Source organism: Pleuronectes platessa, chromosome 3 (genome assembly GCF_947347685.1).
Source record: "Pleuronectes platessa chromosome 3, fPlePla1.1, whole genome shotgun sequence".
Classification (NCBI taxonomy): domain Eukaryota; kingdom Metazoa; phylum Chordata; class Actinopteri; order Pleuronectiformes; family Pleuronectidae; genus Pleuronectes; species Pleuronectes platessa.
This window is the reverse complement of record NC_070628.1, coordinates 30,187,278-30,249,824: the sequence shown is the minus strand read 5'-3', so window position 1 is coordinate 30,249,824 and position 62,547 is coordinate 30,187,278. Positions and strand designations below refer to the sequence as shown.

Here is a 62,547-nt window from a genome sequence, read left to right as displayed (position 1 = left end):
AAAAATCTTGGCAATCCTTTGCATTTGTATATTTAAAATATTTTTTCTGAAGTGAAGCTCTCTTTTAAGTGTATCAAACTTAAAACATGACTTCGTTGTTGTTCCAACATTATCTATCTCAGTGTATTTAATCAAACGATGCCTGTTCAGCTGCCATGTACAAAACCTGCTGCTTTTTATTGATTTACTTCAATAGACTGTTGACTTAAACACTTTCTGTCGTAAATATGATTTGATCCAAATAAACATGCAATTATTCTTCATATTTCCCATCATTACTAATGTCAGGGGGCACAACTGATAATGTTCAAGTAAACATACTCTCAATAGAAAATGATGATGAACCTCATACCATAATGGGGACAAGGGAGACTTAGTTGAGACTTAGGGTTGCCTTGAAGATTATAGAGGAGGGTGAAGAATTACTTGAAAAATATAAAGAGCAGATTAAGTTAAATATGATTGTGTTTTAATCAAGTGCAAGCTGTCTTTTTTAAGCATTGTTAGTCTGTTTATTTTACAAGTTGACTGTAAGTATGTTCTTTTTCTTAGACGTTTCTCATGTTTGATTTTCATCAAGTAAAATATTTCAAATTTACAATTGATTAATCTTTTCCACTGGTTCTTAGTTTAATAATTTTCTGATCATAAAGCTGTCACTTATGATAGATTATTGGATTGATGTCAGCATGAAGAAAAAGAATTTGTCGCAAAGAGTTAAATGGTAACCAATTAAAGTCTCAATTATTAGTTATAAGTTTGAAGTAAATCGCATGAGCAGTTTTTAAGAATATGAAAGGACAGACTGACAGGATCACTGATGTGAATAGGTGAGTTCATGAGGCTTTGACTTTTTCTAAGCTCACCCAGGCGATTCCCGTTCGGGCCTACTGCCTGTCTTTTCCTGGAATTCTTGTGACGCAGTTGCTGTCTGAGGTGCCGATCCTGAACCAACAGAGCTGGTAGATGACGTCTGTCTTCACCATAAGGCATGCATCCTAAAAAGAGGAGCTGAGTTAACACTCACCTGTACACATGTACAACGTTGCTATAATGCTTGACAGTAGGTGTTCCTGACGTTTGGTGCTGGAACAACTGTCATATTGACAACACCCATCAGTGTTCTGCTCAGGACACACAACATAGCCAGTATTCATGCTAATTGTGCCATGCTAGCTGTCCTTGCAATGCTAAAGGGAAGTACACTAAAGGAAACTCCACAGCCAGATGAACACACCCCAGGTTGACCAGCTGCCTCCTGTCTTCAGGCTCACTTTGACAGGGTTAGGGTTAGATGCTAGCTGTCAGGACTGGACCTGTATTTGCATTAACATGATTTCACTGGCTAGCACATGCACTTGTTTTAACACAATTTCTTAGATGCTGCCAGTGCTACTGCTGATGCCTTCTTCACTTCATCCTCATGTTTAAGAAGATGTTGGGAATAGCCGGATCTCTCTCAACTACAAATCAACACACAAGACAAAAAGAATCAGAGTGATAGGTGTTTTTGTTAGTCAAATTCCTCTGGAGTTTCAACAAATTTGTAACCTACATTTTCTTATATGGATCAAGTATGGTTATGGATGAAGCACACATAGGTAACAGTACACAGTGGCCCTAAGGGTCAAAACACATTCACAAAACAGAAGTAGTGTTATATTGCATTTTGTGAAAATGTGTGTTTTGATGGCCATAGTATGTTACTTGAAAGCTAGAATGGTATTCTCACTGAAGAAATGAACTTGAGCTTTTTTGTTTATTACGTATGTTCATAATATTAAATTATTCTTAATCGAATTAATCAACTCACGGTTCAGAGGCCAGCTGGCAGCCAGTTCCAATATTGCTTGTTGTGCGGTGTCATTATATAAACTCCTCCAGCTATGGTGTCGTGAACTATCAGGTTCCTGAGACCTCATCTTGGTTTCAAAAATGTTGCTTTACGTTCAGCTGTCGTGCCTCATCGGTATTCCTATCACCCTCGGCGCGCGCCCCAGTCCAGCAGTAGCGGTGGTACGCGCATCTCCACGGAGAGAGAAGACAGCATCCGCAGAGCTCGAGACGCTCGAGAGCGAACCTGCAATCACGCCATGAACTCGCATAGCGTGTGATTTCGTTGATGTTTTGGTAGGAACCTGCTGTAGGCTGCGGTGCCGTTGCGCAAGGAGCAATACCAGCACCATGAAGCTGCTGTTTGTGGTGACACTCTTATGGCGCGAGGCGTTGTGCGGATCTCCGAGCGTCCAGATCGGTAGGATTCTCATTTGTGCCATCGCGTCACCGTTATCATCTGTACCGTTTGTTCCTCCTGCTTGTTCCTCTTTTCTCATTCATCGTATGTATCCATGTCTCCCGACCATCAGTGTGGGCCTCTCTCTCTCTCCGTCTTCGTGCCACTGTCACTGAGGAGAGGCCTCATCTCAATACGGACTGCTCCAATTCTGTCAACATCTTATATATGTAGGCTGTTATTAAATGCGCGTGCACTGCAGTGTGTGGTTTGTGTGCGCGGTATACGCTTGTTTGTATTCAAGATGTTAACTGGCACAAAGCTAAAGGCAGGTACATCCTAGATGATTAAAATTCAGCACTTCCGACATGTTTCATTGTTGGACCCTCAAACACAGGTATGTATGACGACCCCTACAGGACAGGATTTTCAGCTGCATTCCATCTCATTCAAATCGATAGATACATTTAGACAAATTGCATGAATGGCTCTTCTATTGTTAAACATAAAATCAAGTGATCATAATGTTTTGTATTACTAAGGATTGTGGATAATCGTCTTTACGCAGTGGTGAAAAATGTACCCATCATTACAAAGATTTTTGTCACAGTCAGAAATTTCTCATAGTAAGACTCATTGTTTTGATAAACAAAGACATTTCTTCAATGACAATTCCTGGAGGGGGACACCATAGGGGACCAGTATAGTATATATATATATATCTCAAAGAATAGAAATAAGGTGATTTCTATACTCCTTCACAGTTCAACACAACAACAATCTATCACTTTACTAATGACTTTACAAAAACTAACAAGCTTACCTGAGACGCCCTCTGCCTGACTGTCCCTGCCTGTCCACAGCCAGCTCCTCTCTGAGTTGCCTTTGCCTGATGACAAGTTTGTGAATCATTTCTACAAGTACTTCATTACTTTCATATATCAACTTGCATTTGATATATCTGGGTCCTTATGCTTACTTGACATTTTGGTGCAGTGAAAAAGATTAGATACCTCCTCTTTGCAGGTTTAGTATCGTAGCACATCCATTAACCATGCTAAAGCCAATAATATGCCTAATTAGATTTAGTTGTCCTGAAGAAGCACAACTATAATGTTTTGCTGTCAATGTGTACAAGTCCACAACATTATAAAGCCTACAATTCACTGAGCCTATATAACAGCATTTGTTGTAATGTTGTCTTGTTTCAATGAATTAAGACTTCATTTATTTAAAAAAACAATACCGAAATTGTACATGCAGTAAGAAAAAAACATTGTACTTGCAGCCAAATTGTTTTGGATAAGTTCATCTTAACTATTATAAATTGATACCAATTCATCATCTACAACAGATCACATATTTTTGTTTGAAAATCTACATTTTTATTGAATCCAAGCATTCTGTAGCATATATATAACACATCTTACATTCGCAACCAACGGCTTGAAAATAGGATGAGATTTCCTGCCTTCCATGTGCATTAGAAGTTGCAGGTTATGTAGAGTCTAGATTTAACTGTGAGGTAAAACAAACAAAAATATGCAGTGTGATTAAAATATTTTTTGCTATTGAGTTGTAGAATTAAGGCAATGTGCCTTACATCCTATGACAACAACTGTTGCAGAGCTGCGACTTACAGGAAGTCAGTCTAAACTGGAGCGCAACTCTCTGAGAGAGATAGAGAGAGGAATAGTGAGTGAGTGTTTGAGGAGGGGGGGCGGTGAACAATGTACAAACCACTGTGAGGGATGGAGAGGGGGGGATGCAATATGCCAAAGCTTAAGAATGCATTATTTTGCACCTATAATTAGCGATCAAGTGTTTAGTCAGTGCATATTTTATTGCTATTAAAATGTATGTAGGCAATATCAAGGCTTATGTTTGCAATGATATTGAGAGGGACGACTCTGAATTGGGGTGGAGGGTTGGGGACCTTTGTATATAAATTGTGAATAGTTTGTACATGTGTACAAAAATCGGTGAAGTGCGATTAAAAATGTTCCTTGGTCGCACCGCTGCAGCAAACATTTAGCTGGTGTGTCTCTGTATTTGATCGACTTGTGTCGCTTCCTCATCTCATTTTCTCTGCGGACTTTATACTCGTCCCCAGTCATTCAAAGACTGACAAACGTGAAGCAGAGAAGAGGGAGAAGAGGAGGTGATGTATGTCGAACAGCGGAAACAAAACCCTGTAAAAAGATGAAGATCAGAGCAGAAGCAGGGGTTGGTTTGTACTGTATCTGGCTTGGTGTTCTACCTCCTCTCTCATGCTGACTTTACACTTTAACTATAAACACCAACACCAATCACAAGTTATTAGGAACTGAACAGTAGATTATTTTTGTGCTTCTTCAAAGAGATTATGAAGCACATATTTAAACACATTAAATATGTGAAGAGCAGATACACACACAAATAATCCTAGGTGAAACACTGCAACAATACAAAGCTAAAATCTCATCTAAATCATTACCATCCGGTTCACTGAGCCGGCAACATAAATCCTATGCCAAATGTTTTATATTAATTTAGGTTGAATTTTGTTAACAGAGAAACAGAGTCCATTTTATATATTGTTTTGGTTGTATGTGGTTTGTTTTTTATTAATTTATTGATATTTTATCTTTAATTCTCATTCAAATGTCAGACTGAATATTCTTAAGAATTAAGTTAATTTCTCTTTGTAAGGGTGTACTTGCATGATTATGCTGTAATATTATCATTGTACCAGTGGTTTGAATCTTTTCATACTTATGACAATATAATCATCTATCGCAATAATTTCCTGGACAAAATATCGTCCAACAGAATTTGTTATTGTGAAGGGCCTACCTCAATATTTTTAATAATGCACCAAGTTAGAGGTTTCCTTAACAGTTTACAGCTTTCACTCTCAATGATTACTATTATTTTATTTTTATTGTGACGTAAGACAAAACAAGACAAGAGAACAATCGAGAAAGTACAAAACAAGACATGATGAACATTCAGGATTGAAACGAGAAGGGAGGACATACAAAAACTCGGAGATGGCACTATTTGTTATAGAGAGATTTTATAGTACTGGTGCAAGTGTGTTGGCGAGTGGATAGAATTATAAATTAAATAGAGAGGATATTTAAAACTGAAGTGTAGAGTTGCTTTGCCTTTCATGAGGGCGAAAAAAAGATAGCACCATCCTCACAGCATCCCCCTCCCCTCCACTTGAAAATGAGGAGGACAAGAATTAAAAGGGGCCTGATCTCGTCAGCTGCGCCTAAACCCTGGGGAGAGAGCTAGCGATGGAGATTAGAACCCAGAACTCCTTCACGGAACCTTGCATCCTTCAGGCCCAGTGGGGAGAAGCCCTTTCCTAAAAGAGGAAGGGGAGTTGGAAAGACAAAAAAAAATAATGATGACAGCGTGTTGTGTGTTTCTGGTGAGTGCAGTGCTGTGTGTATGGAGAGTTTGGGTGTTGGTTGCAATTTTATTGCTGATTAAATAGAAAAATACAAATATATAAATGAACATCGCTTTTTCTGCAAACAATGAAGTTAAAACACTGCTTTGAATCATAATCTGAGGGAAGAACCTCTTTTCTATCTGCTTCAGTGTTTGTACCTGTTTTGACCTGCTTGTCTATGTTGCACTTCACACTTTGTGTGAAGTGCAACATGTGCTGAGGATCATACAACTCACTGTACTTCTCCACTTCAATTATTAATTTAATGTCATCCATCTTCAAGAAATTCTCCCCTGCTCTGTTCAATTTCGGGTGACGAGGGTAAATTACGTATTCTCCACTCAAGTCTATGTGGAGAATACGTAGCACCCCCCCCCCCCCCCCCCCCCTCTCTCTTTTTATCTTTATGACTGCTTATGTGGCAGAAGTGGAATACAAAGTATGGGATGCATATTTGATAATTTACATAATATAAAATATGCAATCTATATAGTTTAAAATCATTTTTCAGTGTGTTTCCTGGCATGATAAGCTCGCGATGAGCGAAAAAATTTTACTCTACGCCGAAACGATCGCTGCACGGCGTGATGCACCCTTTGCTTCAGCGTCCGGTGTGAACAGCACAAATGTTTAACGGGGATGGATGGGAGCCAGCTGGTTTTAAGGCTTGGCGCGTCGCTTCCGCGTCCGGTGTGAACCCGGTATTAGGCAACAGCCAAAAGTGTCAGTCGAGCCACCTGCACCTAGTGGTCAGAATACCACAGCCTCGCCGGCATTTACATTCTAACTCTGTCAACTTGACTCCAATTGAATCCCATACCGTTGACACCTTATTGGCTAAAGAGGTCAAGAGGGATCATGATAGGCCCATTTGACAGTCCTCCTTTTCAAGAGCTCATGAGCCCACAAAAATACTCCTGTAAAAAGAAGGTAATTGTCTTCCCTACACGGCTCATACATTCCAAGCATTCACCTCTCACTCCCAGTTCAGATTTCTCCATGTAATGTTAAACAATCAACCATGCCATAACTCTCATCCGCTTTGCCAGCTATAGAGCTTGGCTGTCAAAAGACGACATCAACAGCGCCTTTAAAGTCTTGCCCATCCATCCAAATTTTTTTTTCTTCTTCTTTTGGCCCCAGTAAACTCACCCCATTCATCGTGCATGCCTCCTAAGAAGCCATCCTTAACAGCCCCAAGCACTCTCTCAGCCTACTTTACTGGCCAGAATTGTTTCAAGGTATTTCACACCAATACCACCTGTTCGTCTGACTCTTTTTGTGGTCCGACATCAGCTTGGGTGGATGCCTGAGACGGAACCCCCACACAGAGTCTCCATCTGCCCAGTCCACAGCATATCCTCCCAGACCAGCCTGACAGAGACATTCTTCATCCATCTTCATCCTCCCCCTTAACATCCATTTACATGTATCCATCCACAATATACAATACAGCCTTTCAATCTTTCGAATTTCCATCGAGAGATTTAATGTTAAATGGTTGTGGAGTGGTCCATACTATCAATCAATCAATCAAATTATATTTGTATAGCCCATATTCACAAATCACAATTTGTCTCATAGGGCTTTAACATGGTGAGACATCCTCTGTCCTTAACCCTCAGCAAGATTAAGGAAAAACTACTAAAAAACATTTTAACAGGGTAAAAATACGTAGAAACCTCAGAGAGAGCCACATGTGAGGGATCCCTCTCCCAGGACGGACAGAAGTGCAATAGATGTCAAGTGTAGGAAAACATCATCAAGATTAAAGGTTTTAGCAGCATTGATGAGGGTAAACATTTTGAAGGATAACTTCAATACTATATATCAAGCAGTCCTGCTGCAATCATAGTCTATGGTCAGTAGCCAGCAAGATCGTGATCCATCGTCAAGATCGGATCCACTATAGTCCACAGTCATTGTCCATTGCCGCCAGTTAGGATCCATCATCAGCTGCCACCTCGGTCGTGGTCCACCACCATTATCTCACTCCAACACGACAAAGAATCCGCCATTCCCACTACGATCAGCCGGCACAACATAGAATCCACCACACTGGATCCACCACCGCGACCTCTGACACGCGATCCACAAATCGCAATCCATGATGATGTGGCCACAGCTGTGGCCCTGGATCTGCGGGCGATAAGGCACAGGGACTCCGGGGAAGGGGTCAAGTCAGAAACATGTGTTGATGTGATATGAATTACTTTGATGTGATAAGGATGGAGAAGAGGCAGGAGAAGCTGGAAAGAGAAGTTCTGTGTGTCATGTGTCATAAATTCCCCTTTTATGGCAGTACCATGAAAGCCATGTGGCCCACTCAGTAGATCAGACATCAATACCTCTATGCCTTTTGAATCTAAACGCCTCCTATTTAAGAACATAGGACAAGTTAAGTTCTGCCGCACTAATTAATGCATAGCGCCAGTTGATGTTATCAATCTTCTAGACCTATAGCAGCATACCTAAGAGCAAGTCTAGGTCTCAAAAAGGAAGGTTTTAAGCCTACTCTTAAACGTACAGATTGTACTAGTGAAATTAAAATAATAATTAAACTTAGGCTCGGGAACGGGACCATGCCTGAACCACTCCTCTAATTACCTATCAACCCTTTTTATACCCGGTCAATCCATCCTGCTCTGTTTGTCTCAGATCTCTTGACGCAACCTCCCTTCCCCTCACCCTCCCTTCCACACTCCATCCTTATCCTTACCTACATCCCTTCCAGCTCATCATGTGCAAATTTCTCTCATATCTCTCCCTAGGTTCTGTCTGGTGGTCTGACCAGCTTGGGCGGAAATGTGCCTGAGAGGGACCCCCACTCTGAGTCTTCATCCTCCCAGTTCAGCCTAACAGTGACATTCTTCATCCATCTTCATACTCGCCCTTCACAGCCATTCATCCATCTATCTTCCTTTCATCAATATTCTATACAGCCTGAATGGCTGTGGAAGGGTCCATGCTGGTATAGTCACATTCAATCCAGGTGAACTGCTGGTTTGGCAGTTCCAGCGATTTACTATTGAAGACTCTTCATGTCACACTGTTAAGCACTTACCTCTAAAGGTTGTGACTGTCAAACGTGATCCATAAACTAATGCTAGTTTTATAGTTAAACAATAATTAAAGAACAGCCTCAGGTCCTGTGGTTGCCAAAACTTTCTTAAACTCACTTACATTCACCATTGTTTGGCCGGAGCATTGTAAGAGTAAACTATTATTATCTAATTAAATTATGTTTTCAATGTTTAAATAGGCTTTTTTTTCTCAGCATGTTGGAGGGGGCGGCGCCCCAACGCCCCCTATTAACAAGCCCCCTATTAACAAGCCCCCACTGGTAAAATCAAAGGGCTAATGTTTTTTTTTTTCTCCTAATACTGAGTTTTAATGTGGTGTAAGCCTGCGCCATTAATGTTAATGATTCTAATTATCAACTGAGAAGCCCCTGAAGGTACTTTGATCAACACAGTATATGTCCATGACATACTGTACATGTCAAGAGGTTTTTCTTAAAACTACTCAACTACCAAATTAAGTTATGGAAACAGAGAGGGGTGATGGGAATAAAGGTTCTGTGATGCTTTAGCTTTGGAGCTGAATATAGGAATATTGGCTACACTATTTTTTAATCAGATGCTTGTAAAACATTATGTAGCCTACTTTCCACTGCTAACAGCAGTGTTAGCCAAGTAGGCTCTATATGTTGTACCTGGACTTTAACTGTGTAGAAATATACTTGTCACATTACAAATTTATTAATATATGCCTTAAAGACAATAATGTGAGACGAATGTGGCTGTTACAGGAGTCTAGGGTGCCCGGGCCACTCTGGTGCCCTGAACTACAACTGGGCTGAGGAGTGGATAATAATAAATCGTAATACTACATTTGAATGTATTTTGAATTTTCATGCCCATTTGAATATTACACTCACAAACCATATGAACTATACTTTGAGAGAATAATGTATTGCTGTGACTTTTCCTCATGTTTAAAAACAGCTGGGATGTGCTCCATTTTGTGTGACAAAACGGAAAATTTGCTTTCTATGAAACTGCGATCTTATGTGTAGCTGAAGAGAAAATTTGCCTTGAGAAGTCACAGTTAAACAAATCAACGTGGCATGTTCATCTTGGTGACTGCAGGTTAACTGCTGTTGAATATCTCCACTGACTTTGAGTCAACAAAGAAACATTGCACGTGTGTTTCACACAGAAAAAGGAAAGTTACCCACTGAATTTGACTCACTCACACTGCTGAAGCTTTGCTTCCGAATGTTTTTAATACACAGAACAAGGACTGACTATGGCCCTTCATCTTTTGTAACTGTTGTCATGGCACAAGGGGATCTCTTCATGGCCACCATGCATAGGAGGATTGACTTCAGAAGCCAGTAACTCAGTGAACATATGCTATGCAAAATAGACTTCAATATAAAGCTTCAAATATCCCCAAAAGTACTTATTCGTTTGTATTTTATTCCATTGTGATCCCTCTGTTCTTTCTTTCGTGATACTGTGCTGATTCCATTTTATTTCTTTACTTATTTCCTTATCACATGTATTTACATTTTGCTATTGTCAGCAGTACTGTTGAGCTATGTGTGTGTGTGTGTGTGTGTGTCATTATGGAACATTTGTCGTGGGAGGGTGAACTACCAAAGAGGAGGTTCTGGATATTTAGACAGGTATATGTCTCTGCAGAGACCCCACAAACTGACAACAGTCAAGTTTAATTTAGGCCTTTCCTCAAGTTGTTTTGTCACATTTTATCTAATGACACATCAGCATTCTTTTAACCCACAGCACCAGCTAAAACTGATTAGTAAAAGCATTCTTATTATTAGAAAATGACATCTGTCAAGTCTGTGTATGTCCTCTTCTTTAATATAGTGGGTCATCTTCTAAGCAGAAGCTCAGTGGTTCGATCCAAGTCTTCCCGTATCGTGTTCTGAAGTGTCCATGGGTAGGATACTGAAATGAACTGTGGGCCAGATACAAATCACCCCTGGCAGCCGTGCCGTTCTCACAGTAGAGTGCCTTAAGGGTTATCCAAACTAGAAAAGCGCTATATAGATACAGACCAATTACCGTTTATAAGGCGCATATACAGTAAGAATATATAACTTTCAAAGAGGACATTTGATTTGTGAACCTTAAATTGTACCATGACCTTTAAAAGCTGATTTACAATGACCAACTATTACTTTATACAGGTATTAACTTATTGTAAAACAAACCTACATGTATGGAAACATTTAACAAATGAAAAAACCAGCACATAAACTGCAGTTTTATTAAGCATTGAAAATAAGAAACTATAATTAAAATGTCCCGCATTTTAGCAGTTTCGGCCCTCTGTATATTGTACCTGAAAGTATTGTGACAAATGATATTATTTATAAACATTATACCACTAATATGATAATGTTATAGCATAATCATGGAAGTAGACAAAAGAGCCATGGACTGAATTCTTAAGAATATTCAGTTTGACATTTGAATTAGAATTAAAGGTAATAAAATATACCAAATAAATACAACCCAAACAAAATAAACCACACACAATTGAAACGATAAATAAATTGGACTCTGTTAACAAAAACTGATCTTGAATAAATATTAAACATTTGGCCCATAATGTATGTTACCAGCTTAATTAACAAGATGGTAACGATTTAGATGAACTTTTAGGCTTGTATTGTAATACGTTAGTCTTTCAGCGTGTTCTCTAGGGTTGTGTGTGTTTGTGTGTGTGTCTGTTCCTTTATGTCGCTCTTCACACTCAAACTGACAATCACATTTATTTAGTGATGGAAGCAATGGGGTTGGGACCATGAATCTGGATTGATTCGAATCACTTGAACAGGAAATCCTGGCTGTGTCATGACTGAGTCATAATGTGTGTAATTTATGGTGGTGTTCTCCCTCTGTCATGGCTTTCATAGCGGACATTCTCCCGTCTCAGCTGCTTGCTGGTTTGCCAGTTTAAGTCTCTTGTGGTGAAGTTTGACCCAGTCTTTTTGAGGCTCCTCTGGTTCACCTCGAGTGCAGAGCATTACATCCATGGGAAGGCGTAGGTGCTTTCCAAACACGAGGTAAGAGGGGGTTTGTCCAGTAGAGCAGTGAACAATGTTTTAATACATAAACGACAGGTCCTGTATGCATTTAGGCAACCGCAGTTTTTGATTCTCCTCTGGAGTACCAAGGAGAGAAAGCAGTGTGTGCTTAAAAACGTTCACAGACCCCATTTCCTTACGGGTGATAGGGGTTGGTCAGGCTTTTGGTTTTCCCATAGAAACTATACAACTCTTGCAGGACTGCAGATTCATAGTTAGCCCCTAGATCAGAATGAAACCTCCTTGGGCTACCTACAAATTTAATGGCATGTTTCCAAATAGTCTTGACTGTGATATAGTGTGGGAATAGTTCCAGGCAGGGACACAGGAAGCTCTTCATCTGCATTTACTGATTGACTTGTTTCCAAGGGCTTTTGTGACAGGGCATCTGCTTTGGCATAGGCCTTCCAGCCAGGAACTTTAGGTCAAAGTTGTTACTTGCCAGCCTGGCTGCCAATCTCTGCTACATGCTTCCCAGATTGGCTGTCTGCAGATGAGAAAGGGTATTGTTTTCAGTAAATACGGTGAAGCGAGAACCCAAAAGATACTTGTGAAATTGTTCTGTTACTGCCCCATTTTAATGCTCAGTTGTTTGCAAGCTCCCACAGGCTAAATCAATCACCCTTTCCACTCCAGATGGAATCTGGCTTAGCACTGCCCCCAACCCACACATGCTGGCATCTGTGTAAAGAATGAAGGGTAGTGAAAAGTTGGCAAAGGAAAGAAAAGGAGCTTCTTTCAAGGCTTCTGTTGTGCAATAGTAGTAGTAGATTTGACGTTGGCTAATTATTAATAATCATGAGAAATGATTATTAAAGTAGAAATTATTTATTAAAAATAATTAAAAATTATAAAGCTAGTAATTAAGAATAGTAAAATAATTAATTAGAAATGATACGGTTATCAATTAATAATGGTTAAATAATTAATGAAAACAATAAAATTATCAATTAAGAATGAAACAGTCTGTAATTAATGCTTATCGTAGCGGGGCACCACCCTGGTTACAGGGACCAACTAGTCAAACTATAGTTATCAGTCTCAAGTGATAAATGTTATATTAATAATCTCAATATTTAATATTAATGATTATATAATAAACAATGAAGGGTTTTAAGTTCGAGCACAGGCTATAGTAATCACAGAATCACAGAAATACAAATACTTTAATTACAAAAGTATTTATTAAAGGGAAATAAAGTTAATGTTATTCCATGATTCTTCATTTAACAAACTCCAATATTTCAAAGAAGGCAACAGCAGCAGCAGCACTTATCACAATGGTCACACATGTAATACTGAGTATCTACTGGTGTGTGTGTGTGGTCGTGTGTGTCTGCCTGTCTGTGTCTCTATGTGTGTGTGTGTGGGTGTGTGTGTGTCTAAAGAAAAAAGGGAGTGGCTATGGCGTAATGACGAGATCACGTAGTGACGTAGTCTGGCCAGGATCAAGATGTTACGTTCACGTACTTTCAAGATGGAGGTTTATGACCCCGGTGACGACATGAGGTCGAAGACAAGATGGCGGTCGGTCGCCTGTTACACAAAGGAACTTTAGACAAAGAGATTTCTTATCTCCTGGTTCTGGCGCCGAAATGTATTAAGGCTCTTTAAATCTAGAATTTTCTATGCCACATGAAATATGTAAGTGTAGGTCGGGACGTGTGTAAAAACAGGTTTAGGAGAAAAGAGAGAGAGAGAAAGAGAGAGAGACATCAAAAAAACATCGTCTGAGACCAGCTACAGTGACGTCACCACTCAGTACACAAATTAGAGTTGTGCACCGATCTTTTAACAGGTTAAGTCTCTGCAAACTTAGTCGGACGATAACAGTGCTGCCGGAGGCTCTCTGTCACGGCGCGAGGCACTTTAAAACATTCGACAATGTAAACAAGGAACCGGAAGTGACGCATCGTTCCCTCGTGTTACACGGCTTAAAAACAGATCAGCGATCTACAAACAAACACACTCAAATAAACATGACACGCTAAGTATTTAAACTAGTCTCTGCCCAGACAATAAAGCCTCTTACTGTGACCTCCGCGGTGTTGCTTGCGAGTGGCGCGCGGATTTTCCAGAAGTCCAGTGAATCTCGTGTTGTGTTCCTCGGGGTACATGCGGTCAGCGAATCCCCGGAATTAGGTGAAGAAGTCATGGCTTGAGCTGGATAGCGCTGGTTCATCTGTTGCAGCGGCTTCGTGCTGGGACCGGATATGGAGCGAATTCGTCTTGCTCGTGGAACGGAATTCGGCCTCGTCTCTTCTGCGACAGAATGATGCTTTGTCCTGCAGGGATTAACAGCTGTGTCGCAGCTGTGGGGATCGTGAGAAGAAAAGTCTGTGATGCTCAGCCGGCGAGCGAGTTCCTGTGCGCGGCCTCTTCAAGTTAAAATAACAAAAAGTCCTATCAAAATAAAACGTCGACTGATGAAGAAATAAAAGAAAATGGAAATAAAACGAACGTCTGTAATTGCCCCCTTTAGCAACTGGAACATCTGGGAGGCCCCGAAGGGGTCTGTTGACGTCTTCAGAGCAGGGTAAAAATGGCAGCGATTTTTGGAGTGCCAGGGCTTTTAAATTACCTGAGAGGTCCTCCTCCTTGAGGAGTTGGTCATAGGACATCGGCCAATTGATTTGTCAGGAATGGATCTGAGTGGGCGGGGCTTGGAACTCAGCGGGGGTTCCAAGGCATTCCCAGAACATTTTCCACCACCAGGGGGAGATTCTTAAGCCTGCAGGAGGATGTTTTCCCGCCGAAAGTTTAACAACCCTTTGTTCCTCTCGGCTCCAGTGTCTGGTGGCTCCCTCCCTTTGGGCTCTTCAGACCCAGCAGGGGTTCCGTGTTCCTGCGGGGGCCTTGAAACCTGCTGGGGTTTTCTCGAAACTGCCAGGAAAAAGTACTCACAGGTGGATAAGAATGTTCCACAAGGCCTTGATTTACACAGGCCTTTGTTTAGATTTTCTTTGGATAACCTCTGACCTGTGTCTTGTGGTCATCCGCTGGGCTCTGGCCCAACACTTCCTTCAGACCTTCAAATGCTGCTTGCCCTAACCCTAACCCTAGTCACAGGTTCTCTTCTAGCAATGCTCAAGTAATTACAACCTATAAAATAAAATAGAAATAGTATAAAATAGAATAAAATAGAATATCAAAATTTTAAATAGAAATAAAGTATATATATATATAAATATATATATAAACAGCTGAAGAGAAAATAAAACAACAATAGTGCATTTATGTGCAATATGCAAATATGTCACAGTGCTTGTCTGGTGGAATTATTGCAGTTCAGAGGAGTTTAAAAGTCTTATGGCCTGGGGGATGAAACTGTCTCTGAGCCTGGTGGTGCGGGCCCGGATGCTGCAGTACCGTCGGCCAGACGGCAGCAGGCAAAAATGTTTATTGCTGGGGTGAAAGGGGTCTTTAATAATTCGGCTGCTCTTCTTCCTGCACCGCTGGGTGTAGAGGTCCTCCATGGATGGTAGCGCCGTCCTGGTGATGTGCTGGGCGGACTTCACCACCCTCTGTAGAGCCTTACGGTTCAGGGCGGTGCGGTTGCCATACCAGGCGGTGATGCAGCCAGTCAGGATGCTCTCTATTGTGCACCTGTAGAAGTTGCAGAGAATCCTGGAGTCCATGTGGAGCTTCCGCAGCCTGCGGAGGAAGAAGAGCCGCTGCCTGGCCGTCTTCCTGATGGAGTCTGTGTGATGGGTCCAGGTCAGGTGATCAGTGATGTGGACCCCGAGGAACTTGAAGCTGCTGACTCGCTCCACCATGGTCCCGTTGATGGAGAGGGGGGCGTGTTCCACTCCTTGTCTCTTCCTGTAGTCCACAATCAGCTCCTTCGTTTGGCTGACGTTGAGATGGAGGTTGTTGTCCTGACACCAAGATGTCAGGGCTTGACCTCCTCTCTGTAGGCCTTCTCATCGTCGCCGGTGATCAGGCCTATGACAGTGGTGTCATCAGCAAACTTGACAATGGTGTTGGAGCTGTGGGTGGCCACGCAGTCATTCGTGAACAGGGAGTACAGGAGAGGACTGAGCATGCAGCCCTGGGGGGCACCGGTGTTGAGAGTCAGGGTGGAGGATGTTGTGCTGCCGATCCGCACCGCCTGTGGTCTGCCCATCAGGAAGTTCAGTATCCACTCACAGAGGGCGATGTTGAGGTCTCTGAGCTTGGTGACGAGCTTCAGGGGCACGATGGTGTTGTCCAGGTGGGAGAGGGCAGTGTGGAGGGTGAGGGAGATGGCATCTGCAGTCGACCTATTTGACCTGTAGGCGAACTGAAGATGGTCCAGAGAGTCAGGGAGGGAGGAGGTGATGTATGGTTGGACCAGCCGCTCAAAGCACTTCATGATGATGGAAGTGAGTGCTACTGGGCGGTAGTCGTTCAGGCAGAGGATTTTAGTTTTTTTGGGAACAGGGACATTGATGGTCTTCTTGAAGCATGCGGGGACAACAGACTGGAGCAGTGACAGGTTGAAGATGTCTGTGAACACATCTGCCAGCTGATCTGCACACACTTTGAGAGCTCGGCCAGGGATGCCATCAGGTCCAGGTGCCTTTCGCGTGTTGATCCGGTTGAGAGATTTCCACACGTCTGCCCTAGCTATGACGGGGGGGCAGCGGTCCTCCTGGGCCTCTTCGATCACCGCAGCCGGGGAGTTACTCTCAAAGCGTGCATAAAAAGTGTTCAGATCCTCTGGGAGAGATGCAGACACTACATCAGCACTACTGGTTTTAGCTTTGTAGTCTGTGATGGTTCTCAGTCCGGCCCACATGTTCCTAGTATTGGAGCCCTTGTAATGGGACTCCACTTTGTCCCTGTAGAGTCTCTTAGCACTGCTAATGGCACTCCGGAGCGCGTACCTGGATTTCTTGTATTCCTCCAGATCCCCTGAGATGTAGGCAGCAGTCCGTGTTTTGAGTTTAGCATGGGCGTCACCATTTATCCAGGGCTTCTGGTTTGGAAATGTTCACAAAGTAATCCTGGGTACGACGTCATCGATGCATTTGCTGATGTAGCAGATGACCGCGTCCGTGTACGTGTTGATGTCATCATCCTGGAACACGCACCACTCCGTTGTGCTGAAACAGTCCTGAAGAGCCGAGTCTGACTGATCGGTCCACCGCTGAATGGTCCGAGTCACCGGTCTGTCACGCTTGAGTTTCTGCCTTTAGGAAGGCAGCAGCAGGACTGAAACGTGATCTGATTTGCCGAATGGGGGGCGGGGGAGGGCCTTATACGCACCACGGAAGGGAGTGTAAACATGGTCGAGCGTGTTCGCGCCACACATCGGGCAGCTGATGTGCTGGAAGTATCTCGGCAGGACTTTCCTCATCTTGGCGTTGTTAAAATCCCCGGCCACGATAAACGCAGCCTCGGGCCGTGATGTCTCCATCCTGTCGATCCCCGCATGCAGCCCGTCCATGGTCCCCGCTGGTTGGTGTCGGCGTGTGGCGGAATGTACACCAGGTCCGGAGTACAGCCTGAAGAAATAATCCTCACATCAGAGCACCACAGATTATTCACCATGAAGCAGACACCCCCTCCCTTGCTCTTACCTGAGTTTGTTGCCCGGTCCTGGCGGTGAATGGAGACCCCCACGGGAACAATGGCGGAGTCCGGAATCGATGGGTCGAGCCAAGTCTCCGTGAAAACCAACACGTTACAAAACTTGATGTCCCGTTGAAAAGTCATCCTGCTACGAAGTTCGTCCAGCTTGTTGTCCAGGGACTGGACATTAGCCAGAAGAATGCTTGGTAGAGGAGGCCGGTTATCACGTTTCCTCAGCCGGACCAGGACGCCTGCCCGCGACCCTCGTTTCCTTCGTCGTCGCCTCCGAGTTCCAGGTACGACAGGTAAACAGCGCCATGGGTAGTCTCATTTGTTTGTTGTCGGTGGCGGTGAAAAAGTGTTTTTTTACCGTCAAACCGATGGACAGAAGTTGTTCTCTATCATATATGATGATAGGGCTCACTTTACCGGAGTGCATGATACAAAATACAGTAGAATAAATAACGACAAGATAGAAAAAAAGACCAAAGCTGTGGGAGAGCGTGGGACACAGCAGCCTTGCTCGGCGCCATCCTACACACAAGGTGATTGGTAAAGTCGGGCAAACACAATAAAATTATTCAAAAGAGACTCAATGTACATCTCACCTAAGCAGGATTCCATCCATCTTTGGAAGTTTGCAGGAGCATTACACAGCCCAAAAGGAATCTTGTCAAACTCATAAATGCCCATGGGAGTTGTGAATGCAGTTTTCTGGTGGTCATCTGGGTGGACCGGCACTTGATAGCATCCGATGGCCAGGACAAGGGTGGAATAAAAACCTTGCCTGGGACAAGATGGTCAGTGTTTCTTCAACTCTTGATAACGGGGTAATGGGGTGGCTCTGGCTGAGCGGTAGAGTGGTCGTCCTTCAACCAGAAGGTCGGCAGTTCAATCACAGTCTTCCCCATCTGCATGCTGACATGTCCTTTGGCAAGATGCTGAACCCTGATTTGCCCCTCATAGAAAAAAATAAAATAATAGATGCACTGTATGAATGTGTGTGTGAATGGCAACACTGTACTGTAAAGTGCATTGAGTGGTCATCAAGACTAGAAAAGCGCTATATAAATACAAACCATTTACCATTTAATGGAAAAGCGTCTTTGCGAGTAGCAGCATTTACCTTGCGATAATCTACAGATTACATAATATCAGGGTGCCATCTTTTTTTCTCTGCTTCCAGCATATAATGCTAGAGGGCACACACTTCTTAATAGATGTTAGGTGGGATCTGTCACTCATCGATTGGTGGGGCATTCCCTGTTGATATTTGGTGAAATACTGTGTCAGTCTCATACCTGGCGCTCTAAACACTTGTAGCTCGCACATAACCCACACTTCTCTCATTTTCATGATTTTCATAGCTCTCCTCCTGGCTATTTGCCCCAGCGGGTTGGCTTCCAATGGCAGTTCTTGTGGTTGCACTGCACCATCTTGGAATATAGTTTTCTAGGACCTTCTTACAACACTCCACTATGACAGGTCCAATAGTGATGTCCAGCACTGCACAACCAATGTAATTTGCAGCAGTCAAAGTCAGCCATGTGGAAGGAACTCCATTTTCACCAAACACTTGGTGAAAAGTGCTTTCTCTCAACATAGTGATCTGTAAGCCAGTGTCCACAGGGCGAGGCAAAATCTGCCCAAGCATTCTCGCATTCATAACTGGACATTCACCAACCTGATCATCTCGGGAGGGCTCATCACTGGACACTGTCTCTTCGTGCCCAAATGTCGATTTGCTGGCAGAGGGGCTTAGTAGTTTAAAGCCGATGGAGCTGCTTAGTTGCTTGGGTCAGGATTCTGACACTGGCAATTCCGTTGCCCTAGATATGGACAACCACATTACAGTGCTGACAGATTGGTCCACCCTGTTCATCATATTTGGGGGTTGTGGATGCACTGAGAGGGACAGGAAAAGACTAAATAAACTGTTTAGGAGAGCAAGCTCGGTCTTGAACTGCCCTATGGATTCCACTGAGGAAGTTGGCGAGAGGAGGATACTAGCAAAGCTGAATTCAATCATGGACAACACCTCTCATCCCCTGCATGACTCCATGGGGGCCCTTAGCAGCTCATTCAGCAGCAGACTGCTCCACCCACAGTGCAAGAATGCTTTTTATCATTTTTTATTTAACTTTAATTTATTCTATTCTATTTTCCTTTTTATATTTCTTTATTCTCTTGTCTACCTCATTTCTGACCTGCCTGCTCCTGTAACAAGGACATTTCCCCGTCATGTGGATCAATAAAGTTTATCTCATTTTATTTTTGGTAAAGTGACAGATGGGAGATGCAGAATGACTTCTTCACAGTCTTCGCCCATTCAGCGGATCATGGTGGACTAAACCGTGGCCTTATATCTTATAAGTCTTATACATAGAAAGAAGTGAATGTGACTTGTCATTAAGTACAGTTCATTTACCGTGAACAAACATCAGTGCACATGAGTGCCAACATACTAGATAATATGTTAATATAATATAAGGACAGTAAATAAAAAAGGAAATAGGTCTAACGTCAATGTCTAATCCCTGACTTAATACATTAGAGTATACAGTATTTTTAGTATATGCTGTTTATCCAATACATCTCCCCTTGGAGAAGTGTTCCTTCACGTTATGAACCCCTTGTCTTAAGGCCAATGTATCTCAGAGAATTGACATGGGGCTAAGATAATCATGTTTTGATTTAACAGTATTGGATATAATGAAGCTACTCAAATTCTGCTCATTTCATGATGTTTTCTCTACGATGTTTTGTTTACCTCAGTATTTTTAAAATGTCAGGATTTGGACTGTTTATTAACCTTTCCAGCACCAAATCCCATCTCACACTCCAATAACTGAGCTCTGCGCCATTATCTGAAGCTCGGCCTGTGTGGTCAACTGCATTGCTTTTTTTTGTTGTTTACTCAGCTTCAGTTGTTCCAGTTTTAGCATCAGTGTATGCAGTCAGCCTGTACATGTGTGTCTTATATGGTTAGCTGTATGCATGTGCTGTTGTGGTGAAACCTACTCTCTTATTAATTCATTATTCTGCCCAAAAATGTTTCTCTCTTCCTTTCATAAATATTAAGATTGATCTTTGTGAGAGCAAGTGGAGGACAAACAACAACTTAAACCCTTTTAATCTCCAACTGGTTACACTAGCTGACACAGACTCAAACGGACATAGTCCACCATGATGTCATCATTTATCATTACTAGGGGTGGGAATTAGCAAAAATGTGATGATTTGATAGTATTGCGATATTTGGGCCACGATTAAATATAAGTGCGATTCCTAACATATTGCGATACAGCAAGCGATTCGATTCTGCGATATAGTGCGATTCATGTCCCCCATATTATTCAAAGGCATTACAAAAAATGAGGAAAATAAGACTGGTCAACTTACTTCAAATGTCACATTTAATTCTGTGAACAACATTGTCTTCTACACATTAAGTGCAAAACCTTTTTCCTTGAACATTCAGGACATAGGACCGTTGTAATTATTTTCTGAATAGGAGACCTCTCACATGAATGTTGAGCTCCCAGCACATAACTTAAAAATATTTAAATACAATACAGTAACATGAAGCAGACATAATAGAGTAACATAAACCTGAGAATAATCATATAAATAAGAGTAACTTAGAGCTTCAATCAAATTGAGAAAAATAAACAAAAATGTGTACTGCTAGAGTCCAGTTCAGTTGGCTGCAAGGTCATGAACGAAATGTTAAATTAATTTGGGAATATTGGCATTATTGTTCAGAAAAAGGAGTTGGTCAATCATTACCCTCCATGTTTTCTGTAAATTGGGTAGTTTAAAATGTGTGTGCGTTGGTGGTTATATGAAGAATATTTTTTAGTGATTCATGGAGATTGCACCCACTAAATATCTTCATAATATTTACAGATATTGAGCAAGGGAGGGTTTTCTCTTTGTCTAGTGGAGTTTCCAGGAAACATATTAACAGTGTTGGAAGGATCTTTTGGAAAGTGAAACAGGACCTCTACTCACCGAAGTAATTTGCCTGCACTACAATATGAAAGTTTTGATAGTAGGAGAGGAGCAGGAGCCCACGTGACATCCACCCTAAGTCAATGACCATTATTTATGGTGGCCTTGTTTCTGTTGGCAGAAGCTCAGCGAGTGTATTCAGACTTTACGCAGTCAGTGCAAGCAGCCATCGTTTCTTCATACAACCCCACTCTCACTGCTCACGGTCAATCAGTCAGTGTCTACAACTATGACCTCATTCTGCCAGCTTCAACTCAACTACTGCAGCTGAGCTGAGGTATCATTTATTTTCTTAAATCTCTAAAGATATTTTTTTCCCCCCGTCAGTGCGTGCTTGATAATACTTGATAAAAAAAAGAGATTGAATTGCAAACACATGTTAATATGCACAGTGATCATATTTCATTCACTCTAAATGGCTTGGTTAGGTCTAAAATCGAACTAAAAAATATTTTAAAAAATGGTTGAAAAAGACTTTTGTGAAATAGTGCTTTCAATGGATCATCCATCATGACTGGCTGATATGTCAAAGTGAGGCAGCTCCACTCAGGATCCAGATGCTGCTGCTGGGACAAAGTGGGACTGTGGATGCAGCCAGACAGCAGTGCATGCAGAGAGAACCCTGGAGGCCTGTGACAGTGTACCACAGTCTGGCAGACTTAAAGGAGCAGAGTTGATCATTAATGACTTGTCTTTAAAAGAAGAAGAGCTCTGATTTCCCCCGTAGTATGGGGGAAATAGTATGATCTGCCTTTGTTTCTGCAGGTAATTAAGTTGCCATAGTTATGGTACATAAGAAAGTAGTTCAGTTCCCAAGCAATGTGTTTTCAAGTATTGTTTGTCACCTCTCCCAAAGAGGTTGTTCTCACCCCTTTCCGTTTGTCAGGTTGGTTTGTATGTTTGTAAGCAAGGCATGGACCTCCACACAACATGGTAGAATGATGCAGTATGAGTCAGCGAAGAACCCTTTAAATTCTGGTGCAGAACCCGTTCAGGGGGAGGATCCAGGAATGTACTTCAGAGTCTCTTACATTCCGAGATTGTCAAAATTTTAACTAAATTCCAATGGAATAATTCATGGATAGTGATGGAAAATTTAGGGAACGGATAGCTCTATGATTTCTATTTATATAATTTCTACTGGGCCTTGGTGGAGGTATGCGCTCAACAGAGATGCTTGTGTTCCTTCAAAACATGGATCCACACTACATTCCCTACTGCACAAGATGGCCAGCATAGCAAACTTACCTGTAAAATATACATTACTGGCTAACTATCAAAATAAAACAGGTTCAGTTCTCTGCAGACTCTGTTTTGTAAAACCTTGTTTAGCTTGTGTTTATCTTAATTTCAGATGGTTTTTTGACCTGAAAGCCCATATTTTCTTCTCACAACCCTACCTAACTGTGTTTGACTCAACTTCACCCAATGGAAAGATTGATGTTTTCTTTTTTCTTCACAGTGTATCCCGCTGTTGCAAATTCCCTCAAAGTCATCATTCAATCATGCAGTGTCAGCTGCTGAGTTGCTTCAGTCACATCTCATTTCATGATTGATATAGTATGAGATAAGGGGAAGTAAGGAACAATCGTTTTTGACCCCGGAATAAAAAAAAGATTCAAATTAAGTGTCCAGCCCAAATCCATGACACAAAAAAAATTGAAAACACAACAAAGATTATCGTTAGGAAAAATCTTCAGCAGGTGAAACTGTTCTAACAGTGTGTTCAGGTCACCAGAGACAAGTTTAGTCTTGCCAGAGCCAGAACCATGCAAAGTGAAGCAGCCTTTAGTTTTTCCCCATGTTTGGAACATGTTTGAGTTCTGTTCCAATTGTCTGATAATTTAAGACTGACCTTCAAACCTTAACAATGTATTACATATCTAACAAATGTACCAAACTATACTTTAGATTATATTATCTGCCAGTATGTAAAGCACACTGAAATGATTTGTTTTGTATCTACTCTATGTATTCGAATGTATTCGTTTCTACGCATGCCAATTGACTGATTGTGATGTCAGAGGACATGTAGGGAGAGCACAGCTGATCCTCACAGTAGGAATGTGTCTGTTTTTAGGTAATAATGTTGAATGTTTAGATGAGGTGAGGTGGATTCAAAACAGCCGATTTGAGGAATCTATTTATTTATCTTAAGTTCAAAGTTGAGCTTTTTCCATGGTCTGATCAGGATCAGAACCCTGGACATATTGAGGTGGGAGGAAAGCAGACTTTTTGCTGCAGTGATAATTATCCTTCTGGGAATTTCTCCGAGCCAGCATCTGCAGCACCTGTCTGAACACATTCCGATTGTTGTCGGTATCTATTAGGATAACCATTTGGTCAAATTTGATATGGTGTATACACAAAACAGAGCATATGTTTATATTAATGAACGCACCTTTATTTTTCCGGGACTTTTTTTCATTGAATTAGTGGAAACTTTATATACTTTGTGAAATTCCTACATTAAATTATTCCTTCCTTTTAATGTATTGGCCATTAGATGAAACACAAACTGCTGTAAATCACAATTTGCCTTGCTGTTTCTTACCTTCCTGCCATATTATACTCCATTTTTGGGGTCAGTTGTCTGTCTGTCATTGTGTTGCTGTTCTTCCTATTTTCTGGCAAAATATTGCATTAAAATGCATCATACTGCAGGAGTACATGGTACAGAAGGTCCATATTCCAGTGCCACATCAGATGCCACCTAGTGGTTATTAGAGCAAACAACAATAACCTGTTAGGTGTTGAATTAAAGTCAAAATGACCTCTACTGCCTCCTGATGGTACTGCAGTAATGATAGTAAACAAGGCTGTTAGTTTGAGAGACAGCCGTCACTTCATTAAGTACAGCAGTAAAGTTAAAAAACATTACGACATACACAAAAACACCTCATACTCAAAACTGTGATCTTGTAATGTGTATTTTAGAATCAAATTTATATTCAGCTGTTTATCTTCATGTTTTTCTTGTTTTCATGTCGGTCTTACCTTGGTCCTGTATGTGTTCGTCTGTCTCAGGTGGTTTGTTCCCCAGAGGTGCAGATCAGGAGTATAGTGCATTCAGAATTGGCATGGTTCAGTTTGGGATGGCAGACTTCAGACTGACTCCACATATAGATAACCTGGAGGTGGCCAATAGCTTTGCTGTCACTAACTGCTGTAAGTATTGCTCTTCTCTTATTCCGAACAAAAAAAATGACAGATGTTAAAAATATTAATAATTTTTAACATTAGTGTTGTAGAGACTGATGTGTTTGTTGTATTGTTTCAATCTACTATCCAGTTAAAAATTTTATGGTATAAATGAATAAAAGAAAATGAGTTTAGTCTCCCTGTTAAAAAAAACAAGACACTGTAGCGTTATTTTATACTTGGGTTCCAGTAACTGTGCAACAAAGACTAGAAATAAATGAAACGAGGACTCATGCATGCAGAATACTCTGTTTTCATCAGAGCATGATGTAATGCTGGCCTGAGGCGTAAAGCTCTGCTATAGAAGTGCAGTGCATTGGATTAACATTGAGCCTTTGTCTGTCATCTACACGCTTGTTCTGGACCTGCTTTAGTACAAAGTGTAGGGGCTGGTCAGAGAACCTATAAGCAGAACACAGAGACTGAGATAGGATAGCATAGGTAAACTGTTTTTCTTGAAACGAGCAAATATCAGGTTGAACCATGGAACTGTGTCAGAGCTGGGTGCCGGAGGGGGGCCGATCTGAGGGAGGATCCAGAGCAGAGGAGATGAGGAGGGCTTGATGGTGAGGACAAGGCAGAGCTTAGGTCTGATCACAAGCAATGCGATGAATAGTAGAGTTCAGGGTGGTGGTTGGTTTCCTGAGATGATGAGGCAGGAGTCAGGCTGAGGAATTGCAGGTACAGAGAAACAGAGATTATTGGCTGGCAAAAACAGAGAATGATATATTTCAAAGAATGGCTGGCGATGTAACAGATATTTATTTTTGCCCATCACCTTTATAGAAGTTTTTTTTTTTTTTACAATATTCTCTTGATTATCTGGACTGTGAGAGTGCCGAACCATGCTGCCATTCTGTATCTAATCATGCTTTCTGGCACAGTTGTGTGGAATATTGACATGAATGCATAGGAAGCGAACTTCGCACACATAATTACTATATGAACATTCCATTTCAGATTGCAGTCCAGCCGTATGCCCAGATATTTAAAAGTGCTCACCTGCTCGATAACTTTGTTACTGATTAGAGGTTGAATATCATCTCCTTCGTCTTTTTGATGTTAAAAATCCGATGTTGATGACTGTCACACCAGTCTTTAAAGGTGTCTTTTAAAATGTCAAAGGCCCTTCATTTAGGGCCCTTAGCATTATGATGTCAGTCATTATTGTAGTATATGATGTACATGAAGGCAGGAATTTACACAGAGACATGAAAATTGACTTTTTATTTCTAGAGTGGAGAACAAGGTCACTGAAGTAGGACAGCTAAATATAGCAGCCAAACAGGCACAAAGGACTTCTGTGTCTACCCTCTAAGTACAACAGCGGACGTCCACAATACTACAAATGTAATATATATGATAGTAATGTGATAATATTAGGGTAGCAAATTTAATTGTTAAAAGATGAAAGGTTGTGTAGAAAGTTTGAAAGGTTTCTTGTCAGACACCATCAACACAGGCCTGGGTCTGCAATAAAAAGCTTAGCACCAGCTGGTTGGTTTGGGTAGCCTCTGTCATTGCCTGAAATGCACCTTGAAATCTAACTACATGTCATGGCACAACTGAAATGTTTACAAAAGTTTTTAATCCAAGTTTGTATTTTCATTGTAATAATATAATCTATGTGATGATCAGATGCAGAGAAGCCTAAAGTTATTCAAGATCTTAAGATTTAAGAGTAGTTCAGTTTGACTGCGAGGTGCTGAGTGCAGAGACATTCTTCTTCTGTTACATAAAACCTGCCTTTGTCCTGCTTTATCCTCTGATTGTCTGTCTCTGTTTAAAGCGATCTTATAATGTTTCTCTCTGTCTTTCTTCTAGTTTGTTCTCAGTTCTCTCGAGGTGTGTATGCCATATTTGGCTTCTACGACAAGAAGTCCGTAAACACCATCACATCCTTCTGTGAGACACTCCATGTCTCCTTCATCACACCATCTTTCCCAGCAGAAGGAATGAATCAGTTTGTTCTCCAGATGAGGCCAGACATCAAGGGGCCGCTGGTTTCATTAGTGGAGTACTACAAATGGGAGAAATTTGCCTATCTATACGACAGTGACAGAGGTAATAAGGATCTCGTGAGTCATCGTGTACATTATGTGATTTAAGTGGAGCTGTTGCATAATTGTGAACTTTTAAAGGACCTCTAATTTAGTTCTTCTAACAAGAATTTAGTACTGAGAGGAACTGACTGACTTTACCATCTCTGGCAGAAAAACAATGTTGTGTCATTGTAGCGTTCATCATGTTGAAATAATCAAGTCATAAAGGGCCTTGATCTAGTTTAAAGCATTTTAATCGTCATGTCCTTAAAATTTATGTGAATTGTCTGTGTGTCTCAGTGGCTACTCAGACCAGTTGGCCGCAGAATACACCATTTTTTACATTCATGATTTTGGAGCGCACCTATATTCTGACCTTTGCTTGAATGGCAAACTCCGCTAAAGAATACATGCATAGAAAAAATATATTAATTTCATTATATTTACTGGAAGCAATAAATCTATTCTATTCTGTATTCTTTTATTTAGGGTTGCTGGACAACATGATTGAGTTCATAATAAATCTGACTAGATCCGAGATTAACATTTTTACTTTATCAATTTAGGTTTTTGAAAGTAAAAGTACCTCATTTGTATCTCATAATGGCTACTTTTCAGAAACTTGAGAGATGTATTGAGGAATTGAGAGGCCTTTCTGTGTTGTAACTAATGGCTTGTCTGTATTTCCAGATATTAATGGATGAAAAGTCAATGTACACATTGACTTCACCTTACCTGGCAAGCTCTGAAAATTGTCAGGAATACTAAAAGGATTGCATTTCAGATTTACCTGTAATGCATGTAAAATGTACAAAGCAGCAAATTATTTTACTAACCATGTCCTGTTTGTGAATTGGTTGTATAGGTCTTTCTACTCTTCAGGTAATACTGGACACAGCAGCTGAGAAAAAATGGATTGTTACAGCAATAAATGTCGGAAACCTGAAAGATGAAAGGAAGGACGAAGCCTACCGCTCCTTGTTTCAGGTACTGATGTTCTGCTCATACATAGCACTGAACCATGTTGGCTCTCACTCTATTGATGGAAATTATGAAGATGCACAACTTTCAAAACTTGCCACCATAGGTTCAGTTCTGACTGTGATATGGTAAATGGTTTTGTATTTATATAGCAATTTTCTAGTCTTGATGACCACTCAAAGCTCTTTACAGTACAGTTTTATATTCACCCATTCACACACACATTCATACAGTGCATCTATTCGCAGCACTTTGTTATTCTATGGGGGGCCATTCGCAGTTCATCTTGCCCAAGGACACTTCGGCATGCAGATGGTTCAGACTGGGGATCGAACTGCCGACCTTAAGATTGGAGGACGACCACTCTACCCCTCAGCCACAGCCGCTCGCACTATCTGAAGCTCAGTGGTGTTGTTTCCACAGGAGATAGTGTAGAGCTTCACCATTATGTCATCCCACCGGAGTGGCTGGTGTTATGTGGCATAGTAGCCTGTTCCAGTCCAACAGTGCAGTAATAAAGGCAGCAGTGCAGTTGGAACTGGAAAATGTATAAACAAATAAATGGTAAAATAATGTTTGTTATTTAATGTTACTGTAAATATTGTCTCCAGATTAGAGTACATACACTAGTTCTTCCTTCAGCACATAAGCTCCTTCTTGTGTGAGACAACAACCTTTTGCGCATCTAGAATATCTAATGAATTGAGGTTTATTGGAAATGAATTAGGTGCTAGCTGTATGGAAAATAGTTGTTTTACACTTGTAAACTATCCACCAAATGATTTTAAATAGCAAACACCAGAGATCATGCAGCTGGATGACATGCTCTCATCCTACAAGAAGGCACCTAAATACCAGTCTGGAACCTCGCTGCACTTCGGGAAAACACATCTAGGTGTTTGCGGAGCTAGGATTCATACTGTAGACCTACACAATAATAAGGACTTCGGTATTGGACACTGTGAAATGCATTTTTAAATTTGTTTTTTAGGACCTAGAGATCCGTAAAGAGCGACGCATCATCCTAGACTGCGAACAAGACAAAGTCAAAGACATCATGGAACAGGTCGACTCCAGTTTTGTCTCTTCTGCTACTACTAAAAGAAAATTTTATTTTTTCTCCTCTTTTAATCTGCTATAAAGTCATCCCCTGCATGATTTTTTCCTGTAAATTGTTTCTCCTTTGTTTTTGTTGTCAGCATTAGCACTAAATACTTTTACCTTGCCAACTTTTCTTCAAATATTTTCTTGCCGTTGAATGTGCTTGCATGCTACATACAGAAGGTAGGATTAGTGTTTTTTACAGGGTCTGGTTCTGAGTTGACTATACAAACTAATCTTATCCTTGCGGTCACCAAATCTATTGAATGACTTGTGATAGAGCAAAAGGCTGGACCCAAAAGCAGACTTAGAAAATGTATTTTCCAACAAATGGATTAAAGAAGCCTGGTGTGTTTTACTGAGGAGTGAAGACTAGAGAGCCAGATGACAGATGAGCACGCTGCAGCAAGTGGATGTGAACTGGGAAAAAACACAGGTTACAAGCGAGGCAAAAACAACAAAGCAAGTAAAACAATTCTAGGTGGCAAATTCTAAAATTTAGCTAGAGCGCACTGTACCACTGAGTGGAAGGAACAATAGAGCGGTCCAAGTGTGAGTGCAAGGTCTGGGGTTTATGAACTGGCAAGAATGAGATAGATGAGACTTCAGCAGTTCAGCAGAGAGAGAGAGAGAGAGAGAGAGAAGCCACGCCCACTAAAACACAGAGACACAGGGGAGGGGGAAAAACAAAGGTTAAGACAGAAAAAACATTGGGGTCATGGCGAACCATGACATGACCCCCCTTTTGCTCCTCTTTGTAATAAGAAAAGAACAACATATTCATATAGCCCACATAATACACATAATTTCAGTCCAGTGTTTGACCTTATGTGGCCAAAGGTAATTTGTTTTTTATTGTGAATGGTCTGCATAGTTTTAAAGCTCAAGAAAAATACTTGAAGTAAGAAGCCTATGCAGAGACAATTGAGAAGAAGTAGGGTCAAATAATCTGGACAAAATGGTATTAGGCGAAAATCTGAGGTAAGAATCAGTGCATTGGCCAGACTTTCCTGGCCTTTTTTAATAAGGTCAAACATGATTTGAAATTAGGATTCTTATCCTTAAACTACAGTGACACTGTTACAAACCCTCTCATCCACTTGAAGACACCAGCCAATACTCCCACACCTATACAGAAGAAAACTATTCATAATTCCCGGTTCACCCCAATTGTTTAAAGGAGGAGTAGAGACTTAATCTTCGAGGTATCACAGTTCCCGTGTTTGAACATATACACTCCAAATGTCGAACAACTGGCTGCAAACAGACACAAAGGGGAGGGTCCATTATAGATGCCCAGTACACAATTTCTAAAGATTATGTTAAACAAAGGACAAGGCTTACAATGAGTTGACGCATGTGAAATACCAAAACCAGAGAACGGTCAAAACAGGTAACCTGAACCAAATAGGGATGGATAATAGATTTCTCCCATCATGCTCACTGCATGATAGGTGTTCCCCCAATAGTCTATTCCTATAGCATCATAACTAAGGGATAGATCAGGACTCACCTGATCCAGCCCTAACCATATGCATTATGAAAAGGGAATGTTTTAAGTCTAACCTTAGGTGAGAGAGACAGTCTGCCTCCCGAACCCAGAGTGGGAGCTGGTTCCACAGGAGACAAGCCTGGTAGCTGAAGGCTCTCCCTCCCATTCTACTCTTACAGGCTTTAGGAACCAAAAGTGAGCCTGTATTTGGGAGCAAGGGTATCTATTTGGATATTAGGGTTCAATGACCTCTTTAATATATGACGGGGCTTGATTGTTAAGGGCTTTGTATGAGAGCAACATGATTTTGAATTATATTCAAAGTTTTACAGGGAGCCAGAGAAGCTAAGAGAGGAGTAACATAATCTCTACCTAAAGTTCCTGTCAGAAATCATGCTGCAGCATTTTGGACCAATTATAGGCTTTTCACTGACATACTGGGACATCCTGACAATAAAGAATAACAGTAATCCCGTCTAAAGGTTGCAAAAGCATGGACTAGTTTCTCAGCATCTGATGTGTAGGATTTAAACCAACCTAGTGCTGTTCCTTTAGAACAGGAAGGGATCTCCTCTGATTTACTGCCTTTGCCACTCTGACCTCACGTCCCTGTCAATGTGATATATTAGGACGGCCCATAAAGAATTTCATTACATCTAGTACAGTTCACCTGGAGTGGACTGATTAACTGATTAGATATCAGTGTTCAAGGTTCAAGGTCACGGTGGCCCCAAAAAACATGTTTTTGTCCTCTTGGATGTGATATCTCAAGGGTGCTTGACGGAATGTTTTTAAATATGTACACGGAAACTGCTCTGGTTGATGGAGGCATACAACCGCAGTGCAGTATTCGGTCCAGAATGAGTCTAGCTGATAAAACTGAGCACACAGTGGCAAACATAACACAAGGGTCAGCAGCGTAACATCACAGTGATGGGCCCCGATGCAAATATTTTTCTTGGTCCCTCCCTTCCATAAAAAGTACATGCTTGTGCGCATGCACTTGCACATACACACGCAGACACCACGGACAGCAGCTGCTGTTGCTGTTATCATCAAAGTAGCCGAAGGAGGCTGCATTTGAGCTGTTTTTGACGATGAGCATCATGGCTAGATCCTTCACCGTTGATTGTTTTCTATTTTGGATCTAAAGCATTGTCTAAATGCAGTCAGTCATAAATCTCTGCTGTAGTGCTCTGTGACATGCTGCGAGTCCTGATGAAGCACATTGTCCTGCGCAGTGTGCCAGGTTTGATAGCCTGAAACAGGTTGTTGGTTTCATACATAGAGGTGAACTGAAGCTGGCTGATAAAGATGTCCAGGCTTGCATTGAAAACATCCTTAAGCCTCTCATCTTCACAGAGTTCACTGAAGTGGCATTTCACTCTTCTTTTGTGTATTTCCAAAAGTTCACGTTGTGCTCCCCACCTGTTCGCAAAGGTTTGAGCTGAGCACTTGAACTGGTCAAGAATATATGTAGCCAACTTTATCAGGAAATGGAAACAGAAATGGAACTCAACTGGCCAATGTGGGCTCATCCATGAGTCCCACGTTGGACAGTGGGTGGGCCCCCAACACCCTTTGGGCCCTAGTGCATTGAGCTGGTTGCAAAGGCGACAATTACGCTGGCGTCAAGGGTTTAAGGATACCAAGAATTCATAATTTAACAAAACACAGGTGCAGCACACTACTTTATAGGAAGATGGACAAGGCATCTCCACTTCGTCCTACTTTATGGTCTGAGAAAATCATCGTAAGTCTTAAGCCCAGTAAGATTTTAATGTTAAAATAAGCAGAAAATGTGACGTTTTCTTAGGTCATTTAAAGTATTTGCTTTGGAGGAGTATCAGTTTCTCACCTGGTTAAATGTATACCATAAAGACTGAATCAAGGTATTAATACTGCCTGAGCCTTTTGCTGCAAGTAATTGAAATTTTAAATGTAGGTAAAACAAGGTTTTCACAAGACAGCAACAACAGAGTGATAAAACCTAAAAACACAGCTGTGAATTGGAATTTTGTTGTCATTGTTGTTCTGGATGTTATTGACATACCGTGTTCTATTTTCCCATCAGGTTATCACCATAGGCAGACATGTAAAGGGATATCACTACATCATCGCCAACCTTGTGAGTTACCTGCTTTCCAAACACTTCTTATGGCTGATATGAAAATTTGGTTAAAAGCCAGTTATTGTTAAAAGGCACCTTGCTGGCTGGCAGTAGAAGTGCGAGTACGACCTAATATGGTCTTGATCTGATACTATTGATAGTATTACCAGGCCAGGATCACCAATATCAAGACTAAGGATGCTTTTCTATCGTTAATAGCAGCAAATGTAGGAAAAAGTCAGAAACCTTCAATTAAAATGATTTTCTGTTGTTCTTGTTTCAGGGTTTTGTAGATGGTGACCTCTCTAAAATCCAGTATGGTGGAGCGAATGTGTCTGGGTTTCAGATAGTCGATTTTGATGATCCTGTTGTGGCAAAGTTTGACCAACGATGGGAGGCTCTTGAAGAGAAGGAGTATCCTGGAGCTGATACACGCATCAGAGTAAGAATGGGATTATCCAACACTTATGTGGTATAAATAGCTCCATAAATAGGAATTTATTTTGGAAGAGTCAGCTTGAGCTAAGAATCAGTTTAGCATGAAGCAATGCTAATATTGAGTTTTACCATCTAACAAAACTCTGTCCTTCCGGTATATATATATTTTGATGTGAAGCACTTTGTGGCCACACTTTCCACACGCACATATTCATTGTTACTCTTGCCCAAGACATTATTTGATTGACATGTGTTTGTAATAATGAGCTGCTAGAGAGATGGATGTGGTTATACAAGCTACAATAGCCACAGTAGATTATGGCTCTCTGAATTAAGTAAAATGTCTTCATGTAGTCTACAAGATTTTATCATTACCAATGTGTCTGTATCTTTCAGTATACCTCAGCCCTTACATTTGATGCTGTCCATGTGATGACTGAGGCATTTCGCTTCCTGCATAAGCAGAGAATAGACATGAGTCGTCGTGGCAACAATGGGGACTGTCTGGCCAATCCTGCAGTGCCCTGGGCACAAGGGGTGGAGATTGAACGTGCCCTAAAACAGGTAACCATGGATCAGCAGACAGCCTGTCAACAGAGATAGACTGACCTAGTTTTTTTAAAATATAAAACAGTTAGTGGTTAGCCTCTGTGCAGGATACTACAGGTAATGAAGTTGAAAAGAGGGAGAGCATTTAAAACTCCTGAGTTTGTTTACTGTTAGAAAGCTCATATGTCTACAATGAAAGGCCATACTCTATCATGTAACATGAACATAGTATACACATTAGAGAGAGAGAGAGTTGAAGGTGCATTTACATGTTCCTTGTATATGATGTTAGTTGATAATGCTTTCCAGACAAAAAAACTGCTGCTTAAAAAAGATCTTTTTCAGATTTACTTTAAGTACTAGTCTGCTACTACGACTTCTTTATTATTATTTAAGCTAAACAAATACACCTGTTCTAATAAAATGCACATTAGCATTTTCCACCATAAATTATAACTCGTGAATTTGTGATCGTGTTTGTCATATGTATGTGTGTTTGTGTGTGTTATATGTATTTGTATGTATAGGTGCGTGTGGATGGGTTGACAGGGAACATTCAGTTTGACCAGTATGGGAAGAGAATCAACTACTCAGTAACAGTCATGGAGCTAAAGAACAACGGGCCCATAAAGGTAACTCAACAATCAATTTCCCATCAGTATTACCATGACAGCATGGAGCTACGTAGAAGATATATAACCTTTGTGTGTGTGTGTGTGTGTGTGTGTGTGCGTGTGTGCGTGTGCGTGTGCGTGTGTGCGTGTGTGCGTGTGTGTGTGTGTTTGTGTGTATGTGTGTGTGTGTGTGTGTGCCCGCATGCCCGCGTTTGTGTTTGTTTCTAGATTGGCTACTGGAATGAGGTGGATAAGATGGTGGTGACAAAGTCAGACCTTTACCCCAATGACACCATGGGGATGGAAAACAAGACTGTCATTGTTTCAACTATACTGGTATTTATTCATTATTTCAACATTTGGAGTGAAAATTAGCAAAGTAACTCAAGCTGTTGAGTAGATTTTAGGAATATTAAGAAAATGTGCCACTACAACACAGTCTTTCAGAATTGCTAAAACACATTTTCTGAAATTTACTCTTCATTTAAAAAAACAGTAAACACATCCCCAAAATTCAAGCTACACTCACAAAAACTGCTTTCAGATAAGACACAGGCTCAATCCCATTTCACCCCTTGGTCCTACCCCTACCCCATGTTTTCGAGGGTTATCTTGTCCCTTGAAACGGAGTCACAAGGTATAATGGTTGAAATCTTCCCCTACGAATTGGGACAGTACTTCAAGAAGCCGTTATATCATCAGCAGTCGCTGATGTAAACAGAAGAGACAAAAGGTTTTGTCGGGGATGTCATTGTAATAACAGTGTTGCGATCTTAAATAAAAATAAAAGCTTGGATGTTCTGCATTATTTCATATATAAATAAAAAGCACAAAGCTTCAGGCTACTAGCAGTGTTCTGCCTGCAACCCTGCCAGGATGCTTTATTATTAGAGGAGCAGTTAAGTTCAGTAACCTCGCTGCTGTATGCTGGTTAAATTAAGTGCAATGTGTATCTTCAAAGAGGGGTGGTGTGACATGGAATTATATAAAAATACGGGATTATTGTTTTTAATTCAGCAATGACGATGTAACATTAGCATAATAGCTACTGAGACATTGGCAGGTGTTACGGTAGCGAATATTGTTTAAAGGTTGCTGTGAAAGATCTAAACTAAGATCTTACAATTATTATTTAATTTTTTTTATTCCTTATTATGGAGGAAATACTACTTTTGTGCTGGTTATTGGGAGCAGCCTTGGTTTGAAGTGTGGGTCTGAAAAATCTCTGTTTCTAGGGCTTTATAGCCCTAACACTTGGCCCTACCCCACCTTTCCAACAACAATCGGGAAACCCTAACTCTATAGGTGAACTTGCAAAACTGAGGGGTAGGTCTAAGGGGTGGGAGAAAGGGATGACATGGGATTGAGCCTAAATCAGTATATGCATGAGCAGTACTCAGCAATAATAACACACTTCATAAATGCAAAATCTACACTTTATGATTTTACAGTAAGCAATGAGTATCATTCATTCTGCCTCAGCATTATGACTCTGGGCCAGGTCAGACCAAAGGACTTCATTTACATTCTTTGACCACAGTGACAGCTCACAACCCAAGTGGCAACATCAACAGGAAACTCTGCCTGCTCATGACATCTCTGCTCATGTCTTAGCAAAGCATCCCATAGACCATCCAGAAATGTTAGAAAACGTGTTGCATGGCCCTAAAATAACTTGATTAGACACATGTGTGTGTTACATTTTAAGTGGTGGTGTGTTAATAATGACAAGTTTAGTTTGATGTGTTTGGTCTTTGGGGCCTTTGTATGTCAGTCTGCTAAATGTGTGTTTTACCAACTGTGTGATTGATTTGCAAAAGTTGTTTTGCCAGTTGACAGTTTTGTTTAGAGAATGGAGTTTAATGTTTTGGAAATTTAGAAAAACTGTAATATATAAAATATAATAAAGTAGTCTAATACATCACTATTACTCATAAATAGAATGTTTACGTCTCTTTTAATTTCGTTAAATTTAGCTATTTTTAATCAGGAGTGCATGAAAGTAGTAGAAGTATGTTTGTGTGCATCTAGGAAGCCCCCTACGTGATGTTGAAGAAAAATTCCGAGCTGTTTCAAGACAATGACCGTTATGAAGGTATGTATTTGTACTGTGCATGTAGGTGAGAGAAAGAGAGAGAGAGAGAGAGAGAGAGAGAGAGAGAGAGAGAGAGAGAGAGAGAGAGAAAAGTCTTCCTAACATTGCTGATGTGTTTCTTGTGTGTTCGTCTTTTCGGACTGATGTAAGGTTACTGCGTTGACCTTGCTGCAGAGATCGCAAAGCACTGTGGCATACGCTACCAGCTAAGGATTGTCGGAGATGGCAAATACGGGGCAAGAGATGCGGAAACTAAGATCTGGAATGGTATGGTTGGAGAGCTGGTGTATGGGGTAAGCCTTAATCCACCTGCAGAAAATATAATATTACATTATGATCGATACAATCATGCCGTGTTTCAACCCGAGCATTGAGTAAAATTGTGTAAATGAAAAATGTTTCACATATATGACTTGCAAAGCTTTGTTAGATTTCTGAGAAAATTTATACAGAGATAAACATTTATTATTATTATTATTTTATTTATATATATTTATATATATATAATAGGAATTAATTCCATGATAATATGAATTATGAAAAATATAATTGTATAATGAGAAAATATTGTAACTATAATGTGAAACACAGCGTGCTCTAATAATAAATCTGTTTTTTTTAGTAATTTCCTGGAATAACAAAAATACACATCAGTACCATACTCATGCATTAAAATTATTTTTTATTGAAAATTAATTGTTCTTCAGAGATTTCATAATATCAAGATTTTAATTACGGAATAGCCTAAAAGCAATGCTATATCATTATAGGCTGTATGTTGCCAAGCTCTATATTCAAAATTGAATAGTTGAAACTTCAAATTCACTGGTACAACTTTTATGAACACTGGCAATTCCAGCTTTCGGTGCATCAGTATAATATTTGAATGAATGGATTGATGTGCTGTCGAGGTTGTGTGCACATTAACCAGGTTTTGTAGCCTGGAACACTGGGGCATCACACCAAATATAGAAAATAGGTTCGACAGTTACATTGGTCTTATGGTTTTTTGGCATCTTTTCCAGCAGGTGACTCAAGTCTATAAAGAGATCACACCATCAAACAGTCTCACTCTGGGTTTGTCTTTCCAACAGAAAGCAGACATAGCAGTTGCTCCCCTGACAATCACTTTGGTTCGTGAAGAGGTGATCGATTTCTCCAAACCCTTCATGTCTTTGGGAATCTCCATCATGATCAAAAAGCCACAGAAATCCAAACCAGGGGTCTTCTCCTTTCTGGATCCATTGGCCTATGAGATCTGGATGTGCATTGTCTTTGCCTATATAGGAGTTAGTGTTGTACTCTTTCTGGTAAGTGAGTCTGTTGATTGGGTATAGATGTGTTTTCTTCCCACCAAACAGGTTGTCAGAGGTTACAAATATGGATGTGTTACACACATGCATGGATATTCTACCTATGATATACAACATGCAATAATTTTTTCAATCTGTTTGAATAACAAGATAGTTAAGCTAATAACTTGAGTGGATAGAGAGACACAATGGCGTTTGTGTGTATGTGATGACTGTGAGATGAATGTAAGGTATGTGACTATAATACAGTATGTATTATGCAAGGGACACTTCCTACGTTGTAGTGCAGGGCTGCTAACTCACTAAACTGCAATGATATCAATATCACTATCGAAATATTTTTTTCTCGTTCAATTCTTGCTTCAACTGTATGCATCAATGCCAAAACTGTGTGGTATACATCTATACAAAATAATTTTCATGTAAAGATATGTGGCTGGATGAAGTTTCACTCATGACCTTAGAAAAATTCTGCCACAGCAGCTGGCTGTGAAAGATGGGCCCGAAGCTGGTCCAGTCACAACAGTCTCACACACCAAACTAATAGACAGCTGCCTGTCAGACGACATGTGATAGTGATATAACTGTGAATAAACTTTTCATGCAGCCTGCGCATTAAACTTTTATCAACACATCTTGCTTGTGTTTATTCTTATCTATGACACCTTACTACCAAAGTAACAGAGCTTGTTTTCATCTAAGCACAGTGCAACAGGGAAATTCAAAGCTCTAAATACTAATATTATCTTGCAGGTATCCAGATTCAGCCCCTATGAGTGGACACTAGAGGAGCCCGAGGACGGAGCGCTGCCATTAACAACTGAATCCACCAATGAGTTTGGGATTTTTAACTCCCTTTGGTTCTCTTTGGGTGCTTTCATGCGGCAAGGTTGTGACATCTCACCAAGGTTGGTATGGTACACTCCTTCACTATTAATGAATCATGGTTTGCCACACAGTTGCTCTCAACACAGTCAGAGATGCTTTTTTCCGAGATTGTTATAGTTTGACCTCTCTCTAATGACAGATTTTTCGATACCTCAAATTAATCTACATAAGGGTACCAGGATGTTAGGTCACCCTTCAAGTTCTGATTACTTTTGACAAGGAGGTTATGCTTTCATCCGTCAGTTTGATGTTTAGTTGGTTTGTAAGCAAGACTGTAACTACAAAAACTACTAGAGAGATTGCCATGAATCTTGGTAAGAAACATACCATTTTGGTGCTGATATATAGCACCAACATATTTTATTTCATTTTTAACAATTTCACAGTTTGAAACAAATCAGACACATTGAGGGAACTGGTATCCATGAGGGTGTGAACTTTGGTGTAGCTTGATTGAATTTATAGGGACTGTTAGGTCTTGGTCGAGGTATGTGCCACACCGAGTATCACATTAGTTCTAAAACTTTCATCATACTGAATCCAAGAAGCACGGAAGTGAATATCAAATACAAAAGAAGAATAGAGGCCAGAAAAGCATGTGTCCTTTGGACTGACCAGATTTTCTGCTTTAAATACTTATACATTTTTAACTGGAAATTTCTACACTGTGGAACTAATAAAGGATTATTTATTCAAGACTCCGTGTTTCTCCAAAGAAAAAGTGAAACTTTACATTTTTTGTAAGAAATCAAATTAATCAAAATTGAGCCCTTTAACCATACTTAACAGTAGGTTTTGGGGTTCAGTCCATTTTTCCGGACAGGGATTTAAGTAGTATAAAGTTTAATAAAACTCATGAGAGGAATTAGAGATTTTATGATGTTATACAAGCAACAAAGAATTTTGCTCTCTTTTATCAAGAAACATAACATAATTTACTTTTGTATCCAGGGAGAACAGGGATGCTCCTTCTCAAGGCCTTCAATTATCCTCTTTACATGAACCTCCCAGCCAGCCCATGAATTTCAGTTTTGGAAACTAAAATAACAGCATAGTTTGGGCTGTTTGTCTTTGACTGTGTGTGTGTTTTTGTCTGCAGGTCTCTGTCAGGTCGTATAGTAGGCGGTGTGTGGTGGTTTTTCACTCTGATCATAATCTCATCATACACGGCCAACCTGGCTGCCTTCCTGACTGTGGAGAGGATGGTTTCTCCCATCGAGAGTGCTGAAGACCTGGCTAAACAGACAGATATTGCATATGGAACCCTGGACTCTGGATCCACCAAGGAGTTCTTCAGGGTAAGGACTTCATAAACTAACAGAAAGTAGGTTGCCACAAATGCAACCTATAGTTTTACATTTTTTTGTGGAAACATTGGAGTGGCAGTAGTGGCAGTGTGGCCACTTGGTATATACAAGTTTAGATTAGTATTAAAGTGTATAAAATGGTACCCCAGATGTTCAAATTAAGTTGTAATAGCCTCTATTCTTTTTTTAAGCGTTCAAAAATCGCCTTGTTCGACAAGATGTGGCAGTACATGAAATCAGCAGAACCTTCAGTCTTCGTCAAGAAAACATCAGAAGGTGTTCTCCGTGTGCGGAAGTCCAAAGGGAAGTATGCTTACCTACTGGAGTCCACCATGAATGAGTACATTGAGCAGAGGAAGCCCTGCGACACCATGAAAGTGGGTGGAAACCTGGACTCCAAAGGCTACGGCATCGCGACACCCAAAGGATCCCCATTAAGGTGGGTGGATCAGTATAACAATGCTAGCCAACCTACACTGCCATGTACCATTCACGCTACTAACCTGCTGCCTAGCATTCTGTCCCTCTCCCCATTCACACAGCTCATTCCTCTTCACTGGAAAGAGCAATTCATGCAACTGCTTTGTGCTTTGAGTTAGGCTGGTGAGTGGATTCAGAATGTCCCTCCCTCAGTGCTCTGCAGTAATGATCAGAAATCGCTGGCTGACCGTCTGCTATAGTAGTCAGATGGTGATTAGCCAGTGTGAGCTGTGGCTGTGGTTATTTGCAGCCATGCTCAAGAAAATATCCCACCATGGGGAGCGATATAGTCTGGTCCCAAGCCTTAGTGCCAATTGGGTGTTGCAGTATGCGAGTGTGATGAATGGGGCATGGCGGCTTACTCGTTGTTATAATAATCCACCTACCCTGATGACATCATCCCAGTGGTTTGTATTTTTTACCATGGCTACCACCTCTGACCAATGGCTAGTGGTGGTTGCCCTGACGACTGTGGGTGGGCTGATTGAATTTGAGATTTCAGGTCTTGAAGAAATACTTCATCTCAACAATTCATCAGATGTTCAGGATTGGGAATAGATAGTATCATATAGTTTCTTAACGTTGAAGTGTTATGTTTTCAGAACACTATACACTGAATAAATGGGATTTAATATTGTTCACAATCGGGAGACTTTGGTTGCAATTGTGATGAGCTGGTTCTTCAAGACCTGGCTCAAGGGATTGTTATTTATGCGTTTATGACCTGAACACTTTTATGTGTGCATCTTTGTGTGTATGTTTGTCTACGTGGGTCTACAGTTGTTATTCATGAGATGTGTCATGTCTCCCTCCATAAGTAATATACTTTTTATAAAGATAACATTTTAGCCACAAACCTTTTTATTACAGTTTTATTTAAATAAATAAACTCAGATTATTTGATATTTTGTTACAGTAGCCTCTCAGAAAGACACAAGCTAACAGTTTTGGTAGCCAGGGAAAGCGTGGGTTTATGGAAAAATCCTTTAAATATATTTAGTAATAATAATATTTAATTTACAGGTGCCATATTTTTATAGAATAGCCAATTTACTCTAGGAATTGTCCAAGAAACAACTCTAACCTGTTACTAATTGCAAACCAGAAATGTTTTACAGTCATAGTATGTGCAAATTGCTGTCAGCAGCAGCAAATCGTAATAATTAGCTTCCACTGGTTATCATAACATTTTCTGCAATGATAGAGACTTCAATGTTTATACATTACTTTCAACTGCTGTCAAATCTCAACATTAAGACTAAATTATCATTCACCAGATAACAAGAGAGGTAATTGGTGAATTGACTTGCTAAAGTTAGATTATTTGAAGAGTCTTCATAAGATTATTTCTGCATTACTCTCAAATTTACTGCAGGGCAGAGATGGGCAAAAATACATCAAAATGTATTTTGAAACAAAATACCCCTCAAATAAATGTATTAAAATAAAATACAAAATACCGGTGCTAGAAAATGTAACAAAATACAATACATGTATTTGGTATTTAAAATATAGGAAATACTTTTTCTGGATTTTCTGTTTTCTCACAATTTGGTATAGCAGAGCATTCAGGTTTGGGCTATATAATGCACACGAAGCTCTGGTGAACCCCACAAAAAGGAAGAACAGTCACAGAATGTCACTGTAACTAAGCAGAGCTATTAAAAGACAACAACTTGACAGCCTATAAACTTTGGCTTTGTATCAACAAGAAAATATTCATCACATATGAATAGCATCACACATTAGGCCTATGTATACTATAAAAGCAAAATATAGATTTAAAAACAGTTGTACATAGGTAAAGAGCCAAAATAAATTAATGTCCATCAAGTTCTGGACAGAAAAATGAATAAAAATAAAAGGTAAATAGTAAATAAATACAAAAGTGAACAGGTAACTTAACAAGTGAGTAGCCTACTTACTTCTCTTATACTGTACCTTGGTCAGTGGCATGGTAGCCTACTTATTTTTCCCTTACATTGGCCAGTGGCATGGTAGGCCAAATAGTTCTTTATTACAGTGTTAAGTGTCTCATACAGGTTCACACTGACATCTTTATGACATAATAATCCTTCCATTTTGGTTCTTGAGACCCAACCACTGAGTAGCCAGTTTAGTAGCCTTTCAGAACAACTAACTTTTAAAATGTTTCTGTTGTTAACCGCCTCCTGTGCGGATGGAATACTATTCCTGTAAACGAGAATAGTCCCTCAACTTCCTCAGAGGGGAGGGCTGTGTTAAATCGAACAAAAAGGAGCTTGATAAGTGGGTACTGCTGAAGAGAAAGCAGGTCTTTTCTGATGTCCTCCAGAAAACGAAGGGTCTCTAACTCAGCTTTGCTGTGGCTTGTGATCTCTTGTCTTTCCTGGACTTGAGTTTCTTCAGCTGAGAAAACAAAGAAGTCATTTTCCTCATCATCTTGGAAGTTGGAGAAAGCCGTTTCCCTCTCTGCCACCAGGCCAAGATCTTAAGCTGAGTGGAGCATAGACTGATGGATTCGCCTCCTTTCTCCTGATAATCGTGTAGGTAGCCAGGGCATTTTGAAGAATGGGTGAACTCGTGAATTGTTTTTTGATTAGTGGTGAAAGTATTTTGAGTATTTTAAATACAAAATTACTCCACTCTAAGGTATTTTGTTACAAATTACATTCGATTTCGTATCGGCCCTATCAAATACAAATTACAAAAAAATCAAAGTAATTGAAATATGTATTTCAAACACAAGTAATAGAAATACTGCCCATCTCTCCTGCAGGGCCTACATAAAGTCAAGATAAGATACATCTATGCTTAGGTTGACATGACACTAGAGTGTCACAAAACTTGTTACATTTGAAAGATATGAATGTAATTATTTTTCAGTTCTCAGCCTGTGCCCCCAGAGCTGTGTTCAACCAATCACAGCACTTTTTAAAAAAATATTGAGATCTTGAATTAGGAATGTTGGGAGGACAACCTTGAAATTGAATTTGACATAATTTTACAGAACACCTTTACAAAATATACTGCAGGCCTTTTTTCAACCTTAATCAATATAAATATATGATCACCCTCCTGTCTCGCAGAGTACAACAATGCATATATTTCAGAGAGTACCAACAATTTACATTTCAAAGTAAAATATTTTTTAATTATAGCATTATGAGCCATTAAAAAACTTATTTTAAGTACAATCTTGTGTGCTTGGAAAAGAGAACAGTCAACATCTTGGTGAAGTCAGAAAGTGTTATGGATTTATTTATAAATATAAAACCTATAGTGCAGCTAGAAATAAATATGTGATACAAACAGATTGCAGTTGCAAACCATATGCAGTGCATATGGTGAGATAGAGAAAAAAATCCAATTAAAATGTCTAACTGTCCTACTACTTACAGACACTTATTTTTTTAATCTTTAGTTGAAATATGTGTGTGTGTGTGTGTGTGTGTGTGTGTGTGTGTGTGTGTGTGTTGTGTGTGTTTTGTTGTTTGTGTTGAGCTGCATGCCAGTCACTGTTTCCCACTTTTGTGTCTTTTCAGCACACTGATGCCTGCGTGGTTCTGTCTGCCCTGCCTTCTCTGTCTCCTTCTTTGTATCTGTCAGATGGTTTTGAAACTTAACCTTGGCCTGCAGAATGTTTTAATGATGATTTAAAGTTCCTTTAATCGTCAAATTTGCAATTAAAGCTGCATTATGCAATTATTTTGTTAGACAAAAGGGCAGTCACAACTCATAGTAATGGGTAACCAAACATCATCATATTAACGAATAAAGTTCAATATGATGTATTCACTTAAACAGAACAACATGAAATGCCAAAAGAACTCCTCTTCACTAAATAACCAAAAGGAACTAGGACAAGTATGCAGTCTACAGACCAGAGACCGCTCCAGATGGGATATACTAGTAGTAGCAAATACATGGGAGTTTTCGTTTTAGGATTATGCAGGATGATCAATGAAGCCACAGTGGAATGGTTACAGTGCCATAGGTAATATGACATATTTATGAATGAAACGTGAACAGTGTAAACAGGGTTTGGTCAATAATGTGATTTAATCAAATCCTTTGGTGTTGATTGGATATCTCAAATGTGGGCATGGCTATACAGCTGAAGAGATGTGCAGCTATTGAGTTGCAGAGGACTAATGGTTAGTTTCCATATATAGTACATCTCCTTCACCTGTGTTGTAAGGCCGTAGACTGTATGGATAATATTACTTCTCCCTAGAAGTAAGGCCAAATTGTCTTAATTACCACCCAGTGGCTGACTGCCGGACAGATCATAATTCCTTCATCCTCCATGTTAGCAGATGGTACATTGACCAAATTAACGTCCAATACATTTTTCTCAAAGATGTTATTTTTTTTGGGTAGGTCTTATCACACTGATGTATCTTCAAGTGTCCATGTCTCTGATAAGTTTGGTTTAAATGAGTTATCTGATGCTAAAAATATGATGATTGACTGCTCAGTCTGACTTACGATTGGTTAAGTGTTTGCATCGTTATGATTTCGCTACTGGGGCTCCATCCCCCTATCACCACTGTTCAGACTCCAATAGTGGCGATGCATTGTAGATCTTTATATTGCCACAGTCTATGTATAAGACCAAGTGGAGGTTAACTAGCTGAGGTTCTGCTGAGGTTCAGCTGGTAAACTTATTTTGATGCAAAATGGCAGACTGACCACTTTCCTTTTTTCATTAAATTGTAATAAGAGCAAGAAGAACCAAGTTAGCTGGATGAAAATGAACAGGATCATTATAAGTTAGCTTACATCATGTTATGCTGGGTTAGTTAACCTCAGTTTACTACTTATTTATTACACTTGCTTTTATAGCATTTTTTTGTTTGGTTTTTTCAATGCAAGGATTATCCAATCAGATCATGTGCCGGTGAAGAGCTTTTCTTTTGGATCTGATGGTAGTTGGATGATAAATTAGTAAGATATATTGGGATGGGCTTTAGAATAATGATAATAGAGAAGACCCTTGGTTACTCTGGCAACCCTAAATTTTACTACCAGAAATATCGCTTAATGGAGCTTTAAGTTTAACAAAAATTGAGTGTATGACTGCTGTTGTCGTATATCATGGTAGAACCAGAGACATATTATTCGGTCATTTTTCAGTCAGTAAAATTCTTGATATATCAAAAGTGCTTGAATAATGCACTGAATACCTGCAAACATGATGTTCCACTTTTCTCATGTCTCTGCTCCTGGCATGATCTAACTGTTGTTAGATGATATTCTAATATTGCCCCTATTGCATCATAAATGTTATAATGTAAATGGTGGGCTCAGTTCAGAAAAAAAGCTGAAAACTGAAGGGGTTGATTCACATGTGCTTCACCTGATCAAATTGGTTGTGATCTGAGCCCATGCCTGGTTATCGCAAACATTTTTAAACCAAATAATGTTATTATAGTATTTGTAATGTCTTACAGAACATACACCTTCATTAATCAATACATTACACACAAAGGTCACTATTGACAGGTTCACTTGATTTATGAATGGAATTTACATACCACTCGCATCTATTTCATCGCCTTTTTGTCGTATTATTACATCAAAAATATTATACAGAACAAGCTTCCTGCTGGATTGAGGATCTTTTAGATACAAAACAAATCAATGACATGAAAAGAGGACCCTATAAAGCAACCATTGGGTTGGGTGCACAAAGATTCAGTACTTGTCTACAGCCATAAATGGATGATCAGCTTTGCTGAATCCTGCTCTCATGCTCACATGCACATACAGAACCCACACAGGGTTCAGCATATTGTGTTGAGCCTTTGTTCCTATACTTAAAAGAATGGTGGTTGGCGAAAAAGATAAAAGATCATCTGTGGGGCACCTAGAGACTGAATCCACATCCATGGGAAATATGGACTGGGCTGCGGGCCCACATCAAAGTGCCCTGGTGCAATCTATAAGAAAGAAGGGCAGAAAGATAAAGACCACATGTCACTTAACTGTGGACAAAGATAAGCAGTGCATTCTTAATAAGGAGAAAATTGGACTAGAAAGATGCAGTGAGCCCTCTTTTGTCTAGGCTGTCTTTGGTGGATCCAGAGTCCAGGGTTCCATATGTAATATCTGTCTGTTTAGCCAGGTCTTCAGCACTCTCGATGGGAGAAACCATCCTCTCCACAGTCAGGAAGGCAGCCAGGTGGGCGTGTATGATGAGATTATGATCAGAGTGAAAAACCACCACACACCACGTACTATACGACCTGACAGAGACCTGCAGACAAAAACACACACACAGTCAAAGACAAACAGACCAAAGTTGGATGACCATGTAAAAGAGCTCTGTGCGTTACTCTCTGCATTGTTGCGTCCCAGCTTGTCCTCCATCAGCAGAGGAACCGTGGTGTTCAGAAGGAGTGGCATGTTTGGTTAAAAAAAGAGCCTTCTATTTTTAGTTGTTAGAGTTTAGAGTTGTTATTTTTCTACGACTCCCATAGTATTCATCCTTCTATGATTTAAGGGACCTACATAAAGTGATTATCAGCAAAATATTGAAAGGGTACTTTGTTACATACTATTATCAACACTAGTTAATGACTAACTTTGTGCAACCAGTTCCTGGTCTGGTCACGTGGGACAGCCCAGAGTAGGTATTTGTTTAGTCTAAACATACTAGAACTGTATGACTACAAATGTGAATCTGAAAGTCCTGATAGAGAAGCAGATCATCTTAAGCTGTCACTGAAAAGTTGTTGTTGGAAGTCTATATGAGAGATTTAGACAATTGAAATTGACATGACACAGCAAGATCCTCTACAGAGAGACATGGTATTTATGTCTAGTGATGTTGAAAGAGTGGTGCCTCAATGACGTTACAATTGACCTTTGGCCACCTTAATCTAATACAGTCATAACTTTAACCTTACCGTTGACTCCCTAACCCTAAAACTATCATTTCAATTTGACTGAAAAGAAAAACATTTATTTATTTTGATATAGGACCATGGTTCTATCTCTAAAATGAGAAATGATTGGTGAGATGTTAACCGTTTATATCCTGCATTGACATCTTTCTAGGGAGATATGATCACATGTGTGATTTCATTGCTCTCATTGATCTCCTTGCTTCTGAGCCAAAGCTGTCCTGAATGTTACCATACGTGGTCCAGACCACCTCCAAATGTGATCTGAGTGACTACATCTCAATGCATATTGGGTGCACTGACACCGGACCAGACACATGTTAATGCAAGGTCTGAAAAGAGCCTTATTTTGCATGCTTAAAGTATTTCCTTTTAGTTGGCTTGTTTAAAAATGGTCTGATTTTCATTTTTGTTGCCCTATTGGATGTTTATTTTTTTGGGTGATGTCACCAAACTCTAAATTCCCAGATCTCTGCCAACATTAACAATAGAGGTGATGGCCAGTGCTAGAGAAAACATGATTGAAAGAAAAACTAGTGTTCACAAAAGAACAGATTGTAGAGAGAAACTTGAAAGCACAACAAATAAGTCAGATTTTCCCTTTTTGGAAAGCTGTCTTATAAATTTACAAAAACAGTGGTCAATGCCAACTGAAAATCCCCAAAAAGTTGACAAGTTTTGTTTAGCGTTTCATCTTTGAGAAAAAAATATTTGTAATTTATTCAGCAGGTTGATCATAGCTGTCAAGACATGTTAAAGCTTAACTTATCTACAACTGATGAGTTTGCCGCTAATGAAATGGACCATTTCAGCTGTTTGTATTCTGTTAATGCTTAGGATTAAGAGTTCATGCTGCTTACATGCATACCAGCAGGAAGACTCAAGTGACAACCACTGAACTGCTAACAGCCCCTGTGTTCATGTAGAAATGCGGTGAACCTGGCGGTGTTAAAGTTGAACGAGCAGGGGCTGCTGGACAAACTGAAAAACAAGTGGTGGTATGACAAGGGAGAATGCGGCAGCGGAGGAGGGGAGAGCAAGGTTAATATACACACATGCACACTACACACAGACATGAAGGTAACACTGGGCTATGATGTGGAAAGAAAAAAAGCTAAAGAAGCAGCACAGTAACAATGCTACATGGGAACACTAAACAGCAAGATCCAGCAATGTCTCATAAATGTGAAAACGAATTAATGTGCATAGATTTTGCACATAGATATTAGATATACATAGGCTTATTATAAGCTGTTGCTGATAAGCATCACCAACATGTAGCATTGTAGTCTGTGCTGCCTCTTACACCATTGTGTTGTACACTGTTTGGTTGAGGTCAGGGGTAGGGCAGGCGTCAGGGGCAAGGCAAGGGTCAGGTGACCTCACACCAGATGGCAGCAACAGTGCAAGAGAAGAGTTGTTGATAAAGAGTGTGTGGAACACAGCCAAACTCTACTTATCTATGGCTCTGGCTGGACTGGAAGTATACTGCTGCTTAAATACAGCAGCACAAAGGCTTTTCAATGCAGAACATCTCATCCTCTGTCTCAGGGACCAAACAGAGGGGCCTTTCAATATAACGCTTCATTTTAAACACCTAGAATTCACCATTTGACAATCAATGAACCTTTAACTTAAATATTTGCTTCGCAAAATGAGCTAACTAATCCTTGAATAACTCAAGACAAACATGTGTTGGCCTTTCTCTTGGTCCTGGAGCAGAGTGTGAGAACCACTGCCTAACCAATAACATAAGATAACATTGATAATGATGTTATTTATGTTATTCCCATTGAAGAGTGCCAGTAAACCTTGCCGTATTGAAACTGAATGAGCAAGGGACCCTAGACAAGATGAAAAACAAGTGGTGGTACGATAAAGGAGAGTGTGGCTTCAAGGACTCCACCAATAAGGTTAGTTGTACATGTCTGTGAATCAGTTAAACACACTATCTGTTTGCATATTAAACATACACAGTAAGCTTTGCTCTATAATTGCAGTAGTTATATATCTCTGTATCTATAACTGAAAAATAAACCAAACACAGTATTGTTAGTACAGGTTAGTTATAGCTTTAAGTAATGTAAGTGACACTCCCAGTTTGAAGCATGGAGCTTCAACCCTCAAAACTGTAAGTATAATGCTGATAAGAGAAAAAAAAATCTACAATTTACATAGTAAAGTCTGTCAAATCAATTGAATTGAATAGATTTCAATTGAATTGAAGAAAAACAATTGGTGTCCTGAGAACAGTACAACTTACTAAGACAAAGTCAAACCCACTGAGTCCCCTGTGTATTTTGGCTGTTGAATAATCAGCTGTTCTGTCTGTTTTAACACAAGTTGAAGTCTGCCTGTCCATCCATCTGTCTGTCTGTTTGAAACCTTGTTTAGACAGAAATAATTTTGATGTCCGTAAATTAAGATTTAGATTTATTTACAGTATCACACGCTACAGCCGGATACATGGATTGTTCATGAGAAATATGAGAATTTTTCTGAAATTCATAAATTTTCTTGAATAAGAATTTTTTATCTCAAAATCTATGATTGTTCGAGACTTTTCAAGTCATCATGACATATTGCTCACAAGGGGAAACACTTGCTTTTTCATCACTTGGGTTTTTATCTTTATCTGTATTTATTCATTTTTATTAAGTCAGTGGAATTTGGAGCTTTAATATCTAAATATCTATGAATTTTCATACCATATCATCCATGAGATATCATACTTTCAATACACTTTACCAAAAACTTTGTTCTATTTACTTAAATCAATTTGGTGTTATCATTTTAAGCACTTTATGACTATTGTCTGTGAAAGCTTTATAAATAAACCTTCTGATAAATATCATCCCCTGACTAGCTCTCATATTATTCATGGTCTACTTTGCTTAAGAAAAAAAAAATATTTTCTACATCCAAGTTCATAGACTGTAAATTATTCCCTCTTTGTTTATGCTGTATCTGTCACACACCATTGAGAAAAAATGATATCTTGAATTGTCACACTAGTTGGCAAAAGGAAGAAGTTAGAAAAGCCAGCCATTACATACAGGGGACGATTGCCATGAATCATACTAATTATGGTAATGAAACATCTTTCCAAGGGATTATCGGAATTATTGTTTCGGGACATTATTGAATTCCTGGAAGTGTTTATTTCAAATAGTTGGCCTTTAATTTCCACTGATTAAGTAAATACTTGTATATGGAGGATGATGAACAAAAGTCTAAAGCTGATGACTCTTACTAAGAAACTTAACAACAAAAATATTTTCTGTGACATCACTGCTGTGTACTTCTAGGTACAACAGAGCACATGGTGACCCTAGCCAAAACACCTGGATTGAGGGGTACAGTTAACTAATACTGGTTAACTGTGCCGAATGTAGAGATATTTGACTCAAGTCAAATGTAGAAAAACTATGGTTCCCCTTGTTTCTATTATTATATTAACATTGGACTTAAGTAACAGCTAATATGTGTTTACTTGCATATATATGTTTATAGATGTTTGTGTGTATGTGATTGTTGTGTGTATGTATAAGTATACAGTGGGGTCAAAACAAAATATATATATTCACTGACTTACTGATACAGAAAGCAACAAAGAGAAACTGTGTTTCAAATATGTGTATATGTGCAGGTTTAGTTGTTTTTGCTCTTTTTACTGTGCTAATCTACAGCTCTTTACAGCACTCACTCACTTATAGTGTGTCAGTCATTTAATTTAGCTGTTAACATAAAAACACCCCACTAACCCCTCTTTTCTCTGGGTGACTGCCATCTTCTTGTGTGTGTGTGTGCTTGTGTGTGTATGTTTGTGTGTGTGTGTGTGTGTGTGTGTGTGTGTGTGTGTGTGTGTGTGTGTGTGTGTGTGTGTGTGTACCAGGAGAAGACCAGTGCTCTGTCTCTTAGTAACGTAGCAGGTGTCTTCTACATCTTGGTTGGAGGTCTGGGTCTTGCCATGATGGTAGCACTGGTAGAGTTCTGCTACAAGAGCCGGGCTGAAGCCAAAAAAATGAAGGTACAAATTTTTGTTTTAACTCACTTTCCATTTTAAATTTTAATAATATAATAGTATGACTTGTATTTTGAATCTTCGACAAGTTAGATTCTCACTAAAATACCATCAGAATCTGAATTTGATCGATTACAGATTTTAAAATTATAGATAAATCAATATATATCTTCAAGCAGAAATTTGCGTGGTTAATGGAATTTATATTGTAGTATTTCAATGTCTGAAATCCATACCAGCTGACTTGATATTTGTACAACTGTTAAAGAAAAAACCATTTGTATTCATGTGGAATTTGTCTGAACTTGATTTAAATGTATCTGTTCTACATTTGGGTCAAACTCATTTGCATTATGTTTATATCAGGCTATAGCAATAGGCTTTGGGTTATGAGCGGAGTCAGACTACAGAGATGGGTAATACTTGGAGACTCAGAGGTGCTAAAAGTAAGACAAAGCCTGGCTCACTAATAACTCTTCCTTCACTGTTGAGTCTGGTCTTTTACTAGACAACTGCCTGAGCTGCCTACAGTGTCTTTTCCATCCCCCTTCCAAACAGTTTGTTGTCTTAATCGCTAAGGCAACTTGAGGGTAAATGACTCATGGTAAGTCCAGGGGGACAACTGGTCTTTAATTTCAGCAGAAAGACTACAGATTCAATGCTTGGGCCAGGTGGAGCCTCTGTAGAAGCAAATTGGGTTTGGGTGATAGGGACAGTGGTGGCTGTTGGCTTTTGGCTTGAAGCAGGTGAGGGTTTCCTGCGTCTGAGCAATAATTGCGGAGTTGTTTCATTTAGTTCTGTAGTTGAAGCTATACCCTTAAAAATAGTGGGCCTCTGCTTCTCTCCAGTTGTCCGCTGGCTCCCTCTCATAATACTATTTTTAGCATTATGAGTCGGAGCCACTATTTTCTATGGACAAATCTAAAGGGTCCGTTAGAAAAGCTGTCCTTGTTCTCTTCTTCGTACAACAAACTCTGGGATTCACTGCTCTGTTTAGTCTACCCGGTTGTTCATTTAGATCAACTTGCAGGAGATTGATCTCTTTACTTCTGTGATGCTTTCCTCCACCTGTTTCCCAGTGCCATTCTTTCTTTGACCAGACATTTCATTTCATGTCACCTTCTGGACTTGGGATGGGCTTTTCTTGTTCATCTCTAACCGACAAGGCATTTCTGTCCACACTTTTCACACTCATCGGCGCTTTCCTTGTTTATTGCACCAGTCTGATTGGAAACTTTGGAGACTGTTGCATGTAAACATCCCCAGAAATTAGAAGTTTCACACTCAAGTTAGCCTTTCTGGCACTAGCGAGTGAGTAAGATCACACTTTAATTTTTTTGTATTCCAGTTTGTGAACCTGAACTGAAGCACCTGACTCTCTGATGTTATTCATTGCACTGCTGCCATATGGTTTTCTAATATTTCCATATATAAGTATATGTATAGATGTTCCTAATAGAGTTCTTGGTGAAGATATACTTATGTTATTGGAGCATCTAAAACAATGGCAGACGGTATGTCTGCCAATCAGAGAGCAGAAATGTGCTGAACAAAGGCAAAAAATTCTCCTCAGATGTAGAAACTAAAAAGCAAGAATTTATATATTTTGTAAATTTTCCTCTAGAAAATACATTGCTTTTCACCTGTTGTCTTAGTTGTTTTCCTCTCTGTGTAATGGGCATTTTGTATTATTTTATTGTTTCTAACATGACATTAGGATGTTAACACAAACGCATGCTAATGTTTTATACCACATTTCAATGTTAAGACAGCTCTCTTTCTACCTTTTTCTCTCTCTCTCTCTCTCTCTCTCTCTCTCTCTCTCTCTCTCTCTCTCTCTCTCTCTCTCGCTCATAATACAATTTAGGTTTTGCAGCATTTCAGCACTATTAGGGCTATTGCTTCTCAAACTATTATTGTCACACTAAAAGTCAAACAGCTTAAGTCGTCATTGTTACATAAATACAACCAGTATAGTAGTAACGATGACTTTATTTTTTCATAAAGGTTGCAGCCAACACCTTGTCGTCCCCCCAGCACACAGGAAACTACACACACACTCTGTCTTCTCCTCAACATGCCCCCAACTTCAACCTGCTGTCCCCAAGCCACCAGCCAAACTACGCCACCTATAAAGAGGGCTACAACGTTTACGGCATTGAGAGCGTCAAGATCTAACACGGGTAGGAGAGTGATGATTGATGGCTAAAACTTCCCTCACCTCACAGTCATAAATCATTTTTAGACAATGAACTTTTATGCAACTTGATTCACATTAGGATTGAACACAGCTGCTTCAGTGGCAAATTTCATTTGGACTCATTAAAACATTGCACATGTGCTAAACTTTCTTTGAGCTTCAAGCTTACCTTTAAACTTCCAGTGGTTTAGTTCTCCTCTTTTTCTGGTTTAAGTTAAATGCCAAACATATCCAGGAAGGGTTTAGTTTCAATACCAGCGTCTTAACAACTGGAAAAATGGCAAAGTAAAAGTGATTGTTGATGCAGATTAAATGTTTTTAGTATCATTCACAACAAGATAACAGTCAAGATTAAATTAATGGTGATATTACATGTAGTTATTTTCACTGATATAACCTGTTATTTTACGAAAAACATAACAACAATGAACAGGTCACATCATGATTTTGATTTGAGTGATTTCAGTCAAATACATTAACTTTGAATCTGTATTTGAATTAACATCGCAATAATAACACCAATAATTTTGCCATTGAGGTTGACTGGTATTATGGAGCGATAGGATTTACTGTGTGAATGCAGCAATTGGTCTTGATAAAGAATGAAAACATGGAGATCAAAATACCCATGACAGTCTAGATTAACAGTAAATGCAAAGTATCTGGTCAAAACTGTACATGGCTGTGATACTCCTTTCATTTGTTCACTCATTACCCAAAAGCTTGCTCACTCCCTTCATTCCTTTGTTCATTCCTCACCCAAAAGCTTGCTCACTCCCTTCATTCCCTTTTCTCACTTACTGACCTCTTCTCTCCTCTTTGACACTCCTCCAACCCACGCTCATGTCCTCCTGTCTTCATCTTCTCATCCATCCCGAGTTTTATTTCTTTATTTCTTTCCATCCTTATGCCTCAGTCCTTTCCCGGTTTCTCCTATTCCTTTCTGACCGTTGAGCCAATCATCCTCTTTATTATACTGACTCATTGTCCATCACTCCCATCTATATCTTAATGCCAGCTTTTCTTTAGGCAGCCCAATAATTTCATTCAAAAGATGGAATGGTGTGACTTGTGTCCTTATCTATCTCTATGCATCTTATTAGAACAAAATACCAATGTAATAAGTCCACATTTTGTTTTGCTCTTCACCTTGCTAAGAACACCTGACACAACAGAGTGATATTAGTTAGCTTCATGTTTCATTAGCTAAGAACGAATCTGTCTCAGAATCAACTGGAATTTAGCAACAACAGCCTTATTTGATAACTTGGCTACCCATGGATAGAGGATTTTTAGGCACCTTTGTTACAAATACTAATTTAATGATTAATCCTCTGTTTGGTTAGTTCCCTTTCACACGTACAGGTTTACCTTCTAAAAGTCCTAAACAAATGGGCAAAGACTTTTTTTTAAATCTCCCCTGCCATAAGCAAGGTTTTTCTGTGCACTTAAAGAACTAGTAAAAGGCCTGTCCACGTGGAGATTATTGTGATAGGACAGAGTTGACTAAACCAGAGTTGGAGGATAAACAGGAGGCTTTTCTTTTTCTTTCTCTAGCCTAACTCATGAACTGGTGTTGAGGTGTTTGGTTCAGTCTGCTGGCCAATATTTCCATAACAGAAACTCTGTAGGAGCAGAAAGGCTCCGTTCAGACCCTTTGCTCTGTCCCCATGCTCCAAACCTAGGTGATGTGTCTGGTGGGGTGCTCATTGACAGCCTTGCTGAACAAAATCAGGATCACGATGGCCAACAGTACATCCCCTTATTTTCCCTATATAAATAAACTCGCCATGGGATTATTTATTTTTATTCAGGTTGGACGTGCGAATTGTGTATATAAACATAACTGGTAAGTATTCCCCTGTTCTGCTCTGTAAGAGAGGAGGGAAACTGGCTGAAACAATAAAGTTGCTGCGTTATATAATTTCACCTGAGAAAGCCAACAGAAGAGAGGAGGGAAGAAGTACTGGCACTGTACAGTATTTGTTGAGGAAACGCCGGAGAAGCCAACTCCTCTGTGTCCGTGGTTCATCCTGACTTGATACATGGTATATGGGGGACATTTTACAGATCTTGCAGTAGCATCCATTTGTTCTCAGCTGGCGATTTGCCTCCAGGTCATTCACTGTGCTGGTTGAGTATAAAGGATGTCCCATATTATTTGTGTTTTACTGACTTGTGTCACACCTAGTCCTGGTGACATGCAGATATGAAACTGAGGGATAAAATGTGAAGATAAAGAACATTGCCTCGTACACACTGATACACTCATTACTAATGTAATACAAAGAAAATCATAACAGCTTTCTATTATAAATATAATGAGGGCTGTGCTATGGGCTCACCAGTGTGCCCAAATCTAGCAAATCTCTTTATAAAAATAGAAAGCAGGGGCCTCAAATATAAAACAGTGGGCATGGTTCCCTCCAAGTAATGCCCAGCATTGTAAATGCTCTTCCCCGATTGGTGTTCGTTCCAGCATGATTGGTTTCTTGGTGGAGTCCAGACTGTGGGCAGGGTTTCTCTCTGGCTCTTAGGTAGGCAATTTTCTTTGGCTGGTGGTGGCCTTTGTGTTGTTGGTAGCTATGCTGTTAGCAATTGCCTTAAGGACCTGGTCATGGTGGCAATGATAGTGCTGAGAAGCAGCTGTTCCAAAGAGCCTCTTAAAAAGCACTGGGGGCAAGAAGGTGCTTTGCTCTAGCCCCAGACATCAGCGCTTACTAGACTTGCTAGACTACGTAGTCAGTTGAACTTCCTCAATACCTGCTTGCTCTTTCTCCTGAATAAGGTGTTCCGCTCCTTACCCTGGGTTTTGTCAACCCTGGTTGCTGTGAAGTAGCCAGGACGTGCTCGTCCTACTGCAATGGATCCAACCAGTGCCTTCTGCCTCTGTCGAAACTCCACTTCATGTCTGTTCCGACCTGGATGCCTATGGCTACAACTTTTGGGTCCTTGGATTCCCTGTACTGCAGGGCTTCCCTTGTCCATAACCCCATGAACTCTTTAGTGAGAAAATTCATTTGGAGCTGTAAGATGTTACTGGTGCTATACATATTAGCAGGGCTGAAGCCATGTGCCAGTCCTAGCCACCTGCGTAAGTATACTGCTGATCTTTCTTAAAAAGATATAACTGTGATGATGGGCACCATGTACACCAGCAGAGGCTGCAGCATTCGGGGTAGTATTGAGTGCTGGTAAATCCAAGCCATGAACCCCCCTGGCAAGCTCGACCTGTCCACCTTTGGGACCCATGCCTTAAGCTCTTCACAGTTTTCTTGATGGCAGCAGTGTCCTTGAGGCTGTAGTTGAAGATCGGTCTGAGGCTCTAGCTGCTCTGTAATGGATAGGAGGGTTGCTCTGGTGATGGAGAACCGTGTGTACCCCTTACAAATTGTTTTGAAGTTGCTTATTTTTTTTTTCAAAGCACAGATGCGACCTTAAACAGGCAAGATGTTGTGTTTCACAAACTGTCCACTCGAAAGCATTTAATACTACTGCTTACTTAACACCAAAGAATGCTCCTACAATTTAATAATGTCAGCATATCCTACATTTGAATTGGAAAATTATGAAATCATAATATGCAAGTGGAATATTCAATTAAATTTTATTTGTATAGCGCCAAATCATATTATATATTATCTCAAGGCACTCAACATAGAAAGTCAAGACCTTAAAATGTATTGAGAAACCCAACAGTTCCCACAACTAGCAGCACTTTGGCGACTGTGGAGAAAAAATCTTTAAAGGCTAAAAACACATTAACAGGAAGAAACCTCTAGCAGAACCCGAATCAATGTGGGAGGTCATCGGCCTCGACTCGTTGGGGTGAGCAGGGAAAAATGATAAAGAGAGGAGAAGAGAGATGGATGGAAAAGAGAGGAGAGAAGAGAGAGAAATGGGGGATATCATTGTTAATAATAATAATAGTAATAATTGTTCTTGTCCTGCAGCTCTGGAGTCAAAGATTTGGACCAACTGGGGGCTTTTTACAGACTTACTTTGACATCCTGATAGTGAAGAATTACAGTACTCCAGTCAACAGGGAACAAATGCATGGACACGTTTTTCAGCATCCATCTGAGACAGGATGTTCCTAATTTGTATAATATTGCGCAGGTGAAAGAAAGCTGTCGTAGAGACTATTTTTATATGTGGGTTAAATGACATCCTGGTCAAATAAAACTCCAAAGTTCCTCACAGTGGAGCGGGGGGAAAAGCTAATACTAGTTACTATTTTTACCTGTATCATTTTTTTTGAATAATTATGTAATATTACAGGCGTACATCAATCAATCAAATTTTATTTATGTAGCCCATTTTCACAAATCACAATTTGTCTCATAAGGATTTAACAAGGTGTGACATCCTGTGCCCTTAACCCTTAATGTAAATGTGAAATCTTCAAACCAGCACAAAACATCAACTGAAGCTCCTGACCTATATCAGCAGGATCAGGTATAATCAGGTATTTCTAGGTGTTCCTTATTAAATGCTGGATGTCACCATAGGTCTTTAGATAGGGCCACAAAGACAAAGGATATGTATTGTACTTTCTATCCTTTGGGGAACAAATGTAATGGTCATAATATTTGGTTTCTAAATTAAACTAATTTGTGCTTCAAAAGCTTAACATAATATGCTTCAGTAACATCAGCCTCAGTGGAAATATTCTAATGATAATACATATTCGTATTATCAAGGAGGAAATGTAAGAGGTTTCTTCCTTCCAAGCCATAATTCAACCTTTTGCATTGTTTCTACACACATTCTTACTTCATACATGGCATAATCCTATAGTCAGTCTTGCTCCATTCAGTGTCTTCAGCTAATTTTGTTGTGGGTTGTGGGTACTTATTTTCCTAGTTTCCTTTGCTGTCTGTCTCACTTTCTTCCTCTCTTCCTCCACACACACACACACACACACAAACATACACACACACACACACACACACACACACACACACACACACACACACACACACACATACATTTCTGGGAAATCAAAGTAAATTAAAGTTACTATAGTCAAATAACCAGACAGGAATACATATGTTTGCTTACTCTACTGAATAATACACTTGAAAAATATACAATTAATACTTCTGACCAACCCTGTCAAAAAAAACTAACAAATTATCATCGGGAATTCACAATTATTGTCATATATAAGGTCCATGTGATAGACAGCACTAGGGACCCCTTCTCTCTTTTCTAAAATGCATTGAAGTCAAAGTCATTTTTATTTTGCTTGTTTATTTCAGAGCAAAGACTTCTTGTTTAGTAATAATTCTCTGGCCTTGATGATTTTATATTTACAGGAGGAGGAGGCAGGCTGTTCACTGTAGACCTGATTGTTAGTCTATCATGCTAGCGTTTCTTGATCTTTGTATCAAAATCACAACCACATCATTTTGATGGTTTGATGATTTTTTTATCTCACCATATGGGACTGACACAGCCACACAGCACAGGTGTTGGTCTCCATCATGGCAACAATCAAGCTAAATTACAGATTATTCTCCAATTGTTTAACACACATTTCAAATAGCCGACATATTAAAGCTCCTACAAGTAACTTTTAATTTGAGTTGATTTTGGCTCCTCTGTTGACAAAAGCTGTAGTCTTGCCAGGTGAAACAAGGATACAGCTATTTGCATGATTCAAAGAAATGAGGTAATACATATATTGTTTTTGCTTCATGATTGCTATTATTATTTTACTGGTTGGGAAACTCACATTTGTAGGACGTTTGGGCATGGCCAGTTTGGCATCTGCAAAAGTGAAGTCCCCTGCTGCATTTATCACACTTTCTGGGTGAGCTGTCAGCTGTTTGTTGATGACATCATGCAGCTTTTCAAGCACTACCTGAGCTTGTTGGGGAATGCATACTGCAATAATTGTTATTATTGTAAGTTACCTTGGAAGAATGAATGGTCTGCGCCGAACCATGAGGAGCTCTATGTCTAGGCCGCAGTGTTTGTAAACAATGTCCTGCTGTGTCCTAGCTGTTGTAAACGTAAACTATGAAATACATCACTTGACTTCATCTTCTTCATGGCTCTGATACCAGGCTCCGTGAGCAAAACAGAATAGTCACCCCACGGGTATCTACATCAAAATTACATATTCATTCTTAAAAATAACGGTTGCAAACAAAGTGTGTCAGGTTATAATTCAATTATTTCAATTTTAACAATGTTGTAGCGACCCATTAAGCCTAGGAAATATGGATTCAAAACAGTTGGGTTTCCTGATTCCTTACAAGATTAATATGCCTGACATCAGCAGGAAGCTATGTCTATGGAGATCTGGAAGTCCTACTCCTGAATAAAGCATACATATTTATTTTAAATCAACCTTCACCTTCACAAAGGATATATTACAGATTTTTGATACTTGACCAGTAAATGTACGGTGTGAGTGACACTATAATGAAACAAATCCAGGAGTGAATTGCTTAGATTTCTAGAGGGGACAGCTCTCAACTGTAAGTATTTCAAACGTGGTGCAGAGATAATAACTTGTGTAGTATACCTTCATTCATCATGCTCATGTTTCATTCTATATTCTCAAAGAACATTAAAGTGGGTTATATTTCTTTCGCACATTTAACTTTTACACCACTCGTTTATTTTCACATGGATGTGACAATGTGTTTAAGGAATAATTCAACATTTTAGGAAATTAGCTTCTATGCTCTCTTTCTGAGATTGAGATATTAAGATGGATATTTTCACCTTTGCATCTACAACTGATTATGAAAAACGGTTCTATTTATCCACCATGTCATGCTGAATACAACCCCTTGTTGTCAACACTTATATCTTGATATACAGACAATGCCTTGTAAACTGCTGTATGGCTAGAGATACCTCAGAAGTGCTTGATGAATGGATACACAGTTTTTGTCTTTAAAAATAGTTGAAGTAAGGTATGTAGCGTTCCCTATTTTTCCCAGTTTTTACATTTCAGCTAGACCTGAGATTCACATCAGTCTTCTCATCTCACTTGGAAACAAGCAAATAAGCATGTTTCCTATAATAATGAACAATTTCTGCAGTGTTAGTACTCAGCATGATTGACCAGAAGTAGCTCTCTATCTAGTCTTGATGTGATGATTAGAATATAACAAACACATTTTTTCCTTGTACAGATGAAATTCACAGATGCAATGCGCTCCAAAGCTCGTCTATCCATCACAGGAACGACCAGTGAGAATGGTCGTGTCCCGGTGGCTTACCTCCGTCCAGGATTACCCATGAGCCTCAGCATGACTGACCTCTCCTGACCACATCCGAGTCAGTGCCTTACAGCCAGTCAAGACATATATTCCTTCCCCTCTGAAATGGATATGCTTGTCATCTCCTTCTGAGACAAATTACCACTCACCAAAGCTGATCTACCCTGACTTTCAATCTGGAGTTTAGCCAATCATAACTCTCTGAGGACTCTTGATCTTGCTCTTTAACATATAGCCTAGAAAGACTGGACAGATGTTGTCCTCCCATCACTTGGCTGTCAGGCGTCAGCAAAGACCTGCCCACCTATGGAGAAAATCACTCTACCATCAGCGAGTGATGGCTGGTAAATGTACAATTTCATGAAAAACAAGCACAGGGGACAGTTTTCTAAACAAAGGTGCATAATTGCTCAGTACATTTTTTTTGCCATGGAGACTAATCTTGTATAGACAATTAGGACAGTGATGCTGACATTATCGCAATAACAGCATTAATCAGGGATGTGATCTGGAATTATAGGCATAAAACCAGAATCTTGATTATGTGCTACAAACAAAAGCAAATGTCCTGAAAAATCACATCAATGAAATTATAGTAATTTCTAGAACAGTTAATAATATGATGATGTTATTCCTAATTGTTTTCCTTAATTTTGCCTGAAAATCCCTTATTAGAGTCTTTTAGTAGACCTGAAAAATGCATGGACTGACACACACACACTATAAGAACACATGCGCCTTACACAGGGATTGGCTAAAAAAAAGTGTATGTATATTGTCAACACTGCTATTGGTCAGTGCATCCACAACCTGTGAGCATTACCTCATCCATTTATCAGTGTTGAGGCTCTGGAATCAAATTGTTAAGCTAAGTATCAATGTTATCTGGAACATGAGGAATATGAGAGTGGAGAGAAAGGACATCTACAGCTACAGCAGAACATCTTTGTTTGGTAAATATTACCTGCTTATTGTATTACATAACCGTAGGTTTAGTAAGTCTTTCTATATTTTGCTATATCTACTATTGTTAATAGTTGTACATGTGAGAAATACAATATAATATTGACTGAAGTGAAAAATATGTGCTGTCAGGAAATACAAAAGCAAATTTTGCTTATAAAGTGTTAGTCAGCTGTCGCCAAACCACTGTACAGTAAACCTGCAGTGTCATGCAGGACATGCAAGAATCATGGTTCAACACATACATGTGTGTGTGTGCGTGTGTGTGCATGTGTGTGGAAACATGATTCATGAAATTAATTTGTTGTCAGCGATAAGATAATGCCACATGAAGGTCCCTTTAAATGTTTATACTGCCTATCCCTGTATATAGGTCAATATCTAATACAGTAACGAAGACACAAATACACATCCCCAATCACCGATACAATACATCAGTACACAGACATATTTTATACACACTTATATGCACACACACACACACACACACATACTGTTGTCATGACTTCGAAAGCCAACTGGAAGATGTGCCAAACCGATGGAGAACCAATCAGAGCTTTCCTTCCTCAGCCGATCGCAGCTGCTGATGCTGAAACCTGAGCCAATAGGGAGATGACTGCTGTGAGGTGGAAAAAACTGTGAACAGAAACCTTTGTTTTAATACATATACTGCACTGACGATGATAACGAAGAGGAGGATGAAGATGAGTAGGACGAAGAATGGATGAAGAGAGTGTTTGCATGTCACTTTTAGTTTTTTCTTTTAGAAGAACTTTTCAGCCTGAAGCTTTGCACCTGGCTGCATTTTAGTGTTTATTGATGAAAGTAATAATAATATTAACAATATTAATTGCAGTATTAATGTGATTCTTGTTATGTATAGTGTATGCTTTTAATAAATCAAGTCTGCTACTTTCTTTCACAAGGAAGCTGTTATTTTTGCTGCTAGATAGAAGCTAGCTGGTGTCTTGAAAGGCTTCTCCTTCAACATGATAAATGCCTGAGGCGTGATAAATACCAGGTAAGGAGAAGCTGAAAATGTCAATTTATATGCTTCCATTTCTTTTCATGGATCCATATAATTTTTGCAATAAAAACTTGTGGTTATTACATTTTCATGTTATAATCAAGTGAAAATGATTTACCACAGAACGGCTCCCAGACATGTCAACTACTGAGTGAAATGTGAAAATGACCACTCTTCACTTCTGACTTTGCCTCTGGTATAACTTCATTTTCTATT

General features: G+C 39.8%; 1 protein-coding gene across 3 annotated transcripts; it reads left to right on the top strand.

Moving 5' to 3' along the window:
• The first annotated feature begins 2,104 nt into the window (after positions 1–2,104).
• LOC128436696 (glutamate receptor 2) lies at positions 2,105–53,075 on the top strand. Of its 3 annotated transcripts, XM_053418508.1 has the most exons (19): positions 2,105–2,254; positions 24,400–24,540; positions 26,398–26,637; positions 27,481–27,602; positions 28,588–28,662; positions 32,264–32,317; positions 32,583–32,741; positions 33,134–33,301; positions 33,814–33,918; positions 34,129–34,236; positions 35,932–35,995; positions 36,146–36,288; positions 37,090–37,305; positions 38,062–38,216; positions 39,296–39,494; positions 39,695–39,942; positions 47,800–47,914; positions 50,769–50,903; positions 52,905–53,075. In XM_053418508.1, the coding sequence occupies exons 1-19, from the start codon at positions 2,185–2,187 to the stop codon at positions 53,073–53,075; spliced, it is 2,688 nt and encodes an 895-aa protein (XP_053274483.1). In that variant the 5' UTR covers positions 2,105–2,184. The 3 variants fall into 3 exon arrangements, with proteins under 3 accessions (XP_053274483.1, XP_053274485.1, XP_053274484.1); XM_053418510.1 differs by lacking the exons at positions 2,105–2,254; positions 47,800–47,914 and adding an exon at positions 48,672–48,786 and having other exon boundaries at positions 24,393–24,540; positions 50,769–50,910; positions 52,972–53,075; XM_053418509.1 differs by lacking the exon at positions 2,105–2,254 and having other exon boundaries at positions 24,393–24,540; positions 50,769–50,910; positions 52,972–53,075.
• The last annotated feature ends 9,472 nt before the right edge of the window (positions 53,076–62,547 follow it).

What these genes read in the sequence shown, in the direction of transcription:
- LOC128436696 (XM_053418508.1), top strand. Translation starts at nt 2,185, where the DNA reads ATGAAGCTGCTGTTTGTGGTGACACTCTTATGGCGCGAGGCGTTGTGC. An exon ending in TCTATACGACAGTGACAGAG is followed by an intron (nt 26,638 to 27,480) that starts GTAATAAGGATC and finishes TTGGTTGTATAG; the next exon opens with GTCTTTCTACTCTTCAGGTA. An exon ending in TTGGAGAGCTGGTGTATGGG is followed by an intron (nt 36,289 to 37,089) that starts GTAAGCCTTAAT and finishes TCTTTCCAACAG; the next exon opens with AAAGCAGACATAGCAGTTGC.